Source organism: Bidens hawaiensis, unplaced genomic scaffold (genome assembly GCF_021521415.1).
Source record: "Bidens hawaiensis isolate Kalapana, Puna unplaced genomic scaffold, B.hawaiensis_p1.1 tig00040537_1, whole genome shotgun sequence".
In the NCBI taxonomy this organism is placed as follows: Eukaryota; Viridiplantae; Streptophyta; class Magnoliopsida; order Asterales; family Asteraceae; genus Bidens; species Bidens hawaiensis.
In genome coordinates, this window is record NW_027505663.1 from 1,739 (window position 1) to 73,827 (window position 72,089).

At 38.7% G+C, this 72,089-nt stretch overlaps 3 protein-coding genes and 1 pseudogene across 3 annotated transcripts; all 4 read right to left on the bottom strand.

Moving 5' to 3' along the window:
- Nucleotides 1–4,401: 4,401 nt before the first annotated feature.
- On the bottom strand, nucleotides 4,402–10,648 carry LOC143614576 (beta-glucuronosyltransferase GlcAT14B-like). Its single transcript, XM_077087974.1, has 4 exons — nucleotides 9,856–10,648; nucleotides 9,694–9,769; nucleotides 9,485–9,600; nucleotides 4,402–5,268 (listed from the first exon to the last, which is right to left on the bottom strand). The coding sequence occupies exons 1-4, from the start codon at nucleotides 10,436–10,438 to the stop codon at nucleotides 4,754–4,756; spliced, it is 1,290 nt and encodes a 429-aa protein (XP_076944089.1). The 5' UTR covers nucleotides 10,439–10,648; the 3' UTR covers nucleotides 4,402–4,753.
- A 3,167-nt stretch (nucleotides 10,649–13,815) lies between these two features.
- Nucleotides 13,816–14,666, bottom strand: LOC143614578 (LOB domain-containing protein 27-like). The gene has a single exon (XM_077087975.1). It carries the CDS (start codon nucleotides 14,522–14,524, stop codon nucleotides 13,889–13,891), a length of 636 nt encoding a protein of 211 aa, XP_076944090.1. The 5' UTR covers nucleotides 14,525–14,666; the 3' UTR covers nucleotides 13,816–13,888.
- A 1,518-nt stretch (nucleotides 14,667–16,184) lies between these two features.
- LOC143614579 (uncharacterized) lies at nucleotides 16,185–31,676 on the bottom strand. Its single transcript, XM_077087976.1, has 3 exons — nucleotides 31,521–31,676; nucleotides 31,341–31,429; nucleotides 16,185–16,482 (listed from the first exon to the last, which is right to left on the bottom strand). The coding sequence occupies exons 1-3, from the start codon at nucleotides 31,557–31,559 to the stop codon at nucleotides 16,335–16,337; spliced, it is 276 nt and encodes a 91-aa protein (XP_076944091.1). The 5' UTR covers nucleotides 31,560–31,676; the 3' UTR covers nucleotides 16,185–16,334.
- A 24,453-nt stretch (nucleotides 31,677–56,129) lies between these two features.
- LOC143614575 (putative galacturonosyltransferase-like 10 pseudogene) lies at nucleotides 56,130–57,412 on the bottom strand (annotated as a pseudogene).
- Between the last annotated feature and the right edge of the window lie 14,677 nt (nucleotides 57,413–72,089).

Genomic DNA, 72,089 nt, shown 5'->3' on the forward strand with positions numbered 1-72,089 from the left:
AAAGCATGTTATGAAGGCTTTGAATTTCTCATATATTTTACAGCATTGATCTTGTCCCCACTAAACCACTCAGAATATTTATAAACTTTTCCTTTTGATTCTTTTAAATGGTGAATCAAGGTTCAAAAGGAATTGACTAAACACCCACATAAACAAAAATGCATAACAATTATCTTACCTTCTTCATATGATGTGTACAATACCCGCCACGTACATGTCACGAAGCTAGACGTGCCACGTGACAGTGATCATAAATTAGAGCCAATCATCATCCACCTCTTATATATATACACGTAAAACTACACTATGTAACATTTTATAAAACCGCGTGTAGTGAATTGAGCCCTTATGGGGCGTTATGCGTCATGTGACGTCACATCACCAAAAGGGTTTTATGGCTAAAATGAGTGTAATGAATAAAGCTCCTCCAAATCATTACTCTATTATTACTTTATTATTATATTATCAAAATAAACGAAAAAACAAACTCACCAATCATATTCCTCAATTTCCCTCCACCTTTCCCCCACCTGACGTTGTGTAAGAAGCGCTCCACCCCCCCCCCCCCCCTCAAAGCGCCCTGATGGGCGGTGTTCCCGGCGCTTTAGAGGGTTTTGGGTTGTAAAAGCGTCCCACTTAATTCACATGGTCTAAAAGATGTATTGCACCAGGAGGGTATTCAACAAGCACGTTATGCTATGTATGCTTAAACATAACGTTTTGAAAATTCTATGGCTAGTGAAGGAAATGGCTTGAATATATGTCAACGAACAGGGTTTTCGTTGTTGTTTTCGACGAAGAAAATCGCTGTTCAACGACTATAATATATTTTAAAAGAATTTATTTAAATTAGCTATATAGTTTGGTAAATTTATAAAAGTTTACCAAACAATCTTTAATTTCTCTTTCTTCTCTCTTACACTTTTAGTTTGTAATAAAGATAAAGACATGATAGCATACTCACCTCTCTAATAAAGATTTAAGACAAGGAAACGTATCGAATTTATTTACTTGTGCATTTATGAGTTTAAACCCTATATTTCTATTTTGTTAATTCATAATAATTTACACCGATTTTTCTATTTTGTTAATGGCACCCTTAGTTCATTCTAATAATGTCTCATCGACTTGAATTATTACAAAATTATTATTAACTTAAACTTATGTTAATAAACCCATTAAGTGTCTCATTATTATATAATATAATTAAAGAGTTTGGTGTCGCAAAGTCTCGATTGAGTCACTTTGTGGCACCTTATTGGTAGTATTTTTTTTATATTTTTATTTTTTTTTAGTTTCGGCCGTAATGAACGTAATAAAAACCTACTGAATGTGAATTTTGGTTTTGTTATCTTTTATTATTTTGCTTTAGTTACGGTACCGTACTGAACGCGACATAAACTGACCGAATTCGCGTAGACTCACCGCGTTTTGTTTTAGTTCCAGTACCGTAACGAAAACCAACCAAATGTTGATTTTTGTCTTTTTAGTTCCGGTTCCGTAACGAACATGACAAAAACCGACTGGATTCGCGTAGACTCAACCGCCTTAACGCCAGGGATTGATAACGGTCTAGTTTTACAAATGATCCAGTATTGCCGACCAATGTCATACCATTGTTCCACCCCAAATTTTATAATTTTTTTGTTTTTTTTTGTCTTAATTTTGATACAATAATGCACGTAATTGCAAGCGACCGAATTCGTGTCAACTATCAACGCTTGTGTTTTACCATTACCCGTGTTTTACCGGCCTTGCGCCAGGGGAAAACACTAGTTATTATATATATTAAATAGAAGATTTTGTTCCCTCACAAATCTACTATTCAATTTACTATTTATTTTAATTTTTTAATTTTTAATTTTTTTAGTTTATGTTTTAAGTTTTAAAAATACAGCATAGATCGGTCATCGGTACACTATCAGATGGTTTTTATTCTCTTTATTTTATTTTTTTTGTTTCAACTAATTATAATATTTAACAAATTATAATTTTTAAACCTTTAACATAGGCAAGTGTCGGCTTTACATATTTTATTTGTCGGTTAAAATTTTCTTAAACTTTGTATTCGTATGTGTTATGGTTGGTCTTTAAAATGACCGAAACTTTTTACATGATTTAGAATTATCCAATCATCACATGTTTTTATATCTGTGTTTCGAAGTTTGTTACCACACCTTTAAAATAACTAACTCATGTTTACCGATTTGTGTTGGTACTGCCGATACCGACCGAATTTGTGTTTGTTCGCAGCTGTGCTTTTTTTGTTTCACATATGATAATTTGTTGTATTTTGGCATTGACATGTTTATTAATCTCTTTTGTTTAGTTTCGATGTCGTAACCGGATAAGGCTTATTCGCATCGACCCACAACGTGTTCGTGGTTTAATGTTTTTACTTGTGTTTTTTGTTCAGTTTAATGGTCACGTCGTGAAGCACAGGGTCCTAAATCCTAGTTCTATTTATAATTTTTTAACTTATGCAACATGTATTATTTTTCCTTTATTTTAGCTTGTCTAGCTTTCATTTTCGATTGTTACAATAATTCATATGGTCAAAAGTCGGTACCGCGCTTTGCCTGAGAAAGAGAAATCAACTCGCAAACTTTGGCTAAAGTTCACGGTTTGGTTTCAGTTCACAGTATCAGGTTTGAATTTGCGTTTCTTTGGTCTTGCATGCTCAGTTGGCTAATATCGGTGCATATGTTTGTTGTGTGTTCATCGTTAGTGCCGTTAGGTTATAAATGTTCGTAATCGCAGAACTCGTTGGATTGGAAGATTAGGAGGTCTGAATCTGATGATGGAAAATCGAGTGATGCCTGAAATGTGCTGGTTGCATTTCCAAATTTATAATGATTTTATTAAGTTGATATGTTTTATATTTTATTTTACTAAAAGGTGTTACCGTACGTATTTGTTAGATAAAGAAAGTTATTGAGAGTTGATCATATTGGTAGTAGAATATTTGTGAAACATAAGAATGCTTAAAAGCAAGTATTTAAAGAGATTTAAGTTCTATGGAAATTTCGTGTGATCATGTTTATATTAAAATTATTATTATTTACTTATTTTCATTCTCTCTTTTAACTTAGTTGTAGCTTAATAAATAGTCTCAACGATAATCATTTATTTTTGCAATTTTATAATAAAAGTCCAATTATTCGTTTGTTTAAGAGCACATTTGGCTTACTTGTTAAGAGCAAATTTGAATTTTAGTTGATTTCTTTTACCTTGGACCGGCCCTTGATTAACTTGGATGTTCAAGAGCATATAATTTTGTTTTTATTTTCCCTTAAATAGTAAGAGCAGTGTTAAACTCATTGCCAGCTTAACCAAGGGTTGTAGAAATAAGAAATGCACCTTATTGTATCAAGAACAAATGCCACTTTGTTAATGTGATTTTTTTTTTCTCTTTCTTAAAATGTAAATGTGATGATGAGAAATTGAGAAGTGGGTATTTTTGGGTTGATTTTGAAAATTGAGTAACCTGCTAATCTTTTAGTGTTTTGCTGCTAAACTTTAGTGTCTTGAATTAAGTGGCAACAAAATCATACTTTTTTTAACATTGTTTGGAACCACGTGTTGCAAGAGAAAGTCATATTTTTATATGTGCGCACCGCAAGCAGGCGTTGTTGCAAGAGAAAGTCATCCCCCATATTGAAGATAATATATAGAATGATGTGTTACAAGACAATGGATTAATTTTTATTTTTTTTTTTTGGTATGTGGTTCGGCTAATGAAGGCCGCGCATCACCAATACCCGAGAAATATAGTTTTTCAATCTCATACACCGTCTCATGCCCGAATACAACTCATCAACCTTAAATGGTACAGCTTGACCGAGAGTGAAGTACGCTAATTAGTGGAAACGACTAACTTTTATAGACAATCACTTCCAAGATCATATATTATTGTTTAGATTTGTTAGAATGAGTCAAGCGTGTTTTCATCGATGCTAGAATAACGTCAAATTACTCATTATTCCAAGTATTCAGGATTCGAGAGAAACAACATTTGCATAGCTTGACAATTAGCACATCTGTTTCCCTACTACGCATAATGATTTAAGAGGGAGCGGGTGTCATACCGATGTTGGTTGAGAAGACGAACTTTTGTAGACAACTCGTGTATAACAACTCAATGATTCTGACATAAGGTTTTGGAAAGCTTAAAAAGAAATTAATTTGTCTGTCCTCAATGACCCCAAAGAAGGTGGCTTGCTTGATATTGTTGGAATGCATCCAGTATGTATACCTTCATCGGTGCTACGAATCAAGTGTACATACTTAATCGTCTAAGATTCAGATCTTAAAAGAAATAACATTGGGTTCTATATTAAAATCAGAAAACAAAAACTAACTATATCAACTAAGAAGATAAGATAATGAATTCAACAACACAACACACATGTACAGCAAAATTTGAACAAAAGCATGTTATGAAGGCTTTAAAATTCTCATATATTTTACAGCATTGTTCATTGTCCCCACTAAAATGGGCACAAACTTACCTGTTTTTGATTTCAATCCCTTGGAATATTTATAAACTTTTTTCTTATAAAAATGTTGAATCAGGGTTCTAAAAGAATTGGCTAAAACACCCACATAAACAAAACAAAAAACATAACAATTACCTTACCTTCTTCATATGATGTTCACAATCGAGTCGAGCACCCGCCACATGTCACGAAACTAGACACGCCATGTTGCAGTGACCATTAATTACAACCAATTACCATCCACCACTTAATAGTCATCTACATTGTCGTGGTCTAAAACTCTCATCCGACAAAAGTGAGTTCACAAGAATCTCGAGCCTCTTTGCCCCACTTGTAGGCTCAAACCGTGTAACATTCCCGACAACCGAGCACGGGTCCGAACCGTTTTCACGACTCCCGATGCACCACCCACCGGGAACAATCATACCCTGGCCTCGAAACAGTAGTTCAGAGTCGATCCGGTCAAGCACGGGGTCATCTTGGTGGAACTTACGTGCGAAGGGTGCGTTGCTGTCAACCATCTTTTGCATGTCTTCTAATGTGAGGTAATGAGGATGTTGTTTCGGAGGGTTGTCCCATGATATAAAGTGGAGGTCGCTGTTTACAGTGGTGTTTTTGAATTCTTTTGCGTTACATATTACGGTATGAAAATAGCCTTCGGGTGACGAGATGAAATTTGCATAATACATGAGGACGGTCCTTGGTAAATTGTCCCATCCCCATATGCAGAAGTCGATGAAAGAGCGGGATAATACCATCCAAGCCGATCCTGGGATAAAAATATATATGCAAAATCCATTAAATGCAAATAAACTATGCATCATTGTCTGATGTCTTAAAGCATTCAAATGTTTCAACTTTCAAGCCGTTGTCTGATGTCTAAAAGCATGCGACAATTCATGTGAAAAATAAATAGCTTTTGCATAAAGTTGAAAGGTCTTCATGGTTTTAAAGGTTTCAAAAGTTGGTAAGTTGAACGCGCACGCACATAGTTTTTAATTATGTAGGAAAAGCCCGGGCCCGCCCTACAAATCCTATGAAAGATATGAAACCTGTCTTGACACACCAAAATTATCTTATGAATGCAAATCTCGTGAGATGGGTTCTTATGGTTTCAACGGGTCAATGGAAGTCATTAGTAGCCCACCAGCAAAGGCTTGTGTAAACAGACAATGGGTTAGGGTGAGCAATGAGCATACCACAACCAATTAATCGTAACCGAACCAAAACTCATAAAAACCAACCCACTATTAACTGAAAACCAAATTAACCAGATGATTGGTTTCGAGGCAAGTGATTAACCGGAAAATCGGTTTTCGGTTATGATTATGCGTTCCATAACCGATGTAAATAACCTAACCGAACCAAACCAAAGCTATTAAACACACACACACACACACACACATATATATATATATATATATATAGACCCAATTACAAATTTTGTCCTTTAAAAAAAGCCAAATTACGGTTCGTGTCCTTTCCTTGCAGGCGGTGTCCTTTAAACTTTTTTTTCCTACAAGTTTTGTCCTTTACGCTAACTGGGTTAGAAAAAGTCAGTTAAGTATGACATGTGCCAGACATGTGATGGGCATAATTGTAATTTTAACAGGGGAATATATTATATATATTTTCTTTTCTTTCTCTCTTCTTTCTCTCTAAGCCATAAATTCCGGCCACCATAACAGCCACCACCGTCGGCCGTACAAAACAGTAAATAATAATAATAATATGTTGCATATCTATCTCCGGCCATCTCATCTTCCTCCTCCCTCCTCCTCATTGCCGCCGGAACCCTAGCCTTCGGCTCTCTCCTCTTCCTCTCCCGCCGCCTCCTCCCACCACCAACCTCCAACAGCCGCCTCCACCGCCAGTACCACACCAACCTCCCTCAACGCCGCTTCAACGTCCGCCGCCTCGATCTCAGCTTCCGAGTCGGCGCCGTTTTCCGGCAGCCGGAGAGCCCACCGGAAAAACGCTCCGCCTGTACCTCCCATTCCATCATCACCACCGCCATACAACCGCCGTAGATCTATTACCGGCGGCTAACTGTTCTTCACAAGGTACGATTCAATTTCTACATCGATCGATTTATGCATCGTTTTAGGTTACCATTCGATTTAATCTTTGTGGGTCAATTTCATCTGGGTGTTATTGATTTTTGTTTGTTAAAGCTTGGATCTTTACGGGTGTTCTTGATTTTTGTTAAAGCTTGGATCTTTATTGTTTCTGGGTCGTTTGTTCTGGGTCGTTTGCAATCTGTGTGTTTTTGATTTTTGTTAAATGTTGGATTTTGAGTGTTTCTTGTTGTTTATGAACCATTGATTTATGTTTGGGATCTGTGAAAATGTATAAGTGATGTCATTGTTGATTGGATTAGGTTTTGATTGAATTTGGATCTGAATCGGTTGGGGGAAATGGAGCCTGAGGGGGTTAAGCGTCGAGGGAGGAAGAGGAAGAGAAGGAAGGAGTTGCAGGTGGTGAAAAGACAAAAATGCCCTCACATGCGTCTCACGTGAGGGCATTTAACTGAGTTTTTCTAACCCAGTTAGCGTAAAGGACATAACGTGTAGAAAAAAAAAGTTTAAAGTACACCGCCTGCAAGGAAACTTAGAAAAGGACACGAACCGGTTTTTGGCTTTTTTTAAAGGACAAAATTTGTAATTCTGTCATATATATATATATATATGTCTATGTTCCATACACGTATGTTCAAATTATTAGATCTTAAGCTAGCAGATGATGACAAAACTGTACGTATCTTCTAGGTGTACTGTTGAGTGATGACTTGTTCATGATGCATGTGATTGATGTTTTGTGTTATATCCAAATGTTTTGGTGCTTTTATACATTGAGGCACATCTGTTCTATGTTCTTTGTAGTCTTTTTTATCCATAGGTGAACACTTTTATTAAACCAAAAAGCATGAAAACAAAAAAAAACACAGATAATTAACCAATGAACAAACCGCAACCGATGCCAATTAACCAAATAACAAATTGGTTAAGAGAATGCCATAACCGAACCACTCGGTTTCGATGGAGGGTCAAAACCGAACCGACGTTTGCACACGCTAAGCCTGGTAAATTGGGCGGGTCGGGCAGGTTCAGGTTACAGCCTTACAGATCAGAACGGGATTGGGTGAGAAATGGGTTAAGGTTTCTGAGCAAAATGAGTTCCGGTCAAAACAGGTTCCAAGCAAAATATATTCAGACCAATACGGGTTGTTTCGAAAAAGTCCCCATCCACACCCCACCTCTGGGTTAAAATGAGTCGTTTTAGAAAAAAAAAAAAAAAAAAGGTACCCACCGGGTCAAAATGGGACATTTAGAGAAGAAGTATCTATCCACCCCTGGGTCAAAATGAGACGTTTTAAAATGAGTCGTTTCAAAAAAAATAAAAAAAAAATAGTGCCAAAGTGGTTGGGTTGGGTCGAAATGGGTCATGGGTCGGAACGGGTTAGGGTCGTCCGTTGTCCTTGTTCAAAAAAAAAAATACCGACCAGAAACCCGTTTTGAGCCATTCCGACCCGGGCCCGTTTTAACCTGAACCCGTTCCGACCCGAACCAAAACAGCCCATTTTTTAGTTGACCCATTCCGACCCTAACCCCTAAAAAATAAACAATAAAAAAATCATAACTCAACATATAAATAAAAAAGTAAACAAACTAAAATGTTTTCGCCGTTGTCCTCGTTCATCAAAAAAAAACCGACAAATTAACCGAAACTGAAAACTTGACAAAAACGAATTAAAAATGGGAGCGTATGGATTGATTCGGATTAATATGGAATTATTACCACACACTCATTCTATATTTTCTCCTTGGTTGAACAAAAAAACCGAAATCGACCCGTCCAGTGCGAAAACTCAAAAGAAACCGAAACCCAACTCGTCCAGTGCTAAAACTCGTGTCGCCTGATTCGAGCCAAAACCTAAACCGATCTCGTTCCAATCCAAAACCCACATCGACCCATATATATAAATTTGTCGACCCATTTTGACCCGAAAATAAGAATGTGAAATTTCAAGTGAGCCATTTTGACCCATTTGATTAAAACCTATGACTTAAACCAACCCTTATAAATTTTAAAACAGCCCAAATTGACCCATTTGAAATGGTTTGGGTCAAGATTGCCACCCCTAGTTAAGGATTATTACATGAATTATATGAAGTATTATGTATTAACATATTAATTAAAACCTTTATGAACTTTTGGCAACTTTTGTTTCAATACATATGTATTATTTGCTGTGTCCTTAAAACAGGTTCTTAATAGGTTGTGTCGTGTTAACGTGTTTCTAAACAGGTTCTTATTCATGTTTGGAGAAAATGACACAACTAGTTACCTTGTCCGTGTTTCTAAACAGGTTTGTGTTTGTGTTTCAAAACACTACAGAATCCTAAAGCCAATATACCAAAGAGATGAACAAGGCTCAACCTTTAGGATCTAATATACCTCAGTAACATTTCATGATAAAAGACATCATGTGCATGGTTTAGCAATTGCCTTACATCCACGGTTTCACTAGAATTCTTACTGTAGTCCTCATGAAAGCTAAATAATACTCTCAAATCAAAGAAAGACTAGTTACATTTATATTGAAGAAAGCCGAACAATAAATGGAACAAGACAAACAAAGTTCATCCAAGTTAATAAACTATAGTAAACGTTCTCTTTCAAATTTCAAGCGTAGACTCATAGACCTAAACTAGACCTCTAAAACATATATCAGATTGCCCATAAAGAATTAATAGATGCACATTTGAAAACATTTGACTTTTTTTTAATTTTAACAAACTTCACATGCAAAACTGAATGATTTGGCAATGCCATACCTAAATGTCAATATCCCAATAACTCAATTGAACTAAAGAACAAAGAGACAACCAATCTGCATAGGCAATTACCATAATTGGCTAATAATAATAATAATGAATTAAGAGACTCCTGTCACTAGAAAAATAAGGCAGAGTCAGACAAACCTGTAAACAACTTAAAAGCTGTAGGCACACTTCTTCTCTGTGTTATCCAAAACACATCACTCTTTTCAGTCATATACAATCCAGGATCCACTATCACAGGCTTAGCTCTTTGAAACCTGATTCAACCAACACACATTCACATTCAAATTCAATTACATAAACCACATTACAAATTAACATCAATCAATCAATCAATCATAACATCTTACTCTTTCCATCCGATATTACTTGTATGATCAATAAAATTAAGATCCCTTGGTAACGAAGCAAACGTATGCAGCAGATCTGAAACAAACACAAATATTATCATTAACAAAATAACAATAACAAATAATCAGCAACTTTAGCGTCTGCATCCGATGCTCTTATACCGTCTTGAGTAACGAGCGGATAATCCGAGGCGCTGAGATTAATAAACCAATCCCAATCTCCACCTTCCTTTAACAAAATGGCGATGGCGTGGAGCGTATTCGCCACCATAGTCGGTCCACGATACGTGACCAAATTCGCCTTGGTGATCATCACCACATTACCAAATCTCAAAAACACCGGATGACTCTCCACAAACTTTTGCAACTCCATTCGCTCCTCGGTGGACGATTCGGCATCCAAATGGACAACGTATCGGTTATTCGGGTGGTACAGAGCAAGAAGAGTCCGCCGGAGCATCACGCCGTCGTGGTTCGACCCGGAAATTAGGTAAGCAAACCTCGGTGGGTTTCTGGTTTGGGAGAATCCGATGGGTTTTAACTGGTGTTCGACAAACACCGAGGTTTCGGCTGTCTGGTAGTAGAATATGCTTCTTCGGTTGCCGTAGAGTGAAGTTAAGGTTAGGAAGAAGAGTAGGAATAGAGATATGGTGGATCCGATTGCTAATAGGTAGATCCATTTTTTCGTTATTGTATGTGGGTGTCTCAGATGCATATAAAAGCTCTTTAATTTCTTCATTGTCATGTTCGGATTTGAAGTGACGGTGGGGATAGAATATTCCGGTGGTGGTGGAATGAATTGACGGTTGAATGAAGTGGATCAATGGCGGCGTTGAGAGTGGATTTGGAAGTAGAAGAAGGAGGAGGTGAGTAAAGAAGGAAGTTAAGACTGGAATATTTGTTATTAATTCAACTTGTCTGAATTTTGATAGACTCATTGACTCATTGTTTTATTTAAATATCACTAAAATATTACTAATAACAAGATTATTATATATTTTATAAAAATGATTATGATTATAGGTGGGGGTTTTTTACTTGTTAACAGACTTTGAAAAATAATGGTTCCAGATAAACCGGTTAGAGTTGAGCTGACTTGGTTTGTAAACAAGCAGAGGTCTGAGTCAAGGTAAACTCGGATAACGGAAAATTATGTTGCGTAGGGTGGTGAGACTGTTAACTAGCTCCGATTGATAGACTTTAAATCTGTCATTTTCTGAAACTCACGTGATCATTGAAAATATGCTATTAGGACACCCGTGGTGAGAGGATTAAAACACTCATTATTTATGTTACACCAACACTGCCCAGACGTTTTATTTCATGTATTTTTTAATTATTTCATGTATTACTTATTTTATTTTCATTTTCTTTTTAAGAAACTAATTTAATGTTACTTTATTACTTCTACATTAAAAAATATTTAAAAAATCTAAATGATTAGAATGTACTTCAACCACTACGTATAAAATGTGGCATTAATTATTTAATATGTATATATAAATAAATGAAGTTTAAATAAAAAAAACTAATAGATAAAATAAATTGATAGCGATAATAGGGTCTTCTAGGACATAGACCCGTGCATTCGCCAGAGCATACTCCTTTGCATTTATCATTTTTCCCTTGTTTCTTAGGTGTTTCGTCTTTTGCTACAGTAGACATTCTTTGTTAATTATATTTTTCGGTGGCGGTGGTGCTACAGGTTAAGGTTGGTCTAGTACAAACTTCGGAGTAGATTGGAGTTGGTATACGGTTGCTTGAGCTAAAAATGTGTTTTGTTGTTGTTGAGACGCGACCCAATTTGTGTAATTCATTGTTTTGTCGATGGGAAGTTAAGGATGCATGGTAAGCTAAACTTGGATGGAATGTGTGGCACTGCTTGATTCAATTGATTGGGTTCATTGGGTTATCCAGGTTGTTGATTTGGATGAAGATCCGGTGGTTGGGGACTGCCCATTGAGTCAAGTTGACGAGTATAAACAGTTATTTTTTTTGGTTGTGTAACGGTCAACCCCCCCCCCCTCCTCTTATAGCGGCACAGGTGCGTTTTTTTAGCTAGGGAATGGTGCACTAAGATGCCCTTAGAGTCAACTTCACTTTGGGTGTTCAGGTATTCAAACGTGGTCCTTATTTTATCTTGTCAGCGTTTGATACAACTTCAAAGTGCATTAACATTTTATCCTTACTAATGATATTCTTATTCAAACTAGGGTGTAGAAAACAACGATAATTGTAGTTTCTTTTACATTCAACTTCAGACAAACTTCACTAATTTATTTGACGAAAATCGTATCATTTTCTTATGTCCTTGCTTCTATTCCAAAACAATTTTTCATAAGAACAAACAAATCTTTATTTCCCATATGTATTCTTTAAAAGATGAATTGGATAGATTATATAGGAATTGAAACAATGCGATGATCATCACGTGGATTCAACAAATTGCATGACTGAACAAACGATATTATTTCAACCCTAATAGACTTTTGGCGACGATATAAATTACTCGGCCTATTTGGTTGGCTTGTGACCCAGACCATATATTAGGTCTGAAATTTAACTAAATCGAGCCATAAGATGATTATAAATTACAGTCTCAGCTAGGTGAAAGACCAACAAAATGTTGATTTTACATTTTTGTATTTCATTTATTCATTACCTCTTTCTATAGATACAAGAGAAAGTTACATGTTTCCGTCGGTCGTATAAATGGAGATAGGGGTAGAATTAAGAGACTGTCTCTCTTCCTCTTTCACTATAGAATGAGGCAGCTTGCATGTGATTCCTTTGCAATTGATTGTAGTAAACTTGTTTATTGCATACCCATGAGGCATGATCAATCATGATATGCCATAAATGCATTATCTTTACTTGTTGTGGCATTACTATCGGCAAGCTTACCTTCCTTCATGGGCTCCTACTCCACTCCGGTGTTTTAGTTTTCTTTTTGGCATCCATGCAATGTAGTGGTAAGATATGATCCATTTATCACTAGGGTTTTTTTGTCCAATATAAATACAAGTATAATATAGATTGATTACCTGCAAATATCTCTCGATCTTGATCTCTTGGTGAGAATTTGGACCAAAAATTCTAAGAAATATAATATATAACAAAAACTCGCTCAGGTAACATAAATGTCTCGAAATGGGCTGAACCTAAATGTCAATAACTTGCTCAGGTAACGTATAACAAAAGGTTACATACTGTTCTTTTTTTTTTCATCCGAATCATCCATAATTATTTTTCTTGATCTCAAGCTTCAAGGATTACTTACAAACCATTGGTGATTATAAGATAACAATTTGATTATAACTGTTTTAACTTTTTAAAATACTATTTTATTTACTAAATCATGTTATGGTAATTATCAGTAATCATATAATATCCAATATGAATTTGATTTTTGAATTCTTCAAAACGTGTGTAATATGCATATTATATATATTCATTTTATGATGATATATACTTGGTCATTTCCCATCACTAAAATAATGAAAGTTCATTATTTATTAAATAAAAATATCACACTAACATAATCATTAAGTTACATAATCACAAACCAACATATATTAATGGTTTAACATAACATCTACATATATATAGGTTTATCAAAATGATCTAAAAGTTTTCAATTTCAAAATCATATATATGATATCCTAACCAAACATTTCAATTTCAAAATTCTCGAAACAACATATAAGATAGAGTATTCCAAGACCCAAATTAACAAAATCAACCAAATTAATTGCTTTGTTTAAAACCCTAAACTAATGACCATTTCACCACATCTATTCTACCATAACACCACAATTATAAACGTACGTGCAATCAACTGAACAAACTAACAAAGTATTCAAATCACAAAAACCAGGCCGGGTTTCGCCTCTTAAACAACAATTAACATAAACCAGACACGAAACTCACGGCTTAACTAGTGATCGAGGAGATCTCGAGCACTAGCACAAAGCCCTTTTGTCATTTAATCACACAACGAACCGAAAACCCTAAAACAGTTTTTCATCAACTTTCATGTTTCATCTCTCTAGGATCAATCAAATACGATGCAGCATTCAACGATGATGATGATGATAATGATTCCAAGCTGCAAACAAAAAAATAATAAACCAACATTAAATCAATATCAAAATCTTTCATAAAAATAATAAATTAGTGTTTTTTTTAGCTCAAATTACTTGAAATCATAAGCTTCTTTTGTTCCCAAAAAAGATTGTTGACCATTAACATTACAAAACTGTTGAAACTCATCAAACAACTGCGGCTGATTCGCGGTCATATCAACCGCGGTTTTCCCACGATCATCATCCCACACATAGCCAATATCTTGATCACTCGTTTGATTATAATAAAACCCTAAATCACGTCCTTCGTTAATCATCGAACTAGCCCAATCACTCGACCCTTCAACAACTTGTTCATCACCAACCACATTATGCGAACTTTGTCCCGAATTCATACTCCTCTTATACGCGTCAAGAACCCCACGAACGTGTCGAAGTTCTTGAACCAACTCCGCCAGCTTTTGCTGCAAATGAATGATAACCCCATAACAGCCATGAACCCGATGAAGCTGACGGATGTTGGACTCGTATTGGATGGATTTCATGGCTTCTTCTTTCTGTGCATCGTCGGTCAACTTGCTTAGAATCTTTAGGATGTGTCCAACGCCGTAAAGACTGTGGACGCTTTGGAAGAGTTTGGGTTGGTTGGCTGGGAAGAAGGGGGCGAGGGGGCAGTCTGGCGAGCAGCGGCGGCGTTGGAAGCGGCAGGCGGCGCAGGCGGGGCGAGAACCACCCTTGACTGTCATGGGGAATGGATGGAATGGAAGGGTTAAAGAAGAGGATGTTGTTAACTATAAGACTGAAAAGTAGGCTGAGAATGTTGATGAAGATTAGTGAATTTGAATTCCACTTTTATAGGGATATTTCGTTTTTCATTTTAGTATTGGGGTTTAATAACTAATTGGATTGACTTTTTTAACTAACTACTACTTTTTGTTGAGGTATCTGTTTAGTCAAGTATTTTAATTTTAATTGGTGTTAGAATTGAATACAACTGAAATGCTATTTAATTAGCACCGTAAATTTAACAACCAAAAGGTTACATAGTGAACAATTACCATCTAACGAAACGAACGTGCATGAAGTGTTTGATAACATTTGTTGATTTAGGTCATTTATGATTGTTTACATCTCCGTTAAAATAAATCTATCACGTCAATACTAATAACACTAAAATGGATGTTTGAAGTCACTTCACTTGTCACGTGGACAGTTGAGTTAAATTAACCCACTTTTTCAGAGGGTTGTGGTTAACTAAAAATTTAAATAAAAGAAAGAAATAGAAAATAATATTAAGAAACTTGGTGATTGGTTAAAATGATGGACCTCACCTTAGCTTCAACATTGACGCGCATGCTAGTGGTGTTAATGGCATGATCAAGTGAGTTGGCATAGTGGTAGCGCTCCACTACACTCGGTCTAAGTTAAGTACAACCCATTTTAAGAGCCGCCCATTAGTCCATTTCATACGTTGGTTAATTATTTGATTTTCTCACTTACACCCTAATTAACTTTTGACTTTTCAACTTTTCGGCTCTAGAGAAACTCAAATAAAACCCGCGAACACCGTCACTAGCAACCCAAATCAAACTGAAACTCACAACCATGGTCTCTCTCGACTCTCGAATATCAACCTCATAAGTTTAGGACATTTTCTCAAAATGGTTGTTTTCTAGTAAATGCGTGCATAGTGTAAATTCAATACTTCAAAACCATATCATATCAAAGTTTTTCTACCGGCTTCCACTCTGTAAAATAAATAGATTTTCATAAATTCTTTTTATATCCTTTATCATTTGACTTTTAAAGACTTGTTTAGTCATCATTATTTCTTTTAGCATAAATCATCTTCATCTTATATTTTGATAAATGTATTATTTGTAGTAGATCTTCCACATTTGTATTTGATATTCAATACCTTTTCTTCATTTCTTTAACCAATTGACTTAAGATAGATTGCAAAGTTAGAGTAGTTTTCTTTATATCTAATATGATCATCGAAGATAAGACTTTGCATCAACTATTCGTCTTCTGTTTTAAGATTCTTCAGCTTTGAGTCGACCATTCTTTGCATTTGCATGGTCATTTCATATTTTCCTGGTTAGAGCATGCTTCTTAAGTCCAATTTCTTGCTTAGCTTAAAATGTTTTGATCTTTTACCATAACTGTTAAAGAATTAATAGTGAAATATTTGAATAATTCTATTTAGTAGTTGTTGACTTGTTTCACATGTTAATATATATCATCATCCTAAAATAATATTTATAAAACACAACTTAACTCCATGAAATTCAAAGTTTCAAACTGAAAACTTGTAGATTATATCATCAACTATAAGTGAACCATTTGAATTCCATGAACCAGCAGTAGTAGAGAAACTATATGGTAGTCTTCGGAGAGAGAAGGTAAAAAAATAAGGCACAGCCTCAGATTATGAAAGATCATATAAATCATAACTCTTTTCCAAACACAATAACTGCTTCAAGAATAGATTTTAAATAGTGCAAAACAAGAAGAGACCAACTGGTTTCTGGTTTTACAAAACCAGAAATAAGTTTATTTTGGGTCTGCAAAGAAGGAGTTGACATTCGGCATTATTTCCGGGCTCTTGTTGCGAACAAACTTCCTCAACGCATGCTCTGCGTACTTTTCACCTTCGGCAAAGTTATACAGCACACCCGCAGCTCTATTCTCCTTGGTCACTCTATACATGACAAGCAAAAAATAAGTCAATCTATCCGTACAAATCTAAACACTAATAAATGGCTAACAGATTGCTCATGATTTCAATATCCAAGTATACAAATGTGAAAAGTGTAAGCTATTATGTTTAACCTATAACACGTTATCTGCATTTATCTTTTTAACTTCTATGTTTACATAAAACACATTTCAAAACAGTATCATTAAATAAACGATCTAGACAGAACCATCAAGGTTGGCCGGAACCTAAAATGTTTTAGCAACATGAGGTTCAACCTGAAACTTAACCAAATTTGTTTAGCCAGATATTTCATGTTAGGCTTGTGTATCAAAAACTTATAGCCGTCACACACATAAATAAGCTCACAGTTTTTCTCAGACCCTTGCCTTTTTTTGCGCCTAGGCTCTAGACGAGGCCTATGCGCCCTGAGTGCGCTTACCGACTTTGATAGCTATGCTTATAACTTTAACCTTCTTAGATGAAAGTTTTGAAAGAAAAAACTAGCAAAAACTTTGACTATAAAATTTGAATTCTCTAGTACATAACAAAATATACTTAAACTTCTTTCCAAATCTTTATAATTAGGGGCAAAAAAAACAAGTAAACAAAGCAAGCATACATCATATTATCATGTAATTTTACACGAAAGCATTTGTCAATTTTTATTTTTGTTGATTATTTGTCTATCCACCCCTACTAATCATAAAGCTGGTAGTAAAAATCTCGCCTAGGCTCCGCTTAACTACTAGACCATACCCCGCGGATTAATTGCTATTTCGTTAAATGTGGTTAACATTGAACATATCATATATAAAAATTTGGTATAAATTTGTATATTCCAAATTCTGGCTAGTGAGCTCTACAGCAAGTTTCTAGTGCGCTATTAGATGTAATTGATACAAATTTGTAACGATTCCGGCAAATTCAGGTATACCCTAGCCGGAATATACTATTTACGTGTTATTTAATATTGATTATATGAGTTATAGCACGTTGATACGAATTTATATGGTTCACAGTATGAATCATACTCAATTATATAGTGAATCGTATTGGAATTACAATTAATCAATAATCGGTTATTGAGACCCGAACGGATCGGGAGTTTCATCATAGACGAAGTATATAATGTTTAGTGATATTTACGAAGTATTAATGCTTCGGGATAAGTAAATTATAGCACAGAAAAAGGATTTCGATTTAATGGTACGTCGGTACGCTAAACGAAACCTTTAACACCAAACCAAGCAAGAGACGATCAATCAAACCGAAAAAGATGCACAAATATCGATAATATGATGTTTTAATGTCATGGGTTAAGTTTTTAAAGTTTTTAAATCAGTTTTATGTAAATTTTATTTTTGACCCGAAAAAACAACCATTTTATGCTCGTTTTAAGCCGAATTACGAGTCTAAACGAGAAACGAACTGAACCAGATTATCCACAACATTATCCGGATTGCGTAATCCGAATGTGTGGCCTAGAATTGATGTGTGGGGCCCACCCCCATCCACCTTATGGACCGATCGGTCCTTGTGTTATTATCATTCATATCATTTTCTTTTTTCTTCAACACATTTCACACAAACTCTCTCAAATCTTCAAACATACATCCAAGCTCTTGAGTTTTTAACCAAAAATCACAAGGTATGAACATGTTTTGATGCTTGAATCCTACTTCTAACTCCATGATCTTGAGAAAAGGAAGGTTCCAAGTGAAATATGGGTGAAAACCCGAGATGGAACCGGTTCTCGTATGATCAAGGGATGTATACAAGTTATACAAAGGATCTTGATCCAAGTAATGAGTTAAAAGTGTTTAGAATAAAATTTTACGGTTGAAATCTTGTAAAAATGAGTTTCCATGTGAAAGATGGGTGAAAACCCGAGATGAAACCGACTCTTGCATGATCAAGAGATGTATACATGTTATACAAGGGATCTTGGTCCAAGAAATGAGTAAAAAGAGTCGGGAATGGATTTCTACGGTTAAAACCTTTGTTTTTACTTAAAAACCGACACTTTGAAAGAAATGGTTTGATTGTTGGTATAGTTTGCTTGGTGTGGTGTTGATGTGCTTGTAAGTGTTGTATCTAGCGGCTAGCAAAGGCTAGAAACCGAGATCCTTGCGATCTAAAGCTAGAAAACACAAAATAGTTCGGTTTTCGTGTGTTTATGAAAAATGGACAGATTTACGTGTGCTTAGAGTCGGGTCACGAAATTTCACAGAGATGATCTACACATGAAAATATGAGATCTGTGAATTTTTGGTAATTTTTGGATAAAAGATGAATATTTGGTGAATTTAATGCTCGGTTTTGGCCAAAAATAGTGAAAAATAGCAAAACATGATGAAAAATTCCGGAAAATTTAAGATAAGCTTTTTATATCATATAAAAGTCACCCACAAAATTTGAGCTCAGTTGGAAAAGCCTAAGTAGGCTTTTCGGTGAAACGAGTTCTAGGGCTTTCTAGCTCGGTTTTGGGTGAAAATGGCTTGAAAAATAAGTTTTAAATTCTGGAAAAATTCCAGGGAGTTATGAGGATGATAAAGATCATCCCAGAAAAATTTGGGATTTTTCTAAAGTGTTTTGGTATTTTTGATATATTTAGTGTTTTAACAAGATTTAAAAATAGATAAATAAATGTAAATGTAGGAAAATAAATCTGGGAAAATTCCAGAAAGTTATGAGGATGATAAAGATCATCCCAGAAAAATTTGGGATTTTTCTAAAGTGTTTTGGTATTTTTGATATATTTAGTGTTTTAACAAGATTTAAAAATAGATAAATAAATGTAAATGTAGGAAAATAAATCTGGGAAAATTCCAGAAAGTTATGAGGATGATAAAGATCATCCCAGAAAAATTTGGGATTTTTCTAAAGTGTTTTGGTATTTTTGATATATTTAGTGTTTTAACAAGATTTAAAAATAGATAAATAAATGTAAATGTAGGAAAATAAATCTGGGAAAATTCCAGAAAGTTATGAGGATGATCAAGATCATCCCAGAAAAACTTGGGATTTTTCTAAAGTGTTTTGGTATTTTTGATATATTTAGTATTTTAATAAGATTTAAAAATAGATAAATAAATATAAATATAAGAAAATAAATCTGGAAAATTTTTACAAAATTCCTTTCTGTCAAATTAAGTTTTGTGCAAAATTTCAAGACCCGAGACTAATCGGGTAATTATTTGTGCTAAAAAGAACATAAAAACAAGTTTTTAAAGCTTAAAACGTGTAAACCGGCAAAGTTCGCATAAGCGAGCTGACTGGTACATGAAAACTCTAAAAATAGACTATTTCATAAATCTAAGTAAATTAAGTAAAAATAAATCATCCGAAAATAATTCGGATGATTTGGGTAATTTTACCCGATTTTACCGTTTTCGGCACCGAAATACCGGAAATGGGCCCCACGGCCAAACGGGGTGTCAAACCGAGCTATAATTTCATCACCTTAACTAAATTGACTGTCAAACTCTAAGCAATGTCAATCTGAGTCCTTAGAAGTGTCACGGGGTTAACATTGTCCCCGAATCGAGTACAGTACTGGGTTAACAATGTTCCCAGATGTACCGATTGATACGTATTTAAGTTATGGGAATTATATAGTAACGACTAGATATTATATTACAGATCCAGGCACGTAGCTGTTCCTGATATTACTCACCGACTCACAACAAGGTGAGTTTTCACGAGCCCCTTTTAATGAATTGTCTTAATTATATTTTCCCGGGGCGGAAAACATGTCTTATTTAAAGTATTTAAGTACATACCGATCGTATGGAAATACTTGTACATTTATATATATATGGACTGATGCATAGAATATATAAAATGTTTATAATGTGTTATTGTTCTGGGGTAACATAGTTCCCAGGGGTTATTATTATTCTGGGGTAACATAGTTCCCAGGGGTTGTTATTGTTCTGGGGTAACATAGTTCCCAGGGGTTATTATTATTCTGGGGTAACATAGTTCCCAGGGGTTGTTATTGTTCTGGGGTAACATAGTTCCCAGGGGTTATTATTATTCTGGGGTAACATAGTTCCCAGGGGTTGTTATTGTTCTGGGGTAACATAGTTCCCAGGGGTTATTATTATTCTGGGGTAACATAGTTCCCAGGGGTTGTTATTGTTCTGGGGTAACATAGTTCCCAGGGGTTATTATTGTTCTGGGGTAACATAGTTCCCAGGGGTTATTGTTGTTCTGGGGTAACATAGTTCCCAGGGGTTATTATTATTCTGGGGTAACATAGTTCCCAGGGGTTGTTATTGTTCTGGGGGTAACATAGTTCCCAGGGGTTATTATTGTTCTGGGGTAACATAGTTCCCAGAAAGTTATTGGAAATGTTCTGGGGTAACATAGTTCCCAGCATGATTATATTGTTAATAAATGATTATTAAAATGATTTGTCAGTGTTTATTTAAATTAGTGAAACTCACCAACTATTCGTAGTTGACCCGTTTTCTTTACATGTTTTCTAGGTATGCCCAAGTTGGATTGATTGATGTGTGCTTAACTATCTGTGCTACCTGTTGGAAGCTTGCTGCTCTTTGTTTTGTAATGAATTTATTAATGTCTTATCGGTAAAATATGTGTGTAACACCTAGACAGTAATGAAACTCGCAACAATGTAATATGTTATAAATTAATGTAGTGGTATTTTCTTTATAAGCAATGCTGTTGATATCAGATGTGTCTGTTGCATCCCGTGTACGTTTCCGCTGCGGTTACGGGGTGTTACAGAACTTGGTATCAGAGCCATTGGTTATAAAGAATTAGGATGTCTGAAAAAGATACCTAAAATATAACCAGTAGCTCAAGTATTATAGGATCTGAATATCAACTCATAATATATTGTGACGAGATCGGGATGAACTTGGATGGACAAGTGGGTTATTATGGTCCGGAACATAATAACAGACTTGTCTGCACGAGGGAATTCAGGGGAAGTCACGGGGAACTTAAATAGGTAAAATTGGCAACATACGTGTAAATGTATAATAATACTATTATGTGGCAAAATTGTATAAGTAAGTGCATGATTAATTTAATTATGAATTACACTACGAAAAGGACTATATGTTTGTTAACTTGTGTGCAGGTATAATGGCAAGAACACCTAGTGTGTCGACGGAAGAGGACCCGGAAGAGGCTAGTTCCGGGGCCTCTGGAAGCCCAAGTGTAGCACCCAGCTCCGAGCCTTCGGAGGCTAGTCATAGTACTTCTAGACAGACCACCCCAGCTAGGAGTGCTAGTGTACCCTCCCCTGCTAGGGTTACCAGGTCTCCTACCTCGCCCGCACCACAGACCACCCCGATTCCCCCCAGACACGGTCCCCGCCTCACGGCGCGGATCAGTGCCCCGTATGTTCCGCCCACTGTTACCCCACCCAGATCCACATACCACCGGGGCGAGTCTTCCCGCCCCCAACCCGAGCCTGCAACCCTACCTGTGTGGGGTCTGCCAAGGCAGGAGCGGGACTTGGCGGCTTGGCTACGTGTTCTCACCGAGCAGGTGAACGAGCACTCTGCCGCCCTGGACGTGGGGGTACAGAGGCGGGCGTACCTCGGGGACAGCATACTGGACCACCAGTATGCTATTAACCAGTTAAAAAGGGAGTGCTCATACTCCCACTGGTTGATCGACCAGATGGAAACCCGAATGCGGGTTATGATGGCGGTGCTGGTGGTGCTGGTGGCGGTGTTGGTGGGGTTGGTTTACCACCATGTGTAGACGTGTTGGATGGTAGAATCTTGAACCGCTTTTTGATACTCCGTGTAAGTAGTTAGTGGTGATACTAACACGGAGTGAATCTTGTTTAGTTATAGTACAACCACTGGCCCATAGGGGGTCTCTTGTAGGGCATATCATTATCGATACTTTTGGGTATCATTCAAGCACTGACCCATTGCGGGTTATGTCGAGGATGATACCAACATAGGCCCTTTGTATTAAAACTTAGTTGTGTAATGATGACTGGGAAGTATGTAAATGGATGTTTGTGTAATATGTACTAATGTTTATTAATGTATGGAATGTGTTTGTGTTTCATAATTTGGAATGGTATTAATTATATGTGTTTCCTTGATGTTGTGTAGAATGGCACCGAAACGATCAACGAAAGTATCGGAAGTAGATGTGAGCCGTTTGATTGCTCAACAGTTGGAGGCGGCGATACCGGATATAGTATCGCGCATCGCCGCCAGCATTAATAATTCGTCTAATCCAACCCCTCCGAGCAATCAAACGCCCATAAATAATGGCGGGGAACATAATGCTAATCCTCCACCTACCGATAACACTATGCCGAGTACTGACGCACCGCCTACGGTGGTCGCTACCGACAGTAATGGCCCTATCCCTACTGTAGAGACCAACCGCACTGGACCATCCAGGGGTTGTTCAATCAAGGATTTTATGTTATGCAAGCCTTTAGAATTTAACGGGTCGGAAGGACCGAATGGGTTAGTGAAATGGTTAGAGAAAATAGAATCAGTGGTAAATATCAGCAACTGTCCCGAGGATTGTGTCGTTAAGTACGCCACCTGTACGTTCACAGACCATGCCTTGACATGGTGGAACACCATAGTACAGACTCGAGGTCAGGCGGCGACAAACCGCATGACCTGGGCAGAGCTTAAGGATCTTGTTTTGAAACATTTCTGCCCAAAGAATGAATTGCAGAAACTGGAACATGAGTTGTGGAACCTAGAGATGCATGGGGCGGACCACTTGGGATATACCAACCGGTTTAATGAACTGTCACGATTAGTGCCGTGGTTGGTCACCCCAGAGTCAAAAAGGGTGGAACGTTATATTTGGGGACTTACTCCAGTAGTGAGGAGCATAGTTAACGCGGGAGGGCACCAGACGTATGAGGGTGCAGTGACACAGGCTGGTATTGTCACGTATGATTTCTTAAGGAGCGGATCGATAAAGGCGACGGGAGAGTCGGCTGGGGGAAAGCGAGGTACGTATGACAATAGGATCCGAGAGAAGCAACAAAACAAACGAGCTAGGCCCGCTGCCCAGAGCTATGCCATGACTAGTTCGGGCGGAAGGCAAGAACCGCAGAGGGGAACGTTTCCTAAATGCGGGAAATGTGGTTACCACCATAGTGGCGTGTGCAAGGAGGTGGTGTGCCACCGGTGTGGCAGGGTTGGACACTACGCACCAAATTGTAAGACAAATCTGAACAACCTGAACCGTCAACCACAACCTATTCGGGCGCAACCATTTAGAACTCAACCAGCCCGACAGCAGAACCCGCAAGGAAACCAGATGGTGACCACTAGCCGTGCTTGCTACGAATGCGGCAGCACGGATCACTTCAAAAGGAACTGCCCGAAACTGAATCAGGGAGGAAACGGGAGACAACTCGCGGGTCAGCCATCGTCGTCCAATCCGGCGCGAGGCCGGGCATTTGTGATGGGAGCGAACGAGGCGCGCCAGGACCCCAGCGTAGTGACAGGTACCTTCCTCGTCTCTGATCAGTACGCTTCTGTATTATTTGATACAGGCGCCGATAGAAGTTTTGTCTCCGTTAGATTCCTTTCGATAGCAAACCTTCCTATTGGTGAAACCATAGAACCCTACACCGTAGAGGTCGCTAACGGTAAAACCATGATAGTTAATCGGATTGTTCGGAATTGCCCTTTTATTCTAAGCGAACAATCCTTCCTGATTGACTTATTACCGGTAGAATTGGGTAGTTTTGACGTGATAGTGGGAATGGATTGGTTGGCACGTAATAGGGTAGAAATAAACTGTGAAAAGAAAACCGTCAAGATCCGGGTGTCGGATGACGAGGAGGTATTAGTGCAGGGAGAAAAATCCGGCACCATGATACCATTTATATCCCACCTCAAGGTGTTGAAATATATACGTCAGGGATGTGTGGCGTATCTAGCGAGCCTGACGGCCGCTGATTCTGAGGAAAAACGGGTGGACGATATTCCCGTGGTACGCGAATTTCCACAAGTTTTTCCAGAGGAACTTCCTGGATTACCGCCAACCCGACAGGTCGAATTCAGAATCGATCTGTTACCTCAAGCCGGCCCTGTTGCTAAGGCCCCTTACAGACTTGCACCGTCCGAGATGCAAGAACTATCCAACCAGTTGCAGGAATTGTTGGATAAGGGATTTATACGTCCCAGTTATTCCCCGTGGGGTGCACCTGTACTATTTGTGAAAAAGAAGGACGGAAGCCTTCGAATGTGCATTGACTACAGGGAATTGAACAAATTAACCATCAAAAATAGATATCCTCTTCCCCGAATCGATGATTTGTTCGACCAACTGCAAGGTGCGAGCTATTTCTCAAAAATTGATCTTAGATCGGGATACCACCAAGTTAGAATTCAAGAGGAGGATATCCCAAAAACCGCGTTCCGGACTCGCTACGGCCACTACGAATTTTTAGTTATGCCTTTTGGGCTAACAAATGCGCCAGCAGTGTTCATGGATCTCATGAACCGAGTCTGTAAACCCTATCTCGACAAGTTCGTCATTGTATTTATTGACGATATTTTGATATACTCGAAGAGTAAAGAGGAGCACGAGCAACACTTAAAGTTAGTTTTAGAGCTCCTGGATCAGGAGAAGTTATATGCAAAATTCTCCAAGTGTAACTTCTGGTTACAAGAGGTGCAATTCCTCGGTCATGTTATAAACCACCAAGGAATACACGTTGATCCGAGTAAGGTTGAAGCTATTAAGAATTGGCAAGCGCCTAAATCTCCGAAAGAAATCCGCCAATTCTTAGGCTTAGCTGGATACTATCGTCGATTTATAGAGAACTTTTCCAGCATCGCCCAACCTTTAACCCTCCTGACTCAAAAGGATCGGAAATATGAATGGGGTGAAGAGCAGGAAACGGCGTTTCAAACGCTAAAACAAAGATTGTGCCAAGCGCCAATCTTAAGCCTCCCCGACGGAGACGATGGATTTGTTGTATATTGTGACGCATCCCGTAAAGGGTTAGGGTGCGTGTTAATGCAAAATAAAAAGGTCATAGCCTATGCGTCTCGACAGTTAAAAGTTCATGAGAAAAACTACACTACTCATGACTTGGAACTGGGAGCAGTCATCTTTGCACTTAAAATCTGGAGACACTATCTCTACGGTACAAAGTGCACCATATTCACTGATCATAAAAGTTTGCAACACATATTCGATCAGAAAGAACTGAATATGAGGCAACGAAGATGGGTCGAGTTGCTGAGTGACTATGACTGTGACATACGATATCACCCCGGCAAGGCTAACGTTGTAGCCGATGCCTTGAGTAGAAAGGATCGAGTCAAGCCACTACGTGTGCGAGCGTTGGGGATGATAGTCCAGTCGAACCTTTCAGATTTAATTCGAGTCGCTCAACGCGAGGCGTTGAAAGAGGGCCAATTGGTTAAAGAAGGACTTTACGGGAATGAGAAGAATTTCGAACAGCGTGTGGACGAAATTCTTTATTTCAAAAATCGGATTTGGATCCCGACCCTCCATGACCTTCGTGATTTAATCATGGACGAAGCTCATAAATCGAAATATTCCATACATCCGGGATCAGATAAAATGTACAAGGATGTGAAAGAATTTTACTGGTGGCCAGGAATGAAAAAGGATATAGCCACATACGTCGGCAAGTGTACGACGTGTGCGAGGGTTAAGGCGGAGCACCAGAAACCTTCGGGAATGTTGCAACAACCGGAAATTCCGGAATGGAAGTGGGAGCAGATCACAATGGATTTTGTGACACACCTCCCCAAGACACCCCGAGGTCATGATGCGATTTGGGTAATCGTGGATCGATTAACCAAATCGGCACATTTTATTCCAATTAGGAATACTTTTAACACTGAGAGACTTGCGCAAATTTATATAAATGAAATAGTGTCTCGTCATGGCATCCCCATCTCGATCATCTCCGATAGGGATAGCCATTTCACCTCCAAACTTTGGCAAGCTGTCCAAGAAGCATTGGGAACACGTATTGACCTAAGCACAGCTTACCACCCTCAGACCGATGGTCAGTCTGAGAGGACTATTCAAACTTTGGAGGATTTGCTTCGTGCCTGCGTACTGGACTTTAAGGGAAATTGGGATCAACATCTCCCGCTCGTTGAATTTTCCTATAATAACAGTTATCACAGCAGTATAAAGGCAGCACCTTATGAAGCATTGTATGGGCGGAAGTGCCGATCACCACTTTGCTGGTCTGAAGTGGGTGACCCGCAGGTCATTAGATCGGATCTGGTCCAGGAGACGACCAGCAAGATTCTTGAGATTAAGAACAACCTGAAAGCCGCGCGGGATCGGCAGAAGAGTTATGCTGATACCCGTCGAAAACCGTTGTCATTTGAGAAGGGTGAAAATGTATACTTGAAAGTATCACCCTGGAAAGGAGTGGTCAGATTTGGAAAGGCGGGGAAGTTGGCCCCTAGATACATTGGACCATTCAACATTACTGCAAAGATCGGTCCGGTAGCTTACCGACTAGAACTGCCTGAGGAACTAAGTGCAGTTCATAATGTGTTTCATGTGTCGAATTTGAAAAGATGTCTGGCGGATGAGACATCGGTGTTACCCTTAGAGGGTGTTCAAATAAGTGATAGGCTCAAATTCGTAGAGGAGCCCATCGAAATAGTGGACGGTAAGATCAAGCAACTTAGACACAATAAGATCTCGTTGGTCAAAGTTAGATGGAATTCCCAACGAGGCCCAGAATTTACTTGGGAACGAAAGGATGAATTTCGGAAGAAATACCCCCACCTATTTCCTCAAAAGGAAGTAGTTGACGCATAAAATTTCGAGGACGAAATTTTTATAACGGGGGGAGAATGTAACGATTCCGGCAAATTCAGGTATACCCTAGCCGGAATATACTATTTACGTGTTATTTAATATTGATTATATGAGTTATAGCACGTTGATACGAATTTATATGGTTCACAGTATGAATCATACTCAATTATATAGTGAATCGTATTGGAATTACAATTAATCAATAATCGGTTATTGAGACCCGAACGGATCGGGAGTTTCATCATAGACGAAGTATATAATGTTTAGTGATATTTACGAAGTATTAATGCTTCGGGATAAGTAAATTATAGCACAGAAAAAGGATTTCGATTTAATGGTACGTCGGTACGCTAAACGAAACCTTTAACACCAAACCAAGCAAGAGACGATCAATCAAACCGAAAAAGATGCACAAATATCGATAATATGATGTTTTAATGTCATGGGTTAAGTTTTTAAAGTTTTTAAATCAGTTTTATGTAAATTTTATTTTTGACCCGAAAAAACAACCATTTTATGCTCGTTTTAAGCCGAATTACGAGTCTAAACGAGAAACGAACTGAACCAGATTATCCACAACATTATCCGGATTGCGTAATCCGAATGTGTGGCCTAGAATTGATGTGTGGGGCCCACCCCCATCCACCTTATGGACCGATCGGTCCTTGTGTTATTATCATTCATATCATTTTCTTTTTTCTTCAACACATTTCACACAAACTCTCTCAAATCTTCAAACATACATCCAAGCTCTTGAGTTTTTAACCAAAAATCACAAGGTATGAACATGTTTTGATGCTTGAATCCTACTTCTAACTCCATGATCTTGAGAAAAGGAAGGTTCCAAGTGAAATATGGGTGAAAACCCGAGATGGAACCGGTTCTCGTATGATCAAGGGATGTATACAAGTTATACAAAGGATCTTGATCCAAGTAATGAGTTAAAAGTGTTTAGAATAAAATTTTACGGTTGAAATCTTGTAAAAATGAGTTTCCATGTGAAAGATGGGTGAAAACCCGAGATGAAACCGACTCTTGCATGATCAAGAGATGTATACATGTTATACAAGGGATCTTGGTCCAAGAAATGAGTAAAAAGAGTCGGGAATGGATTTCTACGGTTAAAACCTTTGTTTTTACTTAAAAACCGACACTTTGAAAGAAATGGTTTGATTGTTGGTATAGTTTGCTTGGTGTGGTGTTGATGTGCTTGTAAGTGTTGTATCTAGCGGCTAGCAAAGGCTAGAAACCGAGATCCTTGCGATCTAAAGCTAGAAAACACAAAATAGTTCGGTTTTCGTGTGTTTATGAAAAATGGACAGATTTACGTGTGCTTAGAGTCGGGTCACGAAATTTCACAGAGATGATCTACACATGAAAATATGAGATCTGTGAATTTTTGGTAATTTTTGGATAAAAGATGAATATTTGGTGAATTTAATGCTCGGTTTTGGCCAAAAATAGTGAAAAATAGCAAAACATGATGAAAAATTCCGGAAAATTTAAGATAAGCTTTTTATATCATATAAAAGTCACCCACAAAATTTGAGCTCAGTTGGAAAAGCCTAAGTAGGCTTTTCGGTGAAACGAGTTCTAGGGCTTTCTAGCTCGGTTTTGGGTGAAAATGGCTTGAAAAATAAGTTTTAAATTCTGGAAAAATTCCAGGGAGTTATGAGGATGATAAAGATCATCCCAGAAAAATTTGGGATTTTTCTAAAGTGTTTTGGTATTTTTGATATATTTAGTGTTTTAACAAGATTTAAAAATAGATAAATAAATGTAAATGTAGGAAAATAAATCTGGGAAAATTCCAGAAAGTTATGAGGATGATAAAGATCATCCCAGAAAAATTTGGGATTTTTCTAAAGTGTTTTGGTATTTTTGATATATTTAGTGTTTTAACAAGATTTAAAAATAGATAAATAAATGTAAATGTAGGAAAATAAATCTGGGAAAATTCCAGAAAGTTATGAGGATGATAAAGATCATCCCAGAAAAATTTGGGATTTTTCTAAAGTGTTTTGGTATTTTTGATATATTTAGTGTTTTAACAAGATTTAAAAATAGATAAATAAATGTAAATGTAGGAAAATAAATCTGGGAAAATTCCAGAAAGTTATGAGGATGATCAAGATCATCCCAGAAAAACTTGGGATTTTTCTAAAGTGTTTTGGTATTTTTGATATATTTAGTATTTTAATAAGATTTAAAAATAGATAAATAAATATAAATATAAGAAAATAAATCTGGAAAATTTTTACAAAATTCCTTTCTGTCAAATTAAGTTTTGTGCAAAATTTCAAGACCCGAGACTAATCGGGTAATTATTTGTGCTAAAAAGAACATAAAAACAAGTTTTTAAAGCTTAAAACGTGTAAACCGGCAAAGTTCGCATAAGCGAGCTGACTGGTACATGAAAACTCTAAAAATAGACTATTTCATAAATCTAAGTAAATTAAGTAAAAATAAATCATCCGAAAATAATTCGGATGATTTGGGTAATTTTACCCGATTTTACCGTTTTCGGCACCGAAATACCGGAAATGGGCCCCACGGCCAAACGGGGTGTCAAACCGAGCTATAATTTCATCACCTTAACTAAATTGACTGTCAAACTCTAAGCAATGTCAATCTGAGTCCTTAGAAGTGTCACGGGGTTAACATTGTCCCCGAATCGAGTACAGTACTGGGTTAACAATGTTCCCAGATGTACCGATTGATACGTATTTAAGTTATGGGAATTATATAGTAACGACTAGATATTATATTACAGATCCAGGCACGTAGCTGTTCCTGATATTACTCACCGACTCACAACAAGGTGAGTTTTCACGAGCCCCTTTTAATGAATTGTCTTAATTATATTTTCCCGGGGCGGAAAACATGTCTTATTTAAAGTATTTAAGTACATACCGATCGTATGGAAATACTTGTACATTTATATATATATGGACTGATGCATAGAATATATAAAATGTTTATAATGTGTTATTGTTCTGGGGTAACATAGTTCCCAGGGGTTATTGTTGTTCTGGGGTAACATAGTTCCCAGGGGTTATTATTATTCTGGGGTAACATAGTTCCCAGGGGTTGTTATTGTTCTGGGGTAACATAGTTCCCAGGGGTTATTATTATTCTGGGGTAACATAGTTCCCAGGGGTTGTTATTGTTCTGGGGTAACATAGTTCCCAGGGGTTATTATTATTCTGGGGTAACATAGTTCCCAGGGGTTGTTATTGTTCTGGGGTAACATAGTTCCCAGGGGTTATTATTATTCTGGGGTAACATAGTTCCCAGGGGTTGTTATTGTTCTGGGGTAACATAGTTCCCAGGGGTTGTTATTGTTCTGGGGTAACATAGTTCCCAGGGGTTGTTGTTGTTCTGGGGTAACATAGTTCCCAGGGGTTATTATTATTCTAGGGTAACATAGTTCCCAGGGGTTGTTATTGTTCTGGGGTAACATAGTTCCCAGGGGTTATTATTGTTCTGGGGTAACATAGTTCCCAGAAAGTTATTGGAAATGTTCTGGGGTAACATAGTTCCCAGCATGATTATATTGTTAATAAATGATTATTAAAATGATTTGTCAGTGTTTATTTAAATTAGTGAAACTCACCAACTATTCGTAGTTGACCCGTTTTCTTTACATGTTTTCTAGGTATGCCCAAGTTGGATTGATTGATGTGTGCTTAACTATCTGTGCTACCTGTTGGAAGCTTGCTGCTCTTTGTTTTGTAATGAATTTATTAATGTCTTATCGGTAAAATATGTGTGTAACACCTAGACAGTAATGAAACTCGCAACAATGTAATATGTTATAAATTAATGTAGTGGTATTTTCTTTATAAGCAATGCTGTTGATATCAGATGTGTCTGTTGCATCCCGTGTACGTTTCCGCTGCGGTTACGGGGTGTTACAAAATTCTAAACTAAACTCTAGACAGTAGACACATGGTTCAATCAATCATCTAAAAGACACAAAAATAATATCAGCCTAGAAGTGCAACAACTGGCATCGAAAGCAAACACACAGCAATCCAATTATGTACCTGACTTCAGGATTGCCGCTGATGTTGCGAACCAATTGCATCCCGCAGATTCCAACGGCAACGCCAAGAGCAGCAAACAGAGGGTATACCTGTGTTTTTTTTTTTTTTTAAAAAGCCATAGATCTATTAGATCTGATTCACAAAACTAATTAATAATAGCATCGATCGATTAGTACGAACCTCAGGCCTCAACCAACGCTTGAGAGTCGAAGAAGACATTTTTAACAACGCCGCCGGAATGAATGAATAGAAAATGAAAATGAAGGAGAAATGGGACAATTAATAATAATACTGACTTGTGAGCTTTAAAATAACGCTATCCAGGTCATCCAATGGGCGTGCATCTCGATAACATTACCATCCATCTCCTCATGCCCAACAACCCTATATTTATGCAACTTTGTTCTTCAACACCCTCAACTTTATAAATTTACAACTAAATGCCATTTTTTAAAAAAATAATAATAATACGAACCAAGTTAAAAAAAATGATTGTTTGTTTAAAAAAAAGATAATTTAATTAAATTATTCTATTTAAACCCAAAAAACTATCTTCTCCATCACACATTTTCTTATCCATAACAATATTCTTTTCCAAAAATTCTCAACATCTTAAAAAAAATGAACCCCGATACAACTCCAAACCCGAACCCAAAGCCGAACCCTGGGATCCTGCGCAAATGTGGTTGAGTAGTTTGCTTGCAAGCAATGACCATGCTAACCCTTTTTTGCCAACCAACAAGGTTATCGACCCACAATGCCACCCCCACAAACGTCACAAACATGTTCTAATATGTTATTACAACTGGTAATGCCATATGTCTTCTCAATTACCCGAAACTCAAGTACCCGAACCACAAGTAGCTTCTACTACATCAAAAAACGAAGTTATTTAAAAAACTCAAATTGAAACAACCAAAACTAAAGGTGATCGAAGGAAGTGGCAAACGGGCGAGGAGGTTGTGTTGGCACGTGCGTAGATTGACTAATTTGAGGACTCGATCGAATGTGACGGTAAACATTCCCCTAGTTTTTGGGCGAGTTTACATGGTAAGTTCTAAGACACAATGAGTCGAGGTCTACAGCAAATGGAACTCAATAAGAACTAAAACAACCAACTTCGACAACTTGTACAACGATGTGAAACAAGCTGTAGAAAAAGCGGCATGAGCGATGCCAACATTATGGAGTTTATCTTAAAACAATACCGAGCCGAATATAATGTCGATTTTAATATGTTGGAAGCTTGGAGGATATTATAAGCTCACCAAAGTGGGTTCCCATCCCGCTACTTTTTTCGCGACCGTCCAAACGGTCAAATACAATATCTATTTCGGCCAATCAATCATCGTCTCAAGCCAAATCGGATGCTCGTTGTTAATTTAACTTAAACGATCAAGATCCCGATTTTCTTTTTGATGAACCGCTTGGGTTACAATGCCCAGTCGGAAAAGATAAAGCCAAGGCGACGTCGAGAGGTGGAGGATCTTTGTCTAAAACGACATCCTTGATGAGTTCCGAAGTGAGCTTGCGATTTTAACAACTTGGAGCTTAGACTTTCCGAGATTGTCACGGTTAAAAAAGAAACAAATGAGGAAAGCAAAAGATGCATGAAGAGAGAGAAAAATGCATGCGGAATATAAAAACGATACACAATGAGAGAAAAAAAATGCTATTGGAACGGGGACGAAAAAATGATATGAAGTTCCTCGCGGATGATCTATCTCATCTACAACCGAAAAGGCGGACTTTTTTTGAGAAGAAAAAGGAAAGAAACCTAGCCAAATATGCGAACGAGAAAGAAGACGAGGATGAAAACGTGAACGAGGACGAAAACGAGTATTAGTTTATTTTAGTTAATTAAGTAGGTTATTTTATGTTTTTAATTGGGCGGTATGTTTTTGTTTTTTAATTTTATTTTAGTTTGAGTATTTTTATTTTCTTTTTAATTTTATTATAAAAAAAGAGTTTAAAGCTTCTCGGGGCAACAAACCACGGAGGACAACATTAGGTGGGGTTTTGTTGCCTCTAGTACCCCCGTGGAAGTGACGTGACACTGTGGAGGGGCAACGTTGCTCCCCTTCACAGAGGTTGGTCTTGGTATGTGGGTGTAAGCTAAACGACTAAACGAGCATAAGTTAAATCCCTATAGAATCGAGGTGGATTTTGAAGATGTCACATTATGTCTTGGTCTTTCATTAGTAGGGAGTAATATGCATAGGACGCTGAGTTGGTGGAGTATTGTTGTTAAGTTTATATTCAGATTATCTAACTAGAAAAAAAGCCAATTTGTTGTCTACTGGAAGGCAGTGTACGTTAGTTAAGTCCGCTCTTGGACTTTGGGAATCTATTTGTCACTTTTTTCTTATGTCAAATTTTGTTGCTCGAACACTTGAAACCATTCACTCTAATATTTATAAGGGTCTATGGAAATAAATAGGAAAATTGCGTGGGTTAACTGGGATCTTGTCATGACGGAGAAACAAAAAGAGAGGCTGGGAATTAATGGCTTAAAAGCTTCAATTTGGATCTTGTCATGGAGGTGGTTTGTTTGAATAGATCCAATGATTCATGGGTTGCAATTATTAAAACTATTTGTGAAAATTGGGCTAGTGTCCTAGAAGGGTTAGACATTGGGTCGGGTAACAGGGTTTGGCATCATATTGTCATATCAAGTCTATTTCTTCATGATAAAGATATCATTCCTTGGAACAATTTAAAATTTTAAGTGGAGGATGGGAGGAGTCCAAGTTTGGGTGGATACTTGGTTTAGCCGATTCTCTATTATGTAGCAAGTTTCTTAAATTTTATCACTTGGAGTTAGTTAACAATTGCTCCATTGCTTCCAAAGTAGGAGTTGATAGGTGAATTTTGTCGGAGGTGGTGCTTAATAATAATAGAGATTTGAATCATTTATAAAAAAACTTGTCGGAGGTGGTGCTTAATAATAATAGAAATTTGTGGATATGGGATTTTGATGTGGATAGTTGTTCTTTTACAGTTAGCACTTTTCGGAAATGAATCAATTTTATACTTTTACCTAATAGGCTGGTAAATTCTCTGCTTGTTATGTAATTATCTCTTGTTTCTTTTCTAGCCTGTTGCTAGTTCTTATTTAATGTGGCAATTGAAGAAGGTATTCATGCTAAATTCAGTAGACAATGACTTCGAATATGAGTTTGAATCACCGGTCATAAAATAGTCCGAAATACACATTATATAAGCATTTTATTAAGCTGGTTAATTTCGACTAGATACACATTTGAAAAGTAAAAGTAAAGTAACCGCGAACTCCATGAAGTGATGAAGCGTATAAATGTATAATACTATAACTTCCATTAGTTTTACTGCATAAGCATGAACTTGGGTCAATTAAAGATTGGCCCGTTATATCAGGCCCAATCACCCCTAAAAAACGGACTTGATCCATTTTGTTAAAAGCCCTTATTTTTCTCCCTATTTTCCAATGCAACTCTCTCATATAGAGGTGCACAAAAAACCCGAACCCGGAACCGGACCCGAAATAAATATCCGGAACCGGTTTTTCTAATACCCGGGTTTTTAATACTCGAACCCGAACCCGACCCTACCCGTAGGGTACGGATAGGGTATACATTTTGGCACTAAAACCCGAACCCGAACCGGACCCTATTTATACTTGGTAATACCCGAAAACCCGATTTGTACCCGGTAATTCCCGAACCCGGAACCGAGGTTTTCCAATACCCGAAACCGGGTATTTCAAATACCCGATGTATACCCGAAAAATACCTTAAAAATACCCGAATAATACCCCTAAAAAGTGTAAACTTTTAAAAAATCCAATCTATATAAAAAAATACCGGAAAAAAACCCGAAAAAACCCGTAAATAGAGTTTTTTCAATACCCGATAATAGGGTATTCAAATACCCGGTTTTAGAATACCCAGTTCTATACCCTACCCAAACCTGATGCATAGGGTATGATTTTTAGAGACAATACCCGACCCGAACCCTACCCGACTATTACCAATACCCGGTCATACCCGAACCCGGTTCCTTGAAGAGGTAGGTCCCCGCAAAGCCCAGTTGGACCCGCAAGACACACCTTGAAGAGGTACGTTTGCGCAAAGACCAACTGGTTCCGCAGGACCCACCATGCTCAGAGATGAAGACCTTACACGCAGTAAGCCAGCTGTTCCCGCAGGAAAGCCTCCCTTGGTACAGTACCCTGCCTGTTCCCGCAGCTATGGGTACAAGCCAAGAAGGAAGGCTACCCGCACCAACAGTAAGGCTACACGCATAAGGCACTAACTCTTATACTTCAGTAATGTCACCTGAAGAACGAATGAGCAGGGCGGGAAAAGAGCTAGTCCGTACGCTTCTGGAAGATCTTTTGTACTATACCTGCCAAGGTATGGACAAAATAGACAAGATTTGACCAGAGTAGCCCATGAATCAATCACAGGGTGACAGCTCACCGACAATAGTACGAGGAGGAGCACGCTCCAGTACAAAATGTCACTATCAGCCGCTGCCTACCCACCAACTCCCATCGTGGCACGTACATAGCCCGTAGTTGGTGGAAAAGGAATATTATACAGCTGACCGTACCTGCTTGGAAACCTACCTTCGGCTATAAATACTCCAACACCTTGGAACGGTATCATCATCTTATCTTCTCTAGCTATTTCTCTCTATATACACTTATATTCAGAGCAATCTAGTCTGATTCTCACGCCGGAGGGTGGTCACAAGGAGGAACCCCCCCCCCCTTCTCAGTGACGAGCTCACGGTGTCTGTTTTGCAGGTCGAGAAGAATAACCATCTTTGCCGGACCTAACCCTCGTGGGAAACATCTACTTAACCCTAAGATTATCCGTAATCTGCCGGGGTCATTTAGTGTTTCTTCATTGGCGCCATCCGTGCATAAAGCTAGAACTAATTCTTTTTCTCAGTTTTTTCAAAACCTCATGAAAGATGGTTAAGGTTACTCCGATGCCAAGGCCAACGAGTGACCAAGAAACTCCGGTAACCACAACCCCAGCTACTGGGGGGAACACCGGCGAGTACACAATTTTTACGAACACTACCCCGGTTACCCAAGCCGGGGCAAGTGCAGTAAACAATCCTCCCCTGGGATTCATTGATACCCAGTTGGAGAAACAACAGACGAGGCTTCCCCGCCAAACACTGGATCAAGTTAAAGCTTGGGCGGAAGCACGTCAGAAAGAATTCCAAGCTGAGTTGGATGAACGTTTACGTTCACTCCAACAGGCTAATGACGAATTCGGAAGCACTTGACAATAGCTCAACATGAGCAATGATTGCGAGTATTCGGATGATGAGTGGGAAGAATCTGACAGTGACGCAAACCCTCGTCATAAGGCGAAAGGGAAGCGAAAAGAAGTAGACTTCCGTTCGAAAAGAAATTTTGGAGAAACTTTCAAGCCAATGAACGCGGGGGGAAACCCACGTGACTTCTCCAAAACTTTCAGACCGACTGTTACAAATGCGGGAACGTCCAAGTTTGCAATAGACATTGCGGAAGCAATTGCTCCGAAGAGTGCCAAACAGATGTCCAACATAGGCACCTACGATGGCGTGTCCGACCCAGACGATCACTTGAACAGATTCATAGCGGGGGCAACCGTCAGCAATTGGACGGAACCCACGTGGTGTTACATGTTCCAGATGACGCTCGTCGGAGCAGCCAGAGCATGGTTTGATCGTCTACCAGTCCACCACATCTATGATTGGGCAGACTTCCAGCACAAGTTCAGCCAGCACTTCAGTCAACAAAGAAAATATACTGAAGAGCAATGGACGATCCTCAACTGCGTTAGAGAGGAAGAGGAATTTTTGCTAGACTTCATCACTCGCTTCAACTCAAAGAAGCTGAGTCTGGGCACCATAAGCGAAGATTTTGTTCGCGCCGCTTTTATCCAGGGCGCCGAATACCCAGAGTTTATCCGCACTTTGACGGGTAAAGATGGCATGCCATCCACATGGGATGTCATCATGACGGCAGCTAAACGCTTTGCCGAGACGGAGAAGCAACTGGGTAGAAACCTCCCCCAGAGCACAAACCTCTACACGCAGAGGACAAGAGAAAACAACGTCCGTACCGCCCGACAAAACAAAAAGCGAAAGCTTGGCATTTGGCAGTCAAGGATAAACTTGGACACCTCATCCAGCCCCCGCCCTTTTTTAGGCGGAAGGGACAACACGCACTCGTCAAACCGGAATCCAAGATGGACGCCACTCACCAAAAGCGTCACCGAGATATTTGCCACCGAGAAACTCCCGTGGCCAAAGGCTCCAATAATCCGGCAGCGTCACAACGCTGATCAGAGCAAATCCTGTGACTTCCCCGGGACAAAATGCCACACCACAGAGGAGTGTACGTCTTTGAAGGATATTGTCGAAACATTCGTCAAAGATGGAAAACTTACACACCTCGTGGCGTCAATCAAGAACGGAGGGAGAAATGACAATCGGTACAAGGGCAACGGACGAAAGCCCGTCGACATCAGCATCCACATGGTTCATGGCAACGTCAAAGGAAGAAAACGACGAACGACAGAGCCAAGTGCGTGGAAGTAAGCTGAAGTGCGCTTCCCGCGTGTGCCAGGAGGGCCCAAAAAAGAAGGCCCCATTGTGATCAAAAGCCAGCTGGGGCACTACATCACCTCTCGTACTCTTGCTGATAACGGCGCTTCGTCAACGGAGTATAGGCAGTTCTTCGACAAACTGGACGACGAAGACAAAGAACTCCTGAAAACGGTCTACGCCTCGATGGAAGGGTTCGATGGCAGCACAAACACCCCCTTGGGTATCCTATCCTTCCCCGTCACTCTCACAGACGGGAAGTACTCCCGCACAGAAGATGTGGACTTCGTCGTAATGAGGAAGCCACACCACACGTACGACATTTTCTTCGGGAGATATGGGATGGCAAGATTTAATGCTGTGGTGTCTTTGTTGGTGCATGTTTTATAACAGATGATCTTTTGTGTTTGTTAGAATTGAGAGCAACGGTCAAAGGGGAGTCTGTTGGTGCATGTTTTGTGACCGTCGCTATGCAATTCTGTTCAGTGTTGTGGAAGTACGAAGTTAGAGCAACTTCGCCATAGGCGAAGTTGTAACAACTTCTGCCACAGGCGAAGTTAGAACAACTTCGCCTACCTCACAAGTTCGCTTATCTCAGGCGAAGTTATCTGTCAGGCGAAGTTTTAGACAGGCGAAGTTATGGTCAGGCGAAGTTAAGGAGGGGCGAAGTTGACTTTTAGGTGAAGTTGACTTTAGGCGAAGTTAAAAAAAAAATATGTTGGTGCAAGATGTCAGTAGTTCAGTGTCAAGTGTCTGTAATCGTGTTAGTTAGATTTATGTTTTGTATGTAAGCGAAGTTGCTAACAAGTTCGCTGATATGGGCGAACTTGTTAGACAAGCGAAGTTAGGGACAACTTCGCCTGAACATGCCAGGCGAAGTTGTCGTGTCTATATAAGCTGTTTAGGTTACGGATTATTAAAAATTCCAACGAATTCAGTTTATTATTCAGAGAACGAGTTAGAGAGAGTCTGTATTTGGTGATCTTTGTATCACGTGTTTACGGTTGCAATATAACGTGTTTGTGTTTATTGTAACGTGTTTAATCGTATCGTCTTCTACGCTCGTAACGTCTTACGTAGGGATTCCGCACCTACGTAGAACGCGATATCTCGTGTAGATCCGGCTGGGAAACTACAAGTGGTATCAGAGCCTTAGGCTCTTATGCTATGGTTCGAGATCTGCGTTTTGGTGTTTCTGGCACGTTTCTGATGCGTCTCTGGCCGAACAGCTGCTACAGGCGAAGTTATGGGGTTCAGGCGAAGTTGCCGCTACTGTTTGTAGGGTTTCGGCGAAGATATAAGGTTAAGCGAAGTTATCCACAACTTCGCCTACCTCACAAGTTCGCTTATCAGTCAGGCGATGTTATGGACAGGCGAAGTTGACTTTAGGTGAAGTTAACGAGAAAAAAAAAAAAGAGTGTTTTGGAGTTTTCGTCTGTATGGCCAGGTGTACACGATTATTGTGAGACCGGAGATGTTGTTCCGTCAACGAGTGAAACTTGTTATCTCTGGGTCTTACGTGTGAACAAATACGTGTCAACTCTGGATATGGAGTTGAGTTTGTGAATGTGATATTGATTGAAACTGGATATTGACACATATTTGGGTGTTTGTGGGCAATGAAATAGTTGTTGTTCGAGGTTGACCTACTGAAGAAAGTCAAATTGAACTGAAGGTTTTCGTCATTACTGGATTGCGGTCAGAGCATATTATTTATGTTATTTTCAAGGCGTTCGAGAATTGGATCCTGAAACGTGATGCTTATTTATTAAAGTGAAAATTCTGGAACAAGTTGGATTTAATCGGGAATTAAAGTGTTTATGCTCTTGATCGTTATCCCTGGTGATTAAAGATGCTTCAGATTAATTAATGGTCATGTGTGTTAGATTCTGTCAAGGTGGTTTTGTGATGAAATTGATCACTTGATGTTGAGTAGTTGAAGATTAAACCTTATCGTATGCCGATGTGTTGGTGAAGTTGTGGAGGGAGCCCAACTTCACGTGTTGGTGAAGTCAGAAGGACTTCACGTGATTGGTTGAGATGATCAATTAGGCACGAAGATGCATGCATTTCAAAGACCTCAATCTATATTGTCGAAGAAGCTTACACTTAAGGGGAGATCTGATATGGAAGATGCTGGGTGATTGGTAGATTTGTGAAGCTACAAGACAGTTTCAGACACGGCTGGTTGAAGAGCAAACAGAAGATCATCAGTTAAGAGGGAGTCTGTTGGTGCATGTTTTGTAACAGATGATCTTTTGTGTTTGTTAGAATTGAGAGCAACGGTCAAAGGGGAGTCTGTTGATGCATGTTTTGTGACCGTCGCTATGCAATTCTGTTCAGTGTTGTGGAAGTACGAAGTTAGAGCAACTTCGCCATAGGCGAAGTTGTAACAACTTCTGCCATAGGCGAAGTTAGAACAACTTCGCCTACAGGCCCAAGCCCGCGAAGTTTATATATATATATATATGTGTGTGTCTTGTTTAGGTTTGTGTATCCAGAAAAGTTAGAGTTTTTGTGTTCAGTTTATTTGTCTAGAGAGAAACCGAGAGGGAAAGTCGTGCGGGACGACCCGAGGTAGAGCTTACCTCGGGTCGGCCGTCGTTTGTTTTCATGTTTGGTATGTAAGTGTCTCGGTTATTATATAAAAGATCTGCAGATGTGTTTATCCCATTCGTGTGTTTATTCGTGTGTTTGTTCATGTGTTTGTTTGTGTGTAATCGTGTTCTTAGTATTCCACACCATAAACGAGTCTAGGAGGATTCCGCACTCCTAGACCTCGTGCGGATCTTGTATGGGGTTGTTTTGAAAAATTTTAATATCAGCGAAGTTGTGTATAACTTCGCCTGCAATAGGCGAAGTTATCCATAACTTCGCCGGTACATCTGTGATCCTATATAAAGAAGTTTTTAGGTCAAACCTGTTCATTATTTCAAAAACCTCAGCGAACTTATTCTTTCCTGTCAACCGGCGAACTTATCGTATTATCGTTCGATTCAATCTGTGTTCATTCTTTCTCGATTTCATTGTCGATTAAAGGTCTGTAGGGTTTATAGTTTCATATAATCATTGTTTTTGAGGTTAATCATCGGTCGTTTCGACTCAATTATCGACCTCGTCTTTCGAACCTTAACACCCGATTTTCAAACTTACTTTCACGTGATAGTAAACTTATTAATCGTCCAAATCGACTCAAAATCTTGTGTTAACTGGCCGAAATCTTCAAAATTGTCCAAATCGATTCGATTGAACAGCCTTAACTGTCGCCGTTTCATATTCGGCAAAGTTACAGTTTAGGCGAAGTTATCCGTAACTTCGCCTGAGGTTTAACTTCGCCTGATAATACTTTTTGAAACAGTTTATGAGGCGATGTTGTGGTTAGGCGAAGTTCTCATTAACTTCGCCTGGACCTTTTTACTTAACAGTTAACAGACGAAGTTCAAGTTGAAGCGAAGTTTTTTCCCAACTTCTCCCCACCTTTAACTTCGCCTGTACAGAATAGATCACAACTTCGCTCATGGTAACAGGCGAACTTGTGATTTGCTTTGACGTTTATATAACTTAGCCTGTTTGTTGCAGATATGGCTGCTGTAGTTGGAGCAGGTGGTGCAGGCGGTGATGACGGAGGTGATAACCAAAGACAGTTCTTCCCGGGTCACATAATGTATTTAACATTAGACCCGGAGGCGAGCGGAGTTGATGATTTCCGCGAAATCATCACGTTTCTGTTACGCTCGCGTATATTCCACGCGATCACTACAACACTGCCGATATCCTTGCCCAACATTGAGGATTTTTGGCAGACCGTGGAATATGACTGTAGAGTCGAGCCCCCGGTGATGCGCGCAACAGTCAATAATCAGATTGTTCAGTTCTCTTCTTAACAAATCCGGGCGGCTTTACGGTTTGGAAATGAGACAAGGGATGACCCGACAGAGTTTGTGGCTCCTTTCCGTGATGGAGCGTTTTTGAGGATGGGATACTCTGGTCCCTTGGGGGATACGCAGAGAAGGAAAGGGTTTTTGCTTAACCAGTGGCGCTTTCTCATGCATGTCATGATTGTATGCATGTCAGGGAGAAAGGCTGGCACTGATGGCATGGGCGCGACCATGCAGTCAGCGATGACTGCTCTGACTTACAACAAGCGATACAGCTTTAGTCAGATGGTCTTCTATGAGATTGATCGTCAGAGAAGGGCGATGGCGCGTGAGAGATTCATCATGTATCCAAGATTCCTACAAATGATCTTGAATCATGTTGCTCCAACGCTACCTCAGCGCCGTCCGATCAGATACGTTGAAAGTGTGAATAAACGGATCTTCGCCCAATGTAGATCTTCGAGTGCGAGGAGCAAACCTGAGCTCCGTCCTCGCCATACTCCACTGTTTGGGTACTTAATCAACCCAGGGTATGTGCCTGCTCGTGGGGACGAGTTTCGGGACCCGGCACTACAATAGGCAGAAGCACCTCAAGTTATACCTGCTGCACCTGTTGTGTCACCGGAGGAGAACGTGGACCTTGATGCTGAGTTTGGAGGTCAAGGCTCCTTTGATATGGAACGGGTGGACCCTAGAGAGTATGTGCAAGTCTCGGTTGAGGGGGTGTCGACTGTGAATGTTACTAGGACAGCTGCTACGGTGGCTGGTTCTGATTCTGATGATGAAGTGGCTGAGGCAAGAAGGATTATGGTAACTCGAGAAAGACTACATGGGAAGAGAAAGAGAACTGATGATGACAGCGAGTCAGACTATGAGGAAGAGGTACAACAGTTAATACGCAGATCAAGAAGGGAACGGATATGTGCAGGTTCTGGAGCTGGTGAGAGCTCGAGGGTGGTACGTTTCACCCCACCCGCACTATCCAGTATGACAATGGTTCCCTCAACATTACAGGTTACAAGGCCAAGCGCTACGGATGTTCCCGTGGTGGCTACCTCATCTACATTTGGCCTCCCACCCACTACTTTCCAACTATCGGCTCCTGAGATTGTCTCGTTGCCGCCTCGAACTCTTACTCCAACGGAGGTCGTGGCACGCTTTATTGAGTCGACTGTTGTGGCCACTGCAGGGTTATCGGTGACAATACCACCTGCGGTTACGTCTATTTCTACTTCTGAGGTCCCGGTGACATCGGAAATCCCTCCTCAGTACACTCAAGATATATCACATATGAGGTTCGATTTCGATGCAACCTTATCAGACTCTGAACGAATAGCAACACTTGAACGGGTCGTGGCAGAACAATCAAGGATAAATCTTATCCAGACCCAGGCTTTTCAACGCCTAGTTGCAGAGAATCAGATGCAGTCGTCCCTGCTGGTAGAACATGGAAAAATCATAGATGCTCTGAAGGAGTTCTTGGCATCTCAGGGGGAGACGAGCTGTAAAGGCGATGAGTTGAGGACCAAGAGACGAAATGATAGAGACGATGATCCCAATGCGTCGAAAGATGCAGGTGGTGAGTTTCCAAGAACTGATCAAGCTCTTGGAACTTCCACAACTCAGGGGGATTCGACAACTGCAGCTGGTGATGAAGATGTGGTGGTAGTGGACGTAGATGAGATGGATGATGAGTTCGTTGGTGATGATGATGTACTACCGAGTGATGAGATAGAGAAGATTGGTGAAGAGATAGTTATTGATATTGAGATTGAAGAGGGAGAGATAGTAGAGGAGAATGTGGAGCATGAGATACCAGAAGTAGATAAGGCAGATATGAGTCAACAGATTGGAAGTGATGAGACGGAATGGGAAGAGCAGCCTAGATGGAAAGAAGGCTACGCTCAGTGGTTCGTCAAAACGAAAAAACCGGCGGTCCCTACTATGTTTAAGAAGACTTACAACATTAGAGGCTATGCTGAATCGAGAAAAGGGATTATTTGCTGGATATACGATGAGCAGTTGAGGCTCTTTGTTATTAAGAGGTATGATGGTGTTCAGTACTTCAAAAGACTTTTAAGATCGTTGAATACACTGCCAGAATGTGAAGTGAAAGACTTAGCCAGATTGGGATTGATAAACCGAAGTGATGATAATATGGCTAGAGTTATTGGGAAGATTGTTTGGAAGGAAAGTATAAAAGAGAAGAAGTTTGAGCTGTTGAAACCACAAAAGGGAAAACTTATCGAAGACAAAGATCGTGGATTGAGAGCAGGTGGTAAACCTTGGATGATTATGAAGTATAAGCCGATCCGGTGCCTTAAAGAAGTGCCGATGAAACAGATGCCCAAGGATGTGCTCAAAGATCTAAAGTGGTGGTATGTTGATTGTGAAACAGCTGAAGCAGTGATGGAAGACGAAGATGAACAAGAGCTGCTAAGAGTTTATGATCCGATGCATCTAGTGAACTTGTCGCAAGCTGATCTACAGGTGCTGAATGAGAAGAAAATCTTTTATATTCCTGCTTGGAAAGACGAAGCGAAGAAATATCAAAGAATTGTATCAGTTTGTGTACGCGAAGGAGTTCATGCTTGAAGATGAAGATGCAAGGTCGTTGAAGATTACAAGACACGTGTTTGAAGATAAAGAGTTGAAGCTACTGCCAAGGGGGAGTCTGTTGGTGCAAGATGTCAGTAGTTCAGTGTCAAGTGTCTGTAATCGTATTAGTTAGATTTATTTTTTGTATGTAAGCGAAGTTGCTAACAAGTTCGCTGATATGGGCGAACTTGTTAGACAAGCGAAGTTAGGGACAACTTTGCCTGAACATGCCAGGCGAAGTTGTCGTGTCTATATAAGCTGTTTAGGTTACGGATTATTAAAAATTCCAACGAATTCAGTTTATTATTCAGAGAACGAGTTAGAGAGAGTCTGTATTTGGTGATCTTTGTATCACGTGTTTACGGTTGCAATATAACGTGTTTGTGTTTATTGTAACGTGTTTAATCGTATCATCTTCTACGCTCGTAACGTCTTACGTAGGGATTCCGCACCTACGTAGAACGCGATATCTCGTGTAGATCCGGCTGGGAACCTACAGTCTTCGGTCCACGGCATGATGGGTGGCCAACAGCTGAGGGTGTCGCGATGATCACGGGTATTCCCCAGGTATGTATCGCATCTGTCTCATCTAAACCCAAACCAAAGATGGCTAAACCAACCATCACCGAGCCAGAAGAATGGGCCTTCAATGGCAAATACCCGGACCAGGCCGTTACCATTGGCCCAACAATCACTGATCCCACACGCACCTTGCTCAAACTCTTATTGCAAAAAAACGCTGACATCTTCGCGTGGACACTAGCTGACATGACTGGTGTACCCCGAAGTAAGGCGGAGCATAAGCTCAAATGTGACCCGGCTTTTACGCCGGTCATTCAAAAGCGTCGAGTAATGGGTGCGGAACAGGCTAACGCGTGTAAAACCCAAGTCAAGGAACTCCTTGACGCAGGCATCGTACGCGTTAGTAAATATCAAACATGGGTTGCAAATCCCGTCATGGTACCGAAATCTAACAAACAATGGCGCATGTGCATAGATTTTAAAGTCCTAAACAAATCATGCCCCAAGGATTGTTACCCGTTACCCGAAATTGACCTTAAGGTAGATTCGTTAGCACCGTTTCGCCTTAAATGCTTCCTTGATGCATATAAGGGATACCTTCAGATCCACATGGCCGTTGATGATCAGGACAAAACCGCATTTCGGACGCCCGATGGCACGTTTTGTTATCAAATGATGCCATTCGGACTTAAGAACGCCGGGTCCACATACCAACGCCTGATGGACAAGGAGTTCCATGCCCAAATTGGGAGGAACTTGGAAGTTTACATGGATGACTTGGTCATCAAAAGCCTTGAGCCAGAAGCGATGTTGAAAGACATCGAAGAAACTTTCAACACGCTCAGACGGATAAACATGAAGCTCAACCCGAGCAAGTGTTCTTTCGGGATGGAAGAAGGGAAGTTCTTAGGAGTCATCGTTACCAAAGATGGCTTCAGAGCGAACCCTAAAAAGATCGAAGCCATTATCAAAATGGAATCACCTACTACCATCAAACAGGCTCAGACACTGAATGGACGACTAGTCGCACTTAACCGCCTTTTGGCAAACCATGCGGATAGGTCGTTCCCATTCGTGTCAACATTGAGAAATTGCTTGAAGAAAACGCACTTCCGCTGGACACCAGAAGCGGAAGCAGCTTTTCAGGAGATTCGGTCACGCTTGATTGAACTCCCAACGCTCACAGCACCAGAGGCGGGGGAGGAATTAATTCTCTACCTTTCCGCCACAGACAGAGCAACCGGGGCAGTCCTACTAGTAGAACGAAAAGGCATCCAGATGCCTATTTACTATTTTAGTCGCATCTTGACAGACGTAGAAACCCGATACTCAACCCTGGAAAAATTAGTCTTAGCGCTTGTACAGGCTTCACGCAGGCTAAGACGATATTTCCAAGGTCACCCAATCACCATTCTCACCAACTTCAAACTTGCAAAAGTTCTAGGAAAACCCGAGTTGTCGGGACGCCTAGCTAAATGGGCAATTGAGTTGGGAGAATACGCAATAAAGTACAAGCCAAGACTAGCCATAAAAGGCCAGGTCTTGGCCGACTTTATTGCGGAAGTCCCCGCATCTCGGGAAACAGAGTGCCAGGAAGAGGCTCAACCCTCTCCAGCACAGGACATTGATGATGTCTGGCGACTCTATACTGATGGAGCAGCCAACAATGAGGGTTCAGGCGCAGGGTTAAAACTAACTAATCCAACAGGCCAAGAGTACACTTACGCTATTCGGCTGGATTTCCCAAGTACGAATAACGAAGCGGAGTACGAAGCATTCTTGGCCGGATTAAGAATTGCGCGTAAGATGGGGGTGAAAAACTTGGAAGCCCACGTGGATTCCATGTTAGTAGCCAACCAGATAAACGGGACGTACACGGCCGTGAACGACACAATGGCCCTGTACCTCGCACAAGCAAAAACCCTTATGCGCGATTTTAACGATTGCAAAGTTATGCACATCAAGCGAAGCGAAAACAAATCTGCGGATGCGTTAAGCAAGCTTGCATCGTTAGCCTTCACCCACTTGGGAAAGGATATCCGCGTTGAACTTCTTGGAGCACCATCAGTCCCGCACAAAGAAATTTGTGTCATCCAAACCGGCACGGAAACATGGATGACACCAATCATAAATTACCTTGCGGCGGGTATATTACCAGAATCGAAGACACAGGCAAGAAAGATACGCTGTAAATCACTGAACTATCAACTTGTTGATGACATACTTTACAGGCGTAATTTTCTTGGCCCACTACTCAGATGCGTTGACAACCAAGATGCCGACTACCTCCTAAGGGAAGTACACGAAGGCATCTGTGGAGTACACGCAGGTCCACGCGCAGTCGTAGCTAAGCTAAACAACGCGGGATACTATTGGCCGGGGATGCATACGGATGCGCTGGCCTACATCAGAAAATGTAGGTCCTGCCAACTATACGCACCCAACACGCATCGCCCGAAGAACGAACTTGTTCCAGTCACTTCTTCATGGCCATTTCAGAAGTGGGCCATCGATGTGACAGGCCCATTTCCCACAGCAGCAGGGAACGTTCAGTTCCTAGTGGTAGCCATCGACTACTTCACCAAGTGGATATAAGCAAAACCCTTAGCCCAAACAACCGCAAAACATATCAAAAAATTTATTTGGGAATTTATTATTTGTCGTTTTGGACTTCCACAGAATTCGGTGAGCGATAACGGCACCAACTTTGCTGACCAGAAGCTACAAAAGTGGCTGAAAGAACTTCAAATCACCCACACCTTTACCTCAGTGGCACACCCACAGGGTAATGGTGAGGTGGAAAGAGCAAACAAGAGCATCGTCGACAGCATAAAGAAAAGACTTTTGGAGCATAGATCCGGCTGGGTGGACGAAGTTTCACATGTCCTTTGGGCGAACAGAACGCTAAAAAAGGCAAGCACGGGCGGAACCCCGTTCAGCCTCACCTATGGCACTGAAGCCATGGTCCCGGTCGAAATTGGTCTACCCTCGCCAAGAGTCTTGACTCAACCAGAAGACAATGATGTGGAAAGACGGTTAGACCTTATGCTAACCGAAGAACGCAGAGACTTAGCAGCAGTGCGTGAAGAGAACTACAAGCGACAAATGCAAAAGTACTACAACACGCGGGTAAAGCTCTGCAACTTCAAGGTCGGAGACTACATACTGCGTAACAACGAGGCTTCAAACCAAGAGCGCCCAGGAAAGCTGGCCCCGGCCTGGGAAGGGCCATACGTTATTAAAGAAGTTTTGGGAAAGGGCGCATACTGGCTCGAAAGGCTCGATGGCACCCCCATCCCAAGAACATGGAATGGAGCTCAATTACGCAAATGTTACATGTAGATCAATTCCAAACCTGTAAAGAAAAGGCCTAGAGCCACTTCTAATGGAAATGATTCTCCTTTATCACATTGTGTTGATAGCCTTACCTTTATACTTATGAACTGACCACACTGATATGCCGGTATTCACCGCATAAATAAGTGTGGAAAGAAGTAAGTCATTGCGTGTGTAAGGCGGCACAACCCGCATAAACACAGAAACAGTAAATATTTCTAATGGGAAGATGAGGAAAACCTTCACGCATGTTAGATATAGGTAAAGTTTGGCTATCCTGCTAAGTGAAAGTGACGGTCTTACCCACACAATCATGATAGAGGAAGCAGAACATTAACCTATTATCTAACACGCGTCGAAAGGTTAACTTATTCAAAACACTTAGAAAATTGCTAAGTTAAACTAAAATATGCATGAGCAAAACATATAATGTTTACAAGGCAAGGCGTTAACAAAACATTTATATTCCATAAAAATTCAAACATTACAAGAATGGCTAGGTATCTACCCGCCTACAAAAATACAAATCTATTCTAACGGTTGGAAGGGATCTCAAGGTTCAAGTTTCAGAACCACTCCCTCCAAACCCACTCGAACCCGCACCATCAGTTGTCGGCGGCGGTTCGAGGATAGCCTTGAGAACAGAAAGCCCGTCAGCAGCAGTAGCAATTTCGTTCACCCTCTCTACAACCGGATGCTGGAAGACAGTATACCGGTTCACAGCCTGGTCGTAGGCGGCTTCAGTGTCTACATAGTGTAAAGGAAAGTTGGAAGGCGGGACGCCCTTCTCAGCAAATCCTAGACCAAGCAGGAAACCAGCTTTCTCCCCATCCTCATGAGAAGCGTTGAGGGCTGCACTCATGGCATCGTCATAAGATGTGTTCGCGAAAATCCGATGCACAACCTACAAAAAAAAAAGAAATATATAAAAAACTTTTCTAAGTATAAAGAAAAGCGTAAAGAAATTATGGAGCTACGCGTACCTGCGGCAACGCTTCTCGTAGAAGCCACTCCTTAGTGATCAGAGCTTCTTGGAGGGTAGCTTGAGCTTGATCGCGGGCACGTTCGGCTTCATTTTTGTTGAGGTTGGCAAGCAACACATCCTTAGCAGCAGCCTCTTCGACGCCCCTAAGCTTGCGCTCAGTGCGATCAAGCAAACCCTTCTGATCCAGGAGCTCTTGCAGCTTCTTGGCGTCTTCTAAGTCCAAAGCATCATGAGCCTGCTGAAGCTTCTCTAGTCTGGCTTTAAGCTCCTCATTCTCGGCGCGCAGAGGCTCAGCACTGGCTTCAGCTTTGGTGGCCCTCTCGGTCGCGTTACGAGCAGTTTCCTTAGCCAACCTAAGCTGTTCGTTAACAGCTTGGGTAGCCTTGGAACGGGCCTCATGCCTGGCCTGAATCTCAACCTCCAGGTCCTTGAAGGCCATCTCCTTCTCCGCTGCGGTGGCAGCGAGTCTCTTGTTCTCCTCCCGCAATGCTCGCGCCTGAGCCACTTCCAGACTACGCGCCGTCTTTAACTTGTCGTTTTCAAGACAGAGTAGCTCGACGCGTGGCTGCATCCGTGCAAGGAGGATTCGGAGCTCATTGGACAGCCTACCCTCCTGGTAGCTGGCCATTGCCTCCCCCAACGCACCGTTTGGGGCGGCATGACGCGCCCACTCGACGCAGTCCGCAGCCGTTCGGAGGGTCGTTCCCCGGCGGATATTCCACCGTGGAGCGTACACCTCATTGGAATCCGAAACTGCAAAAACAAAAAACAGTTAGGAAAAAATGACAAAAATGGATAATATGCCAAAATAACCCTACGCACCTGTAGGGTCGATAACAGGCCGGTAACCGCCAAACCCATCACCCGAACCTAAGGGATATCCATCCAAGAGGTTAAGGAGATGGGAAGGAGGCAAAGATTGGCTAGAAGTCTCAACCCCGAACATACCTGAAGAACCGGCCATCGACGAGGTAGTCGCTGGCGCCGGAGGAGGCATGGTAGAAGCCACCGTGGTAGAGACCATCGGAGGTGAACTCATTGGAGATGAACTCACAACCGTGGTCGCTGCTGCGGAGCTTGCAGAAAAAATCACCACCGGCTCAGTGAAGGATGCGGTAAAAATGGCACTGACGGCCGGCGGAGATGACGTCACAACTGGAACAGTTGACTCAAAGGTATGAGCAACTGAACCAGCACCGGAAGCAGGCGCAGCCGCCTGGGTCATCGCCTCGGATAGGTTGACCAAACCTATCGTCGTGGGTCTGGAACTGCTTCCTCCCGCACCGCTCCGGAATGCGGATACGTCCACTCCTGCGTGAAGACAACAAAAGATTAAAAACAATGGTGGAAAGGAATGCGGAAAAGATGAACAAAAAATATATACTTACTGGCTTTCTTGATCCTGAAAGACCTAACAGGCGGAGATAGACCTGATGGGACCGGCCTCTTCACGCCAGTCTCTGTCGCAACGTTTGGTGGCTCGGAAGCGACAGTTGTCTCAACCTCTGAGACAATAGTCTCGCCACCACCACCAAGGTCCCCCGCCGCCTCCTCACTTTCGGTCTTGGAATCAGACTGATTCCCCAGGTCGACGACAGAGGTAACCTTCGCCTTGCCCTTCCCACCAGCAGCCTTCTTCTTCTTCGCAAAGAAGGGCCCATCTGCGGATTCCTCATCAGAAGATGACAAAATCAGAGGAATTCCAGCAGAAGTTTGAGCATGAAGGGGACGAGGATTGAAGAACTTATTACCTGGCCGAGTGGCGCTTAGGATCTCGTGACCTGCCGGATAGACTTCAACGAACCTATCCGCAGTTTGCTCCAAGATGGGCAACTCGTTCTCGTCAAGATCACGAGTACCCAACCGTGCAGGACCACCAGTCTCCCGCGGATACAGGAGCGATTGCAAGTCCTTCCCCTTTGAAATAAGAAAAGACAAGTGTTAGTAGAAAAACCCTAAAACAACACAAAAAATGGAGCATACCGTAAGGAATAGAGCTCAAACCGTATTCGAGGACGATGGGTATTTGCGGCATCCCAGACCCGGCATCCTTCCACACACGGCTCATGCCGAGCATCACCATCCCAGACTCCGCAAAGCGGTAAACTGGAGTCTGGATCTGGGAGATCTTGGCGAACCATTCCGCCTCCTGGTAATTGGAGGCGTGAAAGTTAGGGAGCGCCCTCCCGTTCTTGAACGTCATCGCGATGGGGACGACTCGAGCGGAGAGGTAGAAAAACTCCCGCTTCCAAGACTGAAGACTGCGCTCGGTAGCGCAGATCTTCAAACCCTTGATCCGAGTGACCAAGGTATACCAGCCCTGGATGCACCTCCAGGAATAGAAGGTCATCAGGCGGTCGATGCGGGGCTCGATGCCCAGAATATGGCACACCCATTCAAAATGGCGAACCTTAGCGATCGCCATCGGGTGCACCTCCGTCAAGTGTACACCGTGTTTCTCCAAAACACGGTATACAAACTTCGTTAATGGGAATCTGAGATTCCCATATATGAAGAATGATGCATAAACCCCTATCTTGCCCTTAGGGGCATCATACACCGTCTGGTGGGGCTCTGGAAACTCAGGCTCGTAAGGCTCGAGCATGAACTTCTTGACGATATAGTGATACAAATCGACAAAAAGAGTACACTGGCACTCGCCAGCAGTACTCTTATCGTCCTTATCAGACGTAGACGTCGGGTTCTCGAGATATACATCGGACTCCTCGACAGTAACCTCGGGATCATGAGTAGAAGACATCTTTTAGGTATGAAAGAGAACGATTTCAGGAGAATGCTCGAAGGAAAAGTTAAGAGTATTCGCCGGAAATTGCTTAGAAGAAGAAGAGTGAAGTGAAGGTATGAATTGAGATGCACCCTCTCCCCCCTTTATATACTCATCGCAATGAATGCGATGAATTTAATGCTGAGGAGAGAGAAAGCGCAGGTGCAATGAAACGGCGACACGTGGAAAAAGCAAGCTGGAAACAGCTGTCAAAAGGACGCGTGCCGTAAAACCCGCGCTCACGCGCCTGAAAACTCGCACCCACGCGCCTGAAAAAGCGTCTGGAATGACCATATACTGTCACGTCGTCATAACTTCCTGCACGTCCTGAAACCGTCAGAAGACGCTAACGTCCCTTCAGCCGTTTGGACTGTCCTTATCCTTTCACCACCTCTTCGAATTTCAGAGATTCAAAAAGATTCAAAAATAAGAGGGAATATACCCCCTTACCTTGGAAAATAAGAAACCATAAGACAAGTGCGGGTACAGTGTCAAGGAGAAACCCTTCACATACTTAGCACTTGCAGGGAATTGAAGCCAAGATACCTTGGAAAACAAGGAACAGTAAGACAAGTGCGGGTACAGTGTCAAGGCGAAACCCTTCACATACTTAGCACTTGCAGGGAATTGAAACCAAGAAGGATCTTATGGGCCATGCTTGCGGAAAGAGAAATAACACCTCCGCATGGCGGGAACGTTGAGAACTAGATTGTTTGAAGCTTCAAGGTGGAATTGGTGGTTTAACATAACTGATCATTATGTCTAAAACTACCAAAACCTCGTGAAGAATCTATACAAGTGAAACTCAACGCTCCCAACTTGCGAAGAGGTTACACACCTACCCGCATCATAACCAAAGATCAGGCAGAAAAGTCGGGAATTTCTGCAAGTGACATTAGGAAAACTGCGGGAAGAATCCCCGCGGAAAACCTTAGAAAACAAAAACCCCTCTTTAAAACCCCTTGCTTAAAGTCCAAAAGTTCACCTCATTAACAATTCATGAGAAGAACAATGGACTGGGGAACTTGAAGAGGTAGGTCCCCGCAAAGCCCAGTTGGACCCGCAAGACACACCTTGAAGAGGTACGTCTGCGCAAAGACCAACTGGTTCCGCAGGACCCACCATGCTCAGAGATGAAGACCTTACACGCAGTAAGCCAGCTGTTCCCGCAGGAAAGCCTCCCTTGGTACAGTACCCTGCCTGTTCCCGCAGCTATGGGTACAAGCCAAGAAGGAAGGCTACCCGCACCAACAGTAAGGCTACACGCATAAGGCACTAACTCTTATACTTCAGTAATGTCACCTGAAGGAATGAGCAGGGCGGGAATATTCCCGCCCAAAAGAGCTAGTCCGTACGCTTCTGGAAGATCTTTTGTACTATACCTGCCAAGATATGGACAAAATAGACAAGATCTGACCAGAGCAGCCCATGAATCAATCACAGGGTGACAGCTCACCGACAATAGTACGAGGAGGAGCACGCTCCAGTACAAAATGTCACTATCAGCCGCTGCCTACCCACCAACTCCCATCGTGGCACGTACATAGCCCGTAGTTGGTGGAAAAGGAATATTATACAGCTGACCGTACCTGCTTGGAAACCTACCTTCGGCTATAAATACTCCAACACCTTGGAACGGTATCATCATCTTATCTTCTCTAGCTATTTCTCTCTATATACACTTATATTCAGAGCAATCTAGTCTGATTCTCACGCCGGAGGGTGGTCACAAGGAGGAACCCCCCCCCTCTCAGTGACGAGCTCACAGTGTCTGTTTTGCAGGTCGAGAAGAATAACCATCTTTGCCGGACCTAACCCTCGTGGGAAACATCTACTTAACCCTAAGATTACCCGTAATCTGCCGGTGTCATTTAGTGTTTCTTCAATACCCGAACCCGGGTATTTAGGAAACCCGATTTGTGCACCTCTACTCTCATAGTCTCATGTCTTTGATCTCTTTTCATCTATATCTTAAAAATTACGTTTTGTTATGGAAAATTACTATCATTTGAAATACCATATAAAAATATAACAAATAGTCTGAAAGGGATAAATGCTTAAACATTAAAAGTGGGTGATCTGGATAATTAAGAATGAGAAGAGATAATGATGTTGTTTGTACATATAATTAATAGAGTTAAAGTTTTCATTTTTGTCTAATTAAGAGTCTTGGTGAGCAAATAGAGTTTTTGTATGAATTAATGGTTTAGGGTTATTGTTTTCTATGTGTAGTTTTCGTTTTTAATTATATTGAAAAATCGTAGTGAGTTACCACAAAATTATCGGTGGTGTTCGTATTGCTCGATTTAGTAAGTCCAATCATATTTGTTTTGTTAAAAAGATTAAACCATCTTGATGTTATGGGTGTAAAGGTGCAATTTTTATTTCGATGCTAATTTTCAAAAGTGAATTTTTTTTTTCAAAACTTAAATCACCTTGTTTTTATTTTCTTCTCTCTCATTCTCAATTGACAAACTTAATTTTATGTATTTAGCTTGAAATTAGAGAAAGTGAGTGAAAGGAACACAAGAAAAAGAGTTAGGACTAATGAACAAAGTCGTTAGAGAATAGAGATTATATTTAAAGGATAACAATTTCAAAAATAAAACTGAGTAATTCACTAAGTCACTGGGTATAACTTATATTTGTAAATGAACATTAGACATATCAACTCAAACACACGATTTTAAATGTGTCTACCACCACACAAATAAGTATACAGGTCTTGTTCGGGTTAAAAAAATTGAAATGACACAATTAACACCTCTAGTTACGCACATATGTTTGGATCTATAAAAATGACTTTACTTTTGATTATTCAACCCAAACGGCTCATTTGAAGCTCAAGGTTGGGTTTAGGACGACGAAAAACAAATCCACAGTTCAGTTGAACATTTGTGATCTATTTTACTTCATTCTTTTGAGTTTCAAAATCAGTGTGGGATCTAAATGAAAAATCAAGGGTATTATAAAAAGTTTTGAACCAAAGGATATCCTAATATTTGCTAAGAATCCAATACATAAAATTGAAATACAAACATAATAAATTTTCTAAGTGTAACTTTTTTTTCAATCAAACATAACTCATTTAATTCCGTTACACGCCAACATCATATTCCAATCACCCGGTAACTATTTCTTCAATTAGACATAATTCATTTGATTCCGTTGCACGCCAGCATCATATTCCAATTAAGATTGATGATGACAGATATTAAATTCATACACATGGTCATGCCAAAAGTTAAGATGACCATGCCAGCTCATTTATACGCCTCTAGCGATTAAAACACTTGCTCTAACTCAATTGAACCAAGAAGTAATCAAATCAAAACAACTCATATATGACGATGACAGATGCAAAATCTAATTCATATGCTTCATATATACACACACGTATCACCTCGTACGTAAGTATAAGCGGTGTTGTCATAGATAAAGATAAACATATCAAGTATGCAACATTTGTCATGTAGTTAAAAACAATGTAAAGATAAACATATCAAGTATGCAACATTTGTCATGTAGTTAAAAACAATGTACTACAGGTGTATATGCTTTAAGCTATATCTAGATTCTAGTCAATAGCTTTGGACCACACATGTTGGCTTCTTGTGATCATCCAAACACAACATAAATGCGTACCATATGTTCTTTTACAACTTTCCACTTGATATTGACAACAAAGACAGCAAATTCCAACCTAGAGGTATCATTCATGTCGGCTTGTTTTGTATCTACCATTCATGTCGGCTTGGCTTTGTAGGTTTTACAGACCAAGCCGAATATAAATGTACCCTGAAACCACCTTCTTAAGGTACCATTCATGTTCGGCTTGACAAGTTAAACATGAGTACCTCCACGTACCTGAACCACATTCTTAAGGTACCATTCATGTTCAGCCTGGGTGAATGTTTGTAGGTTACACCTATACAATACAGTCCGAGCCGAACATGATCATACCTCCACTCGAACTACATTCTTAATTGTAACATAAAATTGTGTGTTTATACTCGTATTCATGTATCGATATACAAAACGAATCGCTATATGCAACAAAATAAATACAAAATATACAAAAAGAAAAAGAATAAATCAAATTACAAAAAGAAAAAGAATAAATCAAATTACAACAAACATAAACATAAATCCTAAACCACCACCACCACCACCACCACCATCACCATCACCTCAATTGTTGCTTAGAATGTCTATAAAGATCATAAGGCGCCCATAGCTCATCAACCGGACACGGACCACCCGCGTCAAGTCTCACCCACGGTTTCCCCTTCCCGCTCCAATGCAACAAACTAATCGGGCCCGGATGCAACGACCGACAACTGTGAACCCGATTATTCCCCCCAAGCCCATGCTGGTTCCACCGATGATCAATCGCCTCCACGTGACCACCAAACACCAATAAAAACGGCGGAAGCGAACCCAATTCGTATATCCTCTCCTCCTTCTGAACCCTCATCCATTTTTCAACCCGGTTAATATAATCTCCACTCCTCCATTTCACTAAATCCATCACCATCACACCCGTGTTAAAATAACACGCCTTTTTGTTTTTAAACACGCTCGATAAACCCGAATCGGACCAAAACTTATCGGTGAAGTATTTCGTAAAATTCGCGTGGCAATAAACCGGAGCTCCGATTGCGGTAGACCCGGTCAACGAAACGGACCATAGCTTCTGAATATCATCCACAACAATGATATCCGAATCCAGATAAATAACCCGGTTCACACTCGAATCAATAATATCCGCTAAATAAGTCCGCGCGTAATTCAATGGGTCTTCAAGCGCTTCACGGATCGACCCGGATATCAAATCCTTCACAATCCGATCATCGAACCGGTAAACCGTGAAACCCAGAAACGGAAAGACGGATTTGATGATTCCGGCGAGGTCTTCCGGCGAAGGTGACTTGAATTTCGATGCGATGAAATGGAAGTAGAGGTTTTCAGGGCATGAAGTGTGTTTGAGTATAGAGTGTACGGCAGCTACAGATCCTCTTAAATAGTTGAAATCAAGGGTCATTGCTACATGGGTTTTAACCCGATTGAAGCATTGATCGCCGTTGCGGTACTCCGGCGCTTCGATGTAACCGTTGACCGGCGTTTCAGGAACTGACCGGATCGCATTTGAGTGAAACAACAAAAAGGGTGTGATAATCAGCAACAAAGCAGCTGAAATGGGTTGGATTTGAACCATATCGTTGAAATTGTTTTTGGCCGGAGGTTCGCCGGCGGTGAAGACGGTGGCCGGAATGGTTATGAAGAAGAGAGAGAATGAGATATGTTTTGTTTGTGTATTTATTAAAGGGGGGAGAATTAGAAAGTGGAAACGCGTTTTGTGTGGAACGTGGAAGGTGTGAAGTGGGGATTGTTGAATAGTTTAAGGGGTGAATGGAAAATTGAAAAGTATAAAGTGAGAGAAGGTTCGAGTATATGGATGTCCATGTTACCACGTGCCTTGCTGTGGAAGTGTTTGTATTGTTTAAAGAACCAAATAGTTGTAAACAAGATAATGATTGGTACGTGAAGAGGTAGGTCCCCGCAAAGCCCAGTTAGACCCGCAAGACTCATCCTGAAGAGGTACGTCTGTGTAAAGACCAACTGGATCCGCAGGACCCACCATGCTCAGAGAGATGAAGACCTTACACGCAGTAAGCCAGCTGTTCCCGCAGGAAAGCCTCCCTTGGTACAGTACCCTGCCTGTCCCCGCAGCTGTAGGTACAAGCCAAGAAGGAAGGCTACCCGCACTAACAGTAAGGCTACACGTATAAGGCACTAACTCTTAATACTTCAGTAATGTCACCTGAAGAAGGAATGAGCAAGGCGGGAATATTCCCGCCCAAAAGAGCCAGTCCGTACGCTTCTAGAAGATCTTTTGTACTATACCTACCAAGGTATGGACAAATAGACAAGATCTGACAAAAGCAACCCATGAACCAATCACGGGGTGACAGCTCACCGACAATAGTACGAGGAGGAGCACGCTCCTGTACAAAATGTCACTATCAGCCGCTGCCTACCCACCAACTCCCATCGTGGCACGAACGTAGCCCATAGTTTGTGGAAAAGGAATATTATATACAGCTGGCCGTACCTGCTTGGAAACCTACCTTCGGCTATAAATACTCCAACACCTTGGAACGGTATCATCGTCTTCTCTCTAGCTATTTCTCTCTATATACACTTATATTCAGAGCAATCTAGCCTGATTCTCACGCCGGATGGTGGTCACAAGGAGGAACCCCCCCTCTCAGTGACGAGCTTACGGTGTCTGTTTTGCAGGTTAAGAATGACCATCTTTGCCGGACCTAACCCTCGTGGGAAACATCTATTTACCCTAAGATTATCTTTAATCTGTCAGGGTCATTCAGTGTTTCTTCAATATGGATAAAAAATAATTATTTTGTGTTTGATAAAGTAAAAAGGTTTTTGTATTATCGTAGAACATATATTATCATACAACGTATATAGACATAGATACAGGATGGCAATCACCAATAAAGTCCAATTAAAAAGGTAGAAGAATGTAAGCTCCTACGATAAAGCGAAGACAAAAAGGAAAAAAGGAAGAAACATCCATTCAAAATTCTTAACTTTAATCTTAAGTTTTTACAAACTCCTATCATTAAAGTATTTGTATTATTCAAGAACTTAGTAGTTGTAAAGAAGATGATGATTGGTATAAATCAAAAATAATTTGTGTTTGATATAGGTTTGTATTATGTAAATGATATCAGTAAAATGATGTGTTGGTTATGCAATTTGCTTGGGTCATGCCTTTTCTTCTCTTTTTGTTTGGTACTTTTTTTTCTTTTTCTTTTTCTTTTTCTTTTTTAATTTGTCACGTAATATTTTTATCGTTTCATGCTAAAAGCAAGATAGAATCCACTTAATTCGATGTTTTTAAGAATGTAAAATAAAATAATGGCTACAATACTTATAAATTACAAACTGAGAGAAGTTGTGGATCATTATAAAACATAGATAAGCCTAGAAGTTGTGGATCATTATAAAACATAGATAAACTTTTGTTAAAATATTTAATATTACAAAAAGAGAATTAAAATGATTTATGGGTATATTTGGAAGTTTTTTCTGTTTTCATAGTTAAATCGTTGAAATAAATATATGATTTGCTAGAAAACGTTATGGTGCTTCTTTTTAGTTTCACATACAAGTCTTCGAAATTAACAAAAATTTTCCGGTATGTAATTTCTCTAGAAATCCTCACTTGTGTTCTATTAGTATGAGGTTTGAGTTTTTCAGTGAAGACTCAAGCTCGATCCACTTTTATGTCATTTTGGTGGATTTATTAATGAAAAATTTGAGCTAAATCTTGCGAGATTGTCAGTTCAAATATCGAGTTCATCCGGGTTTTCGTCGCACTGTGTGTTACGCTAGAGAGTTCCGCTCTTGTAGTTGCACAACAGCTGTCAAGTTGTAGTCATCGTTTCCTAGAGAAACGCTTAAGCCAAACTCTGAAGCTAACTTGTACCTTATTAAAACAACATAGTCTGACTAAAATAATAAAAAATACGACTCTCTAAATTTAAGAAGTGTGATAGACTTAACACAGAGGTAATCGTTGTTTCAAAAAATATATATTATAATTTCTCGTTTACTTTTGAACTAATGAGCAATTGGCCTTCTGGCATAATGGCATGAGAGTGATGGTTAAGACTTGAGATCCTTGAGGTCTCAGGTTCGAAACCTGACTCAAGGGGGTTTTCTCACAGTATTGGGTTTCCTCCTTGATGGTGTTCTTGAGTGAGTCAGGCCTGGAGCGTCAAAATCAGTATGGACGGTTGACATCCCGTCTCAGGAAGGCTCACTCAGGTATTGGCGGGGGATCCAAACGCTATTAAAAAAAAACTTTGGAACTAATGAAGTAGTTAAGAAATGATTTATGTATAATTTTAATACGAATTTAATGTTGTGAGAGGCGTGGAATTACTGGGGAGGCACATGTCAAATCTGACAACTGTAGACGGTCACAGGCACAGCAAAGCAAGGATGTTCAAATCATCGCTCACTTTTTTGTTCTTTTTCTCATCATTATTGTTCCATCTTTTCACTTTTTAATATATGAAACGGAGGGATGTAGGAACTAGCAGCACGAACGTAAAAATATATTTATTCTTGATTTTGAAATCTAAAGAAATTATATATAAATACAATGCTCATTATTTCTCAATCATCTGTTTTATTATTTTTAAAAAATAACTAATTGATTGTCTATGTATATAGTCTACGACTGTATGTATTATAATGCCTAAGCATGTATAAGTAAATAAAAGACACGAAAATAAATTAGTTTATTGGTTTTCTACAGACATAACCTATATATACGAATAACTCTTTATATTTCATGTCAATATGTCAAAACTTATCGAATGCCAAACGTGTCAAATGATGAGGTCTAGGATAACGCCATAGGATTAGGCTGAGGGGTGTGGGGCTTCAACGGGGGTGCTAGAGCCCCTCCGCTCGCGCCCCCAGGCGCTAACACCACACCACCGGGGCGCTAACGGGGGCGCTAACGGGGCGCTAACGCGAAAAACAATGCAGGCGTGAGCTGGTTAGCGGGAGAAGAGAGAGAGCAGCACACCTTTTGAGATATTTTGGACCGTTGGGAGCTGAAAAAAACAAAAAAAAATATATTTTCTATATAGGTTTACGGAAAAGAGCTGTTGAGCTCATATTAAATTAAAAAAAAAATATTTTCTTAAACTATAAATATATATCTTTATAAAATATGCTTCATTTCACAATTATACACATTTCCTCCTAAAATCCTCTCAAAACTAACACAAAAAAAATGTCGTTGTTTGAATATATTTATAAAAAAATAAAAAAAAAATGTCGTTGTTTGAATATATTTATAAAAAAAATTTTCGCTGGAGCCCCTCCACACCAGGGGCCAGGGCTCCAACGGGGGCTCCAACAACCCCCTTATCCAGTTTCTCTCTCTGCCACACGTCATAATATTATTGGTTGGAGCCCCCATTAAAGCCCCCCACACCCCTCAGCCTTATAGGAAGCAAGTTCCCAGTCCCTACACTATAGAATTGAATGCTTTCACACAACATTATATTGCAAGCTGTAAACTTCTTAAGCATTTGTGTATACAGAACATTAGAATTTAGAACTAGCAAGACACATACCAAATATATTATATACCAGTTTGAGGCCCGTGTATTATACGAGTAATTATTGAAAATTTTAAACTTTTAACCATTAAGTGATATACAGTCAACAAATTGATCATATATTGTTAATACAATTACAATTAAATTAAAATTACAGCAATTGCATAACCAAGATTACACAAATATGTTACAAATAGGTAAAAACTTCTTTTTACATTACATTTGTGATTGTATTAGCAGATATACATTGTTAAAAAAAATTCAAAATCTTTAGTTCATGTTTGCTTGTAACTCTTAATAAAGTAACATATAGGCCTGCTCATAACTCTTGATATAGCCATATATAATTGTCCGTGTGACAAAAAAAGGTTCTCCAAGTACATACCAACTTTGAATAAATGATAATATATATACATGATACTAATAAAAAAAATATTCATACACATAAAATATCATAGCTTTTAATCAATTAATATGATATCATTTGAAAATTTCTGCTCATGTTTATTAAAAAAACGTGATTATCCCAAAAATCATATACCTGAACTTTGATGATATAATCATCCTTGGAATCTTTACAAGTTGAAATTGATTAATCATGATAAATTTGTTGTCATTAATATTCTGTGTATGACAAATTTTTAATTGACTTTATATTTTACAATAAAAAATTGTATAATCAAACAACATAAAAACTGAAAATTTAAATATAACAAAATAATTTGTTTATTTAATATGAATGTAAATAATAGTGATTATTCTGATTAAAAGAATATTAAAACATTTAAAGTTGCATAAAGTGAAGGTAGTGATTTTTATTTATAATCGTTGAAAGTAGGGCTATCACTTTTACCCGTAACATGAAACCCAACCCAAGAAAATCCGTACCTGAACCCAAATTAACCCGACCCGAGAAACTCTAACCCAAGAAAATACTAACCCAAACCTGAACCGAAGTAAGACCTGTTGGTTCTTGGGTCCGAATTCTAGGTTTCAGGTCAACCTGAAAACTTTTAGTTTTATAATCATATGTATTTTTAGGTATTAAAGGCTAAGCCTTAGCCGCTAACGTTATCAGGATTTGGTCCAAGTCGATTGTTCTCATTCCACATATTATGAATCGAATGTTTATTGTTTATTATTTTGAATATAATCCATAATAAACACTACAAAATTCACTAATCGTCTCTTGTCAATCCATATGGAGAATAGTTATTATATGTAGTAATTGATTTAGTTGAAATAAACCAATAATTTTAATGTCATATATTGAAATGACTTAAAAAATAAGGACCATATGCAAATTGGTTGAAAAAAGGTGACGAGGGCTATGGTATTGACAAGTGGCAAAACTGGTAGGCTTTTATTAGAAGAGATAGATTACTCTCTACGTCCCATTATAAGTGTCATGGTTTGAAAAACACAAAGTTTAAGGTGGATTAAATGATTACTTTTCTTCCTTACTAAATGACAATAGTGTCATTGGAAAGTGGGTCCATCAATATTGTTTATTAATGTTAGTTGTGTGTGTTTAAGGGTAAATTTGAAAATTGGCTAATAAACTTTAAAAATGAACACTTGTAATGGGACAAACAAAAATGAAAATATGAACATTTATAATAGGACAGAGGGAGTATTTCTTATGACCTTAGGCTATGTGTAGTGGTTTTAACTAATTGTATAGTTAAAATGTCATATAGACACCATGTAAATAAAAATAAATTAACTAAAGCCCATATTAAATCAAGTGTAGCGGTTTTAACCAATTGCACTTACTACTCAATCATTTTTTATTTATTTAATACTTTATTATTCAACTAGTTTTAGAGCCCGTGTAACACACGGATTATCCAGATTATAAAATTACAAGTTAAGAAAATAATTACATAATGTATATGAAAAAATGTATTACATTTATGCATGTGTATGTACTGTGTGTATATAAATTGATTTTATTTATATCACAAAATGATTTTTTTAAAATAAAATTAATAAAAAAATGCACGTACAAAAACATACTCGAGAACGCTTCTTTTATTGAAACTTTCATTGTCGGTATCATATATGTATAGCTGAAAATTCAGGAAGAAGACTTATCATACAATAGTCATACAATAGTAGTTCTGACCACTCAGCCTAAATATTGAAGAAGTGTTACCTTTATTGATATATTTATGAAATTACAACCCATAAAAGGGAAGGAGAATATTAAATTATAACGACGGATGTTCTTAAAAAATTATTTTTTTTCTGAGATAAACCATGAAAAAGATTTTGATAGTTTGACAACATAACAAATAACATGTTAACCCATTTAATTTTTTGAATAGTTTGTTTCATTTGAGCAAGGTTTGCATTACATGCTTCCCATATAACGTTCTGATCACCATTAAAGGAAAAGTTAATGCTGACATAAATATTTTAAATTTGATACAAGTTAGAAGTATTGATAGGCATTAGGGGTGGCATGTCATAAGTGTTTACAATCTATTATTAAATTTTAATAGTCGATGGAAAATAGTTAATTTACAAATCCCGAACATTTTGATTTTTTTTCAAAAATGTTCTTGAAAATAAATTTGAAACCCAAATTATGTTTAAAATTCTAACTTTCATCATTTTGACATTTCAAGTCAACACTTTCAACCCGTAACAAATTTAACAATAAATCTGTTTGCATTCTCAAACTTTTAAAATACTCAGATTTCTCATTTTTGACCCATAACAAATTTTGACCAAAATGTAGTTAACTTGTACCAAACAATCTATTTACCAATTTTTTAATGTAACCAAATTTAGATTTCACAAAACCCGAAACAATCCTTGATAAAAAAAACCTAAATATTAAATATGATAAACTTTGTAATATATGAAAATGATTGGTATATATTTACTAAATTAACCAAAAAAATATATAGTTTACTAAATTAACTAACAAAATAAATTGATAGATTTAAAACTTATATTTAAAATTTATTAATTTACATGACAATTACAACAACAATAATAATAATAACTATAGATAAATGGATTGATTTTCAAAATAATGGATCAACTTTAAGCATAGATTTATGATTTAATAATCTAACAAATTACTTTGAAAGCATGCTCGAGTTTTGTTTTTCTTTATAATCCTCAACAATATACATAGTTGTGAGGCCCCGTTACCGGTACCTCACATTTGGACGTTGGATATATTCATAAACGCAGTTCTAAAATCAAAGTTAATTAAAAACTTTCGCGGAAACTAAAATAGTCAATCATTCGTTACAATCATCCATAATTTGTCTTTTTAAAACATAACATGAAACATAGTGATAAAACATCATAACAAAATCCTCATATGCCAGCTTCATCCAACCATGCCACGTGTCCCCCTCAAGCTAACTGCCTCATTCTACTCACCTGCGTGCATACTAAAAGTCAGCTACGCTGAGTGAGTTCTAGTTAATATAATCAACATACAATACATTCTTATATTACATACTTGTCCTTCTTTACTTTCTTTCATAATACATAAGTATATACTCTCATTCTTACTTTCATACTTTCTTTCTTTCTTTCTTTATTTCTTTCATACCTCATACTTTATCTTTCGTTACATACATCTTTACATTTTAAAGAGCCTTTCGCCCTATAACCTTACAGATATTATTAGGGTCTGCCACCCTTAAAGAGTCTCTCGCCCTATAACCTCACAGATATTATTAGAGTCTGCCACCCTTCTTCATAGATATTATTAGGGTCTGCCACCCTTTACCGTCAATTCCTTCATATCATACCTTCCTTCTTGTTCATATATTTTACATACTTTCATTCATACTCATTCTCTAAAACATACATGCTTCATACATACAACATATATATAAACAACCACATCATCTAACTATCTCCTGAAAGCACATGCAATATCCGAAGATCGTTCATGTACCGTCAAGCATTATTCCATAGCATACACATATATCATAAATAGGCATACACTTACCACTTAAGGTAAGTGTATTAACTAATCACATCGAGTATGCAGACAGCCCCGAAACATAACAAGGAATAGGGCTAGAAACTCACCTTAGTGTGGTTACGTTCACCGTTAATAGTTATTCCCTTCTTGAGCTGTGCACGGCTAACTGTATAATATTTACATGTATTAATTAACTATTGTTACTCATATCGTATTTCTATCTTTATATAACCCACAACGAACGGGGGTCCGGGGGCAGCGCCCCTGGCAGCGGGGTTCTAGGGGTGGCAGCCCTAGCGGGGTCCAAGGGGCAGAGCCCCTGGCTGGGGTCGAGCTAGCTTGTTATGGAGTATTGATCTTGTATCTAGCTTGAATATCTAGGATCTATCAACAAAAGGTTCGATTTTTGATCTCGGCTTCTTGTTCTTGCTTGCGGCCGAAATGGAAAGATTTGTGTGTGTATGGAGGTGTAGGGAGAATAAGATGGATAAGTTGGATGGAAATGGAAATATTTAGGGTTTAAGGGGTATTTATACTCCCTTAAGCCCATGGACCTAAGACCCATATTTCCTTTTTAGTCCATGTTCAACTCCTCTAACTAGCCTACTTATCTATCTATCATTATTATTTATAATCTACTAACTCGGGTAAATTCTCGTCCGTTAAACATATAATATATTAAAATATTATTATTGAAATTTTGGGATGTTACAATAGTAAAATATTTAATGATAACATTTGAAAATATATATTCCTTTCAATGTTTAAGAACATGGTTTGTTGTTAATTTTTGGATTTCATCAAGTATTTTAGAATATATAGTAAAATAATATGGTAATAATTATTTTTATAAAAGTATATAAATATAATATAAATAAAATATAAAAGTAAAGTGAATAGGACATGTATTAGGTTAATTAAGATATTAGTTTTGGAGGGAAAAAAGTTATGAGGTTTAACCATAAACTGACATATGTCACAATTATTTTACTTTATTAGAATAGATAGATAAACATAATACTTTAAATAATATAAAACCACACTACCAATGGGATGGTGGTCCATTGACAAAGTCAAAGACGTTAAACACCTGGGTTTGGGAAGGGGAGGTCTTGTGTTTAAGTCTCATAGACAACAAGGATTAAAAAGTTCACTATTCAAATCCTACTATACTATTAAAACAAATGAGATTGCCTCCACATGGCCCTTCTCTATTGGTCAATTCACTTTGTTTCCAAATATATCTTATACTTCTCTAATTTTCTTAACAATTAAATAAATTAAAAAGAAATTAAATTACTAATAATTAATGTAAACATTTAACTTTAAGTTTCTAAACCAGCTTTCCATTATTCAATTGTTTTAACTTCAATACCCGGTTTCCTTCATATTCAATTCCTTTTAACCTAATCACCAAAATCCCTCTTTCAATCGACCATTATTTTACATCGATCCTATGATGATTTCATTAGATCCTGCAAATGTAATCGATACCGGAGTTTGGCTAAATAAGTGTGATCAACGATAGCGTAAGGCTCCATTATTTGAAGACAACGATTGATTTGATTAGATCCGGCAATTGATTTCAGTAGATCCATAACAATGTACATTTGCTCAGCATGTGGAAGTATATTGTTAATCATATCTTCACATCCATGGCTGTATTCCCGTCAATCGAAGTTTTTTCGAGTTAGCATGTTTAATGTTTAATTATTAATGTTAATTGATATTGTTAATTGATATGTTTCCTATGTTTAATGTTTAATTGATTTCAAATTTCAATTTACAGTATATGTAAATTTTTTTATTTGTATTTTAGATTATTAACCTAGGTTATTATTTTACATTCTTAGGTTAGTATGTTTAATGTTTAATTATTAATATTAATTGATATGTTTCCTATGTTTAATGTTTAATTGAATCCAAATTTCAATTACAGTATATCTTAAAATTTTTTTATTTGTATTTAAGATTATTAACCTAGGTTAGTATTTTACATTCTTAGGTTAGTATGTTTAATGTTTAATTGTTAATGTTAATTCATATTGTTATTTGATATGTTTCCTATGTTTAATGTTTAATTGATTCCAAATTTCATTTATAGTATTTGTTAAATTTGGAATATTTGTATTTTAGATTAGTAACTTAGGTTAGTATTTTACATTCTTAGGTTACTATGTTTATATTCAATCTAATGTTTAATGTGTAATGTATAATGTATGTTTAATCTTTAATTTAATGTATAATGTTTAATTGAAATTGCATATATACGATTCAATATAAAAGATCCTAAACACTGATTACAATTTAAATTATGAAGTGATCATTATTTGGCTTATTTTTAGATGTATTGTGATTGATTTATATTTATTCATATCATTACTAGAACCTAACAAATTTTTACAGATTTAAATTTAAATTCAAAGTCAACATAATGTGTCTAATTTTATAAACATCAATTATAATATAATTTAATTTATATTAGTTATTATTATTCGGTTATACAAAAATCCCTAAGTACATTCTCTAAATTTACTATATTTATTATTCGGTTATACAAAAATCCTCATACATTCTTTTAATTTACTATATTTATTACTACCAATATAAGTTTACATCAATTATCAAAGATCCCTAATTGTAATCCCTAAATTTACTATATTTAGACCTTTCCTTATTATGGTACAATTCAAACTTTCTAACAAAATCTGTTTATCTATATAATACTATAATCCGAATACAAAAATTCTCACACTTCTCACTTCCTTACTCAAAATTCATATTTGTGTCATTTTCAAGGTTTATAATTTTCTTCACACGGATATAATTTTTTTATTTTTAGTTTTATTTGTTTTGTTCAAAGTATAAATATTAATTATTGAATCTTTAATCCTTGCTTGAATTTGATTGTTTCTGAAACAGCAACATGGAAGCATCAAATTCCAACCAATCATTTAGTAAGGAAAGTTTCCTTTAAAAACTCCAATTTTTTTAAAATCTTTAAGAACTAATTCCAACCAATCATTTAATTTCTTTTAAATTCTCTTTTCTTTTTAATAGAAGGGTGTTTAATAAAATAAATAGCCATGTAGTTTTGAGTTTCCTGAATATCTCCTAACATTATTAATAATTCTTTACTGAAAAGATCACAACAAAGAAACATGAATTGTTAATATTTTTCATTAAATATGCATATGTCATTTTTTAAAAAATACACTAGCTCATTTCCCTCATACATGTAAAATGTAAACCAATATACAATTTTTTCATATATGCAAAATTTAAAAGGGAAATTTTTATATGTTACAGTAAAGTGTTTATATGTAACTTTTTCATTGATGTATGTTAGCTTAATATACAAATTTGTAATTTGTTAATTGTATATTTGCTATATATACAAATATGTTATTTGTTAATTGCCTTTTATTTTTATTTTTATCAATCTACATATATCTAACCTTTTCAATATTATATATGTTTAGCATTGTCTTACATATATATAACTGTTTTGGATAAAAATCAACTAAGAATAATGTATCCAAATATGTAAATGTGAGGTATAGTGCTATGATGTTAAAAACGATTATATGAACGAAATAATGAAGAACACCGTGATTTGTTGCGAGGAAAAACCCCTTGATCTTGTTTAGATCAAAGGAAAAAAAACCCCGGGTGATGACAAATCGTCTATCACCATTTTATTAATATCGAAAAAGGGTTACAATGGGTGGAGTTTATGATCAACGAATACAATCGAGCTATGTGTGTGTGATTACAGAGAACTTAGCAGCTAGAGTATGTGTGAGTGTAACCGTGTGCCTTAGTATTGATCATAAACTCGGTATATAAAGAAAGTAAATAACAACTAACTAACTACTCCTATATTTCCGCCATCTTCCCACTATCTCCAACGTTGCTTTTGATCACGTGCTTGACCAGTCCAAATAGCGAGAATTCTGGTGGAATTAGTCTTGTAGCCGTTGCTCTTGTTGAATAACAACCTACACATAGGAAACAATTGTTAATTATACCAACTGCTGAGGATCCTTGATCCTATCACAGCTTCGGAGCCCTTCAGAAAGATAATTCATACAGATCTGTCATCAAGAATAACATATCCTCAGTATCAAAATTATTTGCTCTAAGAGTAACTAAACATTTACAATATGCGTAAATGTTTTGCATGTGTGTAAAGAGTATTTTTTTTAAGATCTTAAATCCAACTACAGGTTTTACACACATGAATTTTATGTAAAGTTTCATTTTAAAATTTGAACTCTTTATTATCTGTTTGAGAAGAATCACGTTGAAGTGGCCATCACTTTGAAATACTAAATTATTTAGTGATGCAACAAATTAGGAATTTATTTAGGATGGAAAGAGACAGCGGTTTCAAATTATTCTTTTTTGGATTTCCCGTAATACACTTTTTAATCTATCAAAATGTCTAACAAAGATTATCTATTTACAATGACGCTATTATTGTTTTGAACCATTGATCAAATGATCTAAGGGTTGTGATTAGTTCTTTAGGTTCTCACAAAAAATAAGAGTTTTTATTTGATACTAACCCTATATATATACACACATATATATATAACCACACGATAGGCGCATAGGAAAAAACGATACATTACATAAGTAACAAAAACAAAAGATACTTGAGAAAAAAGCAGAACATTTTTCTACTAAAAAAATGATTACTCGTTGACATGATAACCTAAACGGATTTCGTTTTTCCTTCGCTCAAATATAGCACGATCACCCGAATATAACAACATCTCATCCACCTTCCAAGAAGATAAATTGTTAAGTCGTTGATCCATTTTTTTATATATAAAACCAGATTTTCATCTCGGCGCAAGCTAGGGCTATCACTTTTACCCGAAACCCAATCCGAAAAAACCCGTACCTGAACCAGAACTAACCCGAACCGAAAAACCTGAACCCGAACTGAAGTAATTCGGGTTAGTTTTCGGTTTTGATTTCTAAGTTTTAGGTCAACCCGAAAAACCCGAATAAACTTTTACTTTTGAAATTAAATATATTTTTAGGTGAAATAGGCTTAATTTTAGCCACTAAAGTTATCAGTTGCTCCTGATCAATTGTTGCCATTTCAAATATTATGGATCGATTGTTTATAGTTGATTTATGTTTTCCATTTATTACTAATAACAACCGTAATCGAACAACCAAATCACGTCTGATTGAAAAGATTATGGTTCGAGTCAATTACTTAGTTTTATTCTTCATTTGAATTGTTTTATCAAGTTATGTTGGTTTAATATTTGATTATTTGCGTTACGAGGAAATAAAAATATGTTGTTTCAATTTTAGCATTGAAGTTTTTTATTATTTTTTTTGTTTTTATTTTGTTTTCTAGGATACTTGAAACTCGATTAATCCAATCCGGAAAAACCCGAATCCGAATTACCCGAACACGAAAAACCCATGAGAGATTTGGGTTGGGTTTCGGGTTAAGATATAAAACTTTGAAACCCGAAGAACCCGACCCGAAAACCCGAAACCCGAAAACGAACCCGAAGAACACCCCTAGGGGCAGCTAGCAAAACCATACGTTGAAACTCGGGCGTTGGTAAAACCCGAACATTACGACGATGAGTTGACACGAATTCGGTCAGTACCGGCTGCGTTCGTAACAATATAGACACCATTGGTAAAATTTGAGGGTTAAAACCCAAAATATTAATTCGTCAAATTAAAATATTAAAGCATTAACATATAACAAAACAAAATATTTAAGACGATGTTTAGTTGGTTGGCAAACCCAGGCGGTGGTAAAACCAAAGCATTGTCGGTCTCGATCATTGAGGCGGTAACTTGACACGAATTTGGTCGGTTTTGATTACGTACCTTACGGTACCGGAACTAAAAAACGAAAAAAAAAACTTGTGGTGGACCAAAGGCCAATTTGGTGGTGGTGGTGGTGGTGGTGGTGGTGTGGGGGGGGGGGGGGGGGTTCAGTCGGTAGCGTTGTCGGTCATGGGCTTTAAATAAAGTCGCGACTCTGCGCGAACTCGGCCGGTTTCAGATTTGTTATGGTACCGGAACTAAAAAAATTGACGTCTGATCAGTTTCCATTACGTTTATTGTGGTAACTAAACTAAAAAAATACAAAATTCACCGACCAATACGGTGCCGCCAAGTGGCCCAATAAGCCACTTGCGACACTAAACTTGTAAATTATATATAGTTATAATATGTGTCACACCCCAAAACACGGCCTAGGAGTATGACACATATGTTGGTATCGCAATTGTAAATAAATTAGAGTTGCGTTAGTTTGCGGATTACCTATAAAACTTTAATGATAAAAAATGTAACATGTATATATACATTCAAAAGACGGGATTATAAATTACCCGTTTAAGTTATTAACAAAACATTACTTGTTTATAATTACAAACCACTATTTTAATATGTTAAGTTTATACAAAATAAATCCGAGCCATCGGATATTCGAAGCACTTCGTCATTCCAAGTGCTAACTTTGTTCATCTGCAAAATATAAATAAAATACTTTAGCAACGAATGTTGGTGAACACGCTGACGCAAAAATAATTTCTTTTACTTTATTACCCCTCGAGACTACGCCTGTCTCGGCCCATCATGGTTTAGGAATAACAAAGTTAAATAACACATTATAAAGTTGAGCCTCTACTCTAGGTCACCTCAGCAAACACCGCAGCGTTCGACTTAGTTAAGTACCCTTAAATATACACATAAGGTCGTACTCCCTGCATGAGAGCGTCCTACGACCAAGGGTGGAGCGATGTGCCCATTCATCACGTAAGGATCCAGACACACGTATACCACAGCCTAAGGGCTAGGTTCATACCCTTATTTATAATGGTTTTAGGAACACGTAGTTCCTTGTAAACAATTTCACATAACATGTTTGA

Bases quoted from the DNA above. Each gene is read 5' to 3' on its own strand.
- LOC143614576 (XM_077087974.1), bottom strand. From the start codon at position 10,438: ATGACAATGAAGAAATTAAAGAGCTTTTATATGCATCTGAGACACCCA. The intron at 9,770-9,855 runs GTATAAGAGCAT...TGTTTGTTTCAG, and splicing joins TCCGCTCGTTACTCAAGACG to ATCTGCTGCATACGTTTGCT. The intron at 5,269-9,484 runs GTTTGTCTGACT...TTTTTATCCCAG, and splicing joins AGCTTTTAAGTTGTTTACAG to GATCGGCTTGGATGGTATTA.
- LOC143614578 (XM_077087975.1), bottom strand. From the start codon at position 14,524: ATGACAGTCAAGGGTGGTTCTCGCCCCGCCTGCGCCGCCTGCCGCTTC.
- LOC143614579 (XM_077087976.1), bottom strand. From the start codon at position 31,559: ATGTCTTCTTCGACTCTCAAGCGTTGGTTGAGGCCTGAG. The intron at 31,430-31,520 runs GTTCGTACTAAT...AAAAAAACACAG, and splicing joins AGCGTTGGTTGAGGCCTGAG to GTATACCCTCTGTTTGCTGC. The intron at 16,483-31,340 runs GTACATAATTGG...TGTCATGTATAG, and splicing joins AGCGGCAATCCTGAAGTCAG to AGTGACCAAGGAGAATAGAG.